This window comes from Triticum dicoccoides, chromosome 2B, assembly GCF_002162155.2.
Source record: "Triticum dicoccoides isolate Atlit2015 ecotype Zavitan chromosome 2B, WEW_v2.0, whole genome shotgun sequence".
In the NCBI taxonomy this organism is placed as follows: Eukaryota; Viridiplantae; Streptophyta; class Magnoliopsida; order Poales; family Poaceae; genus Triticum; species Triticum dicoccoides.
The window spans coordinates 239,066,963-239,139,051 of NC_041383.1; positions in this window are offsets into that span (position 1 = coordinate 239,066,963).

A 72,089-nucleotide genomic window follows, 5' to 3' on the forward strand; every position below is an offset into this window, starting at 1 on the left:
CCTCACTAAATGTTTCCGTTTGTATGTACATTCCACACAATCCATCCAAGGAATATGTTTCCATTAGTATGTACATCCTACACAGTTAATCCAAGAAGTACCAAACATTTGCGATGCGCACAACATCAAAAACAGTCATTAATTTTGAAGTGTGCGTGATAAGGTGACTATCGCAAACATTTAATAAGAAAGAATTGTGTGTGATGCTGTTGTTAATCGCACACGTTTTTTATTTGCTGATCGTGGGTGCAGTGGAGATTGATCGCACACATTTTTCCTGGCTGATTGTGTGTGAGGTGGAGATTGATCGCACACGTAGCAAATCTTAGAAATGTGTCTGATCTCCACGTTTATCGCAGACGTTTCGCTTTTGCAAACTGTGTGCAGTGTAATTCCTAATTTAAAAATCACATTTTTGAATTTGAAAGTAGGCAGTCACTTATTTCATATCCAACCATGTTTATTAGAAATATAGGTTCAACCACGAATGCATAATTCGATGCACATGTACATATACTAAAGAACTACAGAAGCACCAAGTAAAGAATGATGAACCACAGTTGTACTAAAGACTATGAAGAGAGAGGCGAAAGACATTCTGTCTGTTGGAGAAGCTGAAGCAGAATGCCCATATCGTGCCCTCCTCCATGCGTAATGCGTGCACGACTCTAGGCCAACCCCTTGTGATGGCTGCCCGTCCATCCTTCACCATCTTGATTACGACTTCTCGATGCTCATTGTAGTCTGGATGAAATACTTTAACCTTCATTGCATGTCCACCAATCATGTACTTTACGAGGTAATCTTGAGTGAACTGCTTCGGAAACCACTGCGAATGAAAAAGATGTAGACATTGTTTTCTAACAACTCATTATGGGCAGTAAAAAGAGAAGGCTACAGAGTTTGTAGTTACCATCCTACAACTCACTATTGTGTTGGATAGAGCATAAACAAATAATTTTCTTGCCACCATTCGTATCTTTTTGTTAATAATCCTTATAAGTTTCCTCACTTGATGCTTGTTCCTGAATATCTCATTGCCCCATACGCAAAAAGGGTCGATGCGTGGATCCTTGCCAAGGCATATGTACGTACAAGCAACAAGTCAATATTAGAAGCTAACAAGTGTCCATGCCTGGATCTATATGCACTACATTATGGAACGACGAGGGAGTACAAGCCGAGGGATGAAGCTAACCTCGACGGAAAATGGTGGCCACTCCTGTTGTTGTCCTGCATAAGTAGTGGAAAGGCATGATAAGTACGACAACCTTAACATCAAACAAATATAGCAAAGGTAAACAATATCATCTCCAAATGATAGCTTGACTGTGTTGGTTTCAGCATGCTGTTAAAGCATATATAAAATGGAAGGCAATGTTACCGACAATAGGCTTAACAGCCATCAAATATTGCAATTCAAACTGGTATTGTTGAAAATGAATAGAACGTAGGTAATGCTTAAACATCACTGGATAAGTGTGTAAAACTGAAATAAAGGGCATGTGTTAACTACACCAGGCATAACTGGAACCAAATATAGCCGTTCAAACTGGTATTGATGCAGTCGAGTAGCACAATTCCGACTTGCACATAATGAACAACACATTGTGAATGACTGAAATAAACAAGGCATAAATGATCAGTATAACAACCAAATATAGCCATTGAAAACTGGACAGAGTCTCACTAGAACCAACCTAACAAGCAAATAAAGATAAACATGGCATATGCTTGAAAACTGGACAAATGCTCACTGTAACCAACCTAACAAGCAAATATAGATTAATAAGGCATCTACTTGAAAACTGGACAAATGCTAAAGAAAGCAACCTAACAACCAAATACAGATAAACAAGGCAACTGCTTGATAACTGGAGAAATGCTCACTGCAACCAAACTAAGACAAAATACATATAAACAAGGCATCGGCTCGATAATTGGAAAAATGCCCACTGCAACCAACCTAACAACCAAACACAGATAAACAAGGCATCTACTCACTATAAACAACCAAATAAAGCCATTCATGAAACTGAAGTAGATAATTCATACTTAAACATCACATAGCCCTATTGAACAATACATTTTTGCATAACTGAAATAATTAAACATGGCACAGTTATAGCACCGCACGACAAATGCTACTACAACAAAGGGTACGGGTTGGCAAGCTAGAAAAGATAAGATTCGCTGATAGGATGTTGCCTCACATCTCATGGACGGGATCCTTCCAGTTGGAAGAGCACAGACCCATGGTGGAACAACCTTTGTGGGTGCCCTCCTCGTGGTTGTGGTCGATGAGATCTGACTTGGCAATTGAAGCCACCGCCGTAGAATGTGTCCTTTAGAAATGACAAAATGGGCTTGATGGCATATAAGGATCGCAAATCCTTGACCGCTTAGCGGAGGACATCAGCGGCAGGGCCGTCGAAGAGATCGACGACGGTTGAACCAGAGGGGTTGGGGATGGACCACGTAACTGTGACATGGACCGCATGAAGCCGTCACTGTCGACGAGCTTGATGTCGTAGCCAGCTTTCCTGAGATACAGTAATACGCAAGCCCGCTGACATGAAGCCTTCTACATGGCAATGTAGTCAACGTCTTCCCAGCTTCCGCGGTGACGTGTTGCTCCGGGATCGACAGGTCGGGCCGAACGGCGGCCACCTCGCGAACGTCCGTCGAAGTGGCCATGATAAACCACTTCTTGGACGAACGCTCGTCGGGCTCCCCAGGATACGTGGTAGAGCTTAGGCTGCGACATTCTGCAGCAGGGGATGTGGATCTGGTGGGGAGGGACACTGCAGGCCTCATCTAAAAACTCAGGGAGTGGAGCGACGGTATGGGAATCATTGTGTTACCTGAACTTTATTATGTAAGCTAGGAGGAACGGGCAGACCAGCATGGGTTGGCGGCGGCACCGGCCCCGAGCTAGGGTTCGAGGGGGGAGGGGGCGGGTGGGGGAGTATGGTGGTGGGGGGATTGTGGTGTTTGTGGATACGCCGCGGCTACTAAAATTTTTAGTAATGGTGGGCGGAGATTGTGGTGGAGGAGGGAGGGCGACGGTTCAAATGCCTCGACTACTGCAATTTTACTATAAGGTCAGTGCTAGAGGAGTGTGGGCGATGGTCGAAGTACGACGGCTACTAAAATTTGGGTAAAGGAATTGATGCGGGGCGGGAGTGCCCAAGATCGCGCACGGTCCAATAAGAATATGTGTGTATGATAATATGGAAAAGTGGCGGAACGCTGATTTTTGCAACGCTCAAGACGGGTAGTTTGTTTTTATATTTCTAGCTAGCTGGTATATCGCACACGGTTCATCCTAATTTCTAAATAAACTTACTCACCTTTAGCTTGCGCAATCGTGGTGATTTTACAGCGCACTTGCATCACACACGGTTAAGCTAGTACTTCCACCTTTTGCTCGCGCTTGCGCAGTCGTGGTGATTTTACAGCCCACTTGCATCGCACACGGTTAAGCCAGTACCTGCACCATTTTTCTCGCACTTGCGCAGTCATGGTGATTTTACAGCGCACTTGCATCGCACACGGTTAAACCAGTATCTCCACCATTTGCTCGTGCTTGCGCAGTCGTGGTGATTTTACAGCGCACTTGCATCACACACGGTTAAGCCAGTACCTGCACCATTTCACTCACGCTTGCACAGTCATGGTGATTTTACAGCAAAAAAATAACCTATAAAAACATAGTCTACTGCTACCTATTGAGCTTGCGTTGGTTTTCCCTTGAAGAGGAAAGGGTGATGCAGCAAAGTAGCATAAGTATTTCCTTCAGTTTTGAGAACCAAGGTATCAATCCAGTAGGAGACGATGCACAAGTCACCAAATACCTGCACAAACAATCAAGAACTTGCAACCAACGCGATAAAGGGGTTGTCAATCCCTTCACGATCACTCACAAAAGTGAAATCTGATAGAGATAGATAAACGGTAAAGTAAATATTTTTGGTTTATAGATTGGAAAGTAAGGATTGCAAAATAATAGATTGGAAACTAGCAAGATGTAAACGAGATTCAATAATATAGAAAAGAGACCCGGGGGCCATAGGTTTCACTAGTGGCTTCTCTCGAGATAGCATATATTATGGTGGTTGAACAAATTACTGCCGAGCAATTGATAGAAAAGCGCATAATTATTATGACATCTAAGGCAATGATCATGCATATAGGCATCACGTCCGTGTCAAGTAGACCGACTCCTGCCTGCATCTACTACTATTACTCCACACATCGACCGCTATCCAGCATGCATCTAGAGTATTAAGTTCATAAAGAACGGAGTAACGCATTAAGCAAGATGACATGATGTAGAGGAATTAACACAAGCAATATAATGAAAACCCCATATTGTTATCCTCGATGGCAACAAATACAATACGTGCCTTGCTGCCCCTACTGTCATTGGGAAAGGACACCGCAAGATTGAACCCAAAGCTAAGCACTTCTCCCATTGCAAGAAAGATCAATCTAGTAGGCCAAACTAAACCGATAATTCGAAGAGACTGTCGGGGAAGCTGATCCACGAACACCTATGGGGACCGGCGGACCGAGCCCCTTTTGGTTCGGCGGGGGGCGGAGATCGCACGAAGAGCGGATCGAGGCGAGGCACACGAGCAGTTTACCCAGCTTCGGAGCTCTCCGGAGAGATAATACTCCTACTGCTGCTTGTCTGATTGTATTGAGTTCTTGCTCGGGAGCGCGGGGTGCTACAATGCACACCAGCTGCTAACGAGACCGAGCGTGAGTGTGTTTCTGGCTTCGAACCGAACCGAACCCCCTCTACGTTGGGCATGGGCCTCCTTTTATACGCTAAAGGGGTCACCGACAGGTGGCAAAGTAGACAAGGGTAAAAATGGAAAAAGAGGGGTGGTTGGTACAGCTACCTGTACAGTGCACCCTACCTAACCCTGACGGCAGGGGACAAGGGCATTAAATGCCCGTCTACGTCGCCCAAACAGTGCAAAAAGGGACCGTCAGGGGCGCCACCGCTCGCCACGATGGCAATCTTGTTAGCGTCGCATGCCACCGTGCACCGCTGGCTGCACAGCCTCTCGCCACGCGCGCCTGGAAAGGCCCCCAGGGCGACACGTTGGTGGATGTGCTGGAGCACGGGTACAGAGTGGTCGCTTGCCGCGGCAAGCGGCTTGCCGCGGTTGTTGCCTTGTCGCGTCCGGAAGCTTGTCGCTCACCGGGCCTTGCCGGGACGCGTGGCGCGTCGCGGCAAGTTCCTTGAGGTGCTTTGGTTGGCCTTCCCGGCAAGCTCCTCTTGCCGGGGCCTTGTCTCCTTGAGTTGAATACTTTGTTCTTGAATGGCTCCAAAGGAACCACGGAGGACCTTGGCGGTCACCCGGCAAACCTTGCCGCGGGGCGCTGCAACTGCCCGTGCACAAGTTCGGGATACTAGGGTACCCCTACTCTAGTACACCGACAGGAGCCCCCGGGCCTGGGCCACACACGGTGTCGAGCCCTGTTGGGCCAGGCCCAAAACAGGGCACAGGCACACGCGGCCTGGGTTACGCCGTATCTTACTCCGCATCCACCGCGCCCTCCCCCAACGGCACGCGTCGAATGCGGCATCGTGGGAGAGATCGTGGGTGGTTTCTTTATTCGGAAGGGCGAAACGTCCGCCCCCTCCCCCTTTATAAGCAGGGGAAACAGGAGCAGTTCGCCCATCCTGCCGGTCGTTACTCCATTTCCCAAATCTCCGCCGCTCCCCCCTTCTTCCCGAAGCTGAGAGAGAGCAGCGCTCCGCCCCCCATTGCCACCAGCACCACCAACGCCGCCGATCTCCCCCACCACCTCCGCCATGGCTCCGAAAGCCGACAAGGGGAAGGGCGTGAAATCGGTCGAGGCGCAGCGGCTCGCGGCGCTGCGAAAGGAGCGGGCCATCTTCCCCACTCAGCTTGCCGCGAAGGAGCTGAGGGAGTACTACTACCTCTTCTGGTCAACGGAGACGCGAGCGCATCTGCGCACGAGGGTACTCCCGGCTGCCGCTTCAGAACTGGCTCCAAACGGGTATCCCTTCTTCGTGCTGTTCTTCTACTGCGGCCTCTGCCCGCCCTTCTCTGAATTGTTCTGTGACATCATGAACACCTACGGGTTCCGCCTCCTTGACTTCACCCCCCAACGCCGTTCTGACCATGGCAGTTTTCGCACATCTCTGCGAAAACTTTGTCGGAGTCCACCCAAACGTAGCTGTCTTCCGCCACTTCTTTATGCCCCGAGTTGAGAAAGGAGAGCCCCTTGCCGGCGGGATCGCTTGGATCTCGAGAGTCGGCAAGAAGGAAGCTTATCTGGAGGGAGAGCTCCGCAGCAAGTGGGAGGAATGGAGAGCCGAGTGGTGCTGGATCGTCGAGGAGAACCCGCAGCCATTCACCGCCCTGCGCCAAGCCCCAATAGTGCGCGGCAATGATTGGAGCAACGTGGCCCCGGAAGACGACAGGCTGAAGATCGCCGTCACCCGGATCCTTCGCCTTAGGCTTGCCGGGCTCACCGTAGGCGCCGTAGGCGCAGATTTTCTCCGCCGCCGCATCGCCCCCCTGCAGGAGAGGAGGAGACCCACCTGGGAGTTCCAGAACTCGGCGGATATCATGAGGCTGCGCCCGGGCCTCAACTTCAACTTCACCGTCCTGGAGCTGGATGCGATGCTCCTGGAGCTGTTCAAGCGCGATCCTCAACATCCATTCATACTGCCGAGGGGTGTCGTTCCGTTGTGCAACAACTCCTCGCTTGACCGCATCCGCGCAATGATGTTGTTGTGCGATTCGCATGGGATTGTCCCAACCTGGCAAGAGCCTGCCGACGACATCGTGCGGGCGTTCTTCGACGGCCTGGAAGAAGTGCCGGTCCGCGCCGATGAACAGAAGAGCCTCACCCGCGACACCACCGACGATGAGATGCAGCGCATCGCCACCAGGCTGGAAGAGGTGGCAGCAGCCGCTGCCGCGGGCGAGTTCGGATTCACCGTGGAGGAGGCAGAGGCAGCAGAGGCGGCAAGCCTTGTCGAGCGAGAGGAGTTTGCCGGCATGGAAGAGATTGCCGGGCCTGAAGCTGAGTCGAGTGAGCCCGGCGAGGGAGAGCTTGTCGGGACCGAACCTTCAGACAGCTTGCCGCAAGCGGAGCCCCCAGCCCCACCAAGAAGGCGTCTCCGCAGGGCCGGGGACGTAGCGGGGCGGCAAACGAGTCAACAGCCGCTGTGCCGCGCGACACGCTCTACCGCGGCAAGCACTGTTGCCATGAGAGCGCCTCACGCCGCTGCGACAACTGGAGCGGGCTCTTCTCGGTCCACCGCTGCTGCACCTGCCAAGTGGACAAGGGAGCCTTCTCCTCCGCCTCGTTGCACCGGAGGCGAGCCGGACTTCGATCTTTCCGCGCTCAGCTCCGACGAGGAAGAAGAAGAGTAAGATTCCTTGCTGTACTTGTAGTTTCTTCAATTTTGTTGCTTTGTCTTGTATCTGACTTGCTTCATTCTGAACCCGTTCCTTTTCAGGACGCTGGCCCAGAGAGAGGCGAAGAGAGCCAAGGTCCCGGTGATTGTCATCGAGGACGAACCCACCACGCCAGCAGAAGGTGTGCCCGAGACCACCTTGCCGAACCCGGCAACTTTTCCCCAAAGCAGCCCCAACGCAGCCCCCAGCGTAAGTGTATAGTTTATTTCCTGCTGTTAGGCGCGCATAGGTGCTCTTTTCTTTGCTGATATCTGTCTGTTGGCTTGTGTAGGAGCAGAGCAGCCTCACCAGGAGTGCCCGGAAGCCGCTCCCGAAGTGCCATCTGCTTCGACTACGCCGCCAAGGGAGGATTCCCCGGCAAGGGAGCGTTCTCCGGCAAGGGAGAATTCTCCGGCAAGGGACAGTTCTCCGGCAAGGGACGGCACCAGCGACCCTCCGGTGGTTGAGACCACAACTGCAGATCCCATTGCAGGTAATCCTCTTGCCTGAAAACTTCCCTTGGGTTCTTCTTCTTTTGATTTTCTTTTTGGATATTTGCTTGACTCCTCTCCCTTTTCCATTCGTCAGATCCATCTGCCATGGAGCCGATGGAAACTGAAGGAGAAGCCGGCGCTGATGATCCCGCCAACGAAGAGGCCGCCAAGGCTGCCGCCGCAGAAGCTGGCGAAGAGGCCGCCAAGGCTGCCGCTGCAGAAGCTGGCGAGGGATCCGGCGATCGCACTGACGGCCCCGAGGCCGCAGGAGCGCCAGGCGCTGCGCCGACCGCCGATCCCTCCGCCGCTGCTGCGGAGCCGGGCTCCGAAGAGCCCCAGCCCGGCGCCTACTTGAAGGCCGGCGATGGCATCTCCATCAAGCTCCCCTGGGCATCAAGCTCCAGGGCGCCGGTCGAAGGAGAGATTCTGGATGGAGAGGTGCTCGCCTCTGCTGGGCTGACGTTGGTCGACGCGCCAAGCAGCAGCAGCGACGAGCCTGAGGAGGAGCGGCTGCTGCGGAAGCTGTTGTCGCTCTACCGCGCCCGGCAAGCCAAGCTGGCATCCCGAGAAGCACTCGTCGCGAAGGCGGGAGTGGATATCGAGAAGCGCGCGGAGGAGCTCCGGGGTCTCAGGCAGGAAGCCCTCCGGTCCTTGGCGGAGGAGCGGGAGAAACTTCTCGAGGAGCGGAAAGCCTTCCTCCTCGAGAAGGCCGAAGTTGAAGAGAAGCAACGGCTTGTCGCTGAAAATCTATTTGCGCAGAAAGGAGAGTTGGCGCAGCGCAAGGTCAACCTTGACAGCCACGAGGAGGAGCTTGCCGCGCGTGAGCAAGCAATTGGCGGGGCTCTCAAGGAGGCAATGGATTCTGCTGCAGCTGCCGAGGCCGCCAAGAAGGAGCTGGAGACGAAGGTGGCGCAGCTAGAAGCCGATCTCAGGGCGAGCGGCGAGGAGCTTGCCGCGCTCAAGCGTGAGCACGAGAAGGACGCTGCCACTCATGGTGAGCTGCAGGGCCTTCTCGCTGAGAGGAGCAAGGAGCTCAGCGCCGCCAAGGATTCCAATGCAGATCTCGAGTTGAAGCTGGCTACTTTGACTCAGACGTTGGACGGCGCCAGGGAGCGGGAGGTGGCCTTGTCGGAGAAGATCAAGGCCGACGAGGCGCTGCTGGCGAGTGCTACTGCCGCCCAGGATGCTTTTAGGGAGACTATGGAGCACTGGACCGAGGGTCTTGTGAATGTTGCTGCCGCCATCGACGGGGAACTGGCGCAGCTGGGGATGGAGGATCTTGGGTACTCCTCCGACGAGCACCTCCAACCCAGCGCCAAGCTCAGTTTGTTCTTCAAAGGCGTGGCGACGGCACTCCAGCGACTCCGGGAGAAGATCCCAAAGCAGCTGGCCGACGAGTCGCGCAAGATCTGCGCGGGAGTTCTTCAGAAGGTGCTGGTGAAGGTGGCCTTCCGCAACCCAGGCCTCAACCTCACCAACGTCCTCAGGTCCTTGCCGCCGGATGCTGATCTGGAAGCGCTCAAGGCCCTTGTCGCACCCATTGTGGACAAGGTGAGCGAGATCAAGAGGGTCGAGGGCGATCCCGTAGATTAGGCCGCTCGTTTTCTCTTTTTCTTGTCGCTGCTAGTCATGTTATAAGAACAATCTGTTAGAGCTGCGACAAGCTATCTTGTAATATAACTCTATTTTGGGTAGCTATTGCCATGTTATTTCCTTTACTTGCTCCCTTCCTTTGTATGTTTTTTCCCTACGCTTTTAGGGAACTTGTCGGCGCAGGCACCTGGGCCGCGAGCGCTGAGTGCGGGACGTCAGCAGCCTGCTGGCGGTGCCGCTTCCGACAAGAAACCTTGTCGCAACTAGTCGCAGCTCACTTAAGTTGTTGAGCGGACTCGAAACAAAGTAAGGGCGCAACTAGCTACGAGTTGGTTCCTCCGTGCACAGGTTTTCCATACAAAGTATAGCCGTTCGAGGAAGATAACTTAAAAATTTAAAACTGATTGCTCAAACTTTGGCAACTTAGCTTTTCTGTCGTTTGCTTTCCGGTAAGGCGAAACTTCCTTGAACGATGTCTGGTCCACACCATTATCTTCTCCTTTCCCCACGGCAAACTTGTGTGCGAGGGAACCTTCCTTTCCTTTTTGAGAAAAAGAAAGAAGAGAAAATAAAGATATGGAGCCTTACGGCTCGTTATTGCTTACCGGGGGTTGACGCTGCACAAAGTGTCAGATAACGCATGCAAAAGAATTATAAAGCATGAAATTGACAAGATGTGCGGAGCACATGAGCTTTACTTATGCACGGGGTCTGCGCCTGGCTCTGTACAAAGGATTACATGCAACATCGGCAAGACTTGTACAAAAGGTGGTTGCCGGAACGGGTTCCGGCAACCGCGCCCTACGGGTAAAACTTACGAAGATGCTCAATGTTCCAGGAGTTGCTCACCGGAATGCCATCTTCGGTCTCAAGGCGGACAGCGCCAGGCCTAGTGACTCGTTTCACCCGGTAAGGGCCTTCCCACTTTGGCGTCAACTTGTTGGAATTCTTGGCGGACTGAACACGCCAAAGAACAAGGTCGCCTTCCTCGAGACTTCTGGCATTAACTTTGCGGCTATGGTAGCGGCGCAAAGCTTGCTGGTATCGAGCAGCTCGTACAGCAGCCTGAAGACGGTCCTCCTCAAGGAGCAGCGCATCATCTTGTCGCAGCTGCTCTTGCTCAAGCTCATCATAAGCAAGCACTCGAGGTGATCCGTATACGAGTTCCATGGGGAGAACTGCCTCTGCTCCATAGACTAGAGCGAAAGGTGTCTGGCCAGTGGCTCGATTTGGCGTCGTCCTGATCGACCAAAGAATCACCGGCAGCTCCTCGATCCAGTTCTTTCCGCACTTGTGCAGCCTGTCGAAAGTTCTGGTCTTGAGCCCGCGCAGCACTTCAGCATTTGCCCTCTCCGCTTGACCGTTGCTTCTCGGATGAGCAACAGAAGCGAAGCAGATCTTGGCGCCAAGATCTTGGACGTACTGCATGAAGGTGCGGCTCGTGAATTGCGTGCCGTTGTCGGTAATGATCCTGTTAGGGATCCCGAAACGGCAAACAATCGACCTGAAGAACTTGACTACTGACTGTGCTATCACCTTCCTCACTGGTTCCACTTCCGGCCACTTTGTGAACTTGTCAATTGCAACGTACAAGTACTCAAAGCCCCCGACAGCTCGGGGAAAGGGGCCGAGGATGTCAAGCCCCCAGACCGAAAATGGCCAGGATAAAGGGATCGTCTGGAGAGCTTGAGCTGGCTGGTGTATCTGCTTGGAATGGAACTGGCACGCTTCACACTTGGTTACTTGTGCAGTTGCATACTGGAGGGCTGTCGGCCAAAAGAAACCTTGCCGGAACGCTTTGCCGGCAAGTGCTCTTGCGCCAATGTGGTGACCACATATGCCTCCATGTATCTCTGCCAACAGCTTTTGTCCGTCTTCCCGGTGAATACACTTCAATTTCGCACCGTTGAGTCTTCTTCTGTACAGTGTGTTGTCGACAAACTGGTACATACTTGACTGCCGGGCTACTCTTTCCGCTTCTTCTTGCTCTTCGGGGAGTTCTCCTGTCTGAAGGAAATGGACAATCTTCTGTGCCCATGTTGGAGCTTGCGGCTCGACAACAAGGACTAAAGGCGCATCTGCTGCTGCGGGAACATCCGCTTCTACGGTGAAAACCTGCGGCTCAGCCGGAGCTTGATGTTCCCCGGCAAGCTTGCCGGAGCAAAACTTGTCGGGAGCGTCTGCTTCAACGGAACAAACCCTAAGGCTTGTCGGAGCAGACTGCTCCTCAGCACCCTTGGCATTGATCCTGGGGACCTTCTTGGCGGCGGCTTCGAGGAGCTCTGCCGGAAAATATTCACCAGAAATCAACTTCCTCTTCTTTCTCTGTCCAGTTGATGGCGTTACGGACGGTTGAGTCAGCTTGAGCACAAAGATCCCTGGTTCCACAGGTAACTTAAGTGCGGCGCACATTGACAGGCCATCGGCAATGTCGTTCTGACCTCTTGGAACATGTTCCATTTGTAGGCCGTCAAAGTGCTCTTCTAGCTTTCTCACTTCATCAACGTAAGCTTCCATCAACGGACTCTGATAACTCTTGTTCACTTGGCGGACGACAAGCTATGAGTCACCCCTGACAATGAGCTTCTTAATCCCAAGGTCTGATGCGATCCTGAGACCGGCAAGCAAGCCTTTATACTCTGCGGTATTGTTTGTTGCCTGCTCCTTGGGAAAGTGCATCTGGACTACGTACTTGAGGTGCTCTCCGGTGGGTGCAACAAGTAGCACGCCCGCACCGGCGCCTTGCAGCGAGAAGGCACCATCAAAGTACATCAGCCACTCTTTGCTTGCCTCCTTGACGGGGATGCTCGTTTCTGGAATTTCTTCATCTTGTGTTGGCGTCCATTCTGCTATGAACTCTGCCAATGCTCTGCTTTGGATAGTTGATGTGCTCTCAAACTTGAGGCCAAAGCTTGACAGTTCCAGTGCCCACTCGACAATCCTGCCTGTTGCTTCCGGATTTTGCAGTATCCTCTTCAGCAGAAAACGAGTGACGACTGTGATCTCATGTGCTTGGAAGTAATGGCGCAGCTTTCTCGAGGCCATGAGAAGGCCGAAAAGCAATTTCTGCACACCAGAGTACCTTGATCTAGCTCCCTGCAGAAGGGAACTGACAAAGTAAACTGGGCGCTGCACCATCCTTTTCTGCATCTTGTCACGCTCCTGCGCAGATCCATCTTTGTCGGGACCAGAGCTTGCCGGTGAAGTCCCCTGCTTGTCGCTGGACGCATCTGCCATGGTTGCTGGCTCATCATCCGCCTCCCTCTCCGCTACTAACACAGCACTAACCACTTGATTGGTTGCCGCTATATATAGCAGCAACTTCTCTTGTGGCCTAGGTGCGACAAGTGTTGGAGTGGAGGACAGGTATCTCTTCAAGTCCTGCAGCGCAGCCTCCGCCTCCGGAGTCCATTTCATTGGACCTGCCTTTTTCAATATTTTGAAAAACGGCAGGGCGCGCTCAGCAGACCTAGAGATAAACCTGCTGAGAGCAGCTACGCAACTGGCAAGCTTTCGTACATCCTTGACGCGCTTCGGTGCTTCAATCTGCTCAATGGCCTTGATCTTGTCGGGATTGGCTTCAATTCCTCGCTGAGACACGAAGAACCCGAGAAGCTTGCCGGAGGGGACTCCAAACACACACTTCTCGGGGTTCAGCTTGAGGTTGATCTTGCGCAGATTTGCAAATGTTTCGTCTAAATCTTGAATCAGGGTCGCCCTGTCCTTGCTCTTGACCACTATGTCATCCATGTAGGCTTCCACATTTCTGTGCATTTGCGGCTCAAAAGCATGGTGGACTACCCTTGCAAATGTTGAACCAGCATTCTTCAAACCGAAAGGCATCCATACGAAACAGTACGTGCCACACGGGGTGATGAATGCGGTCTTCTCCTCATCCTCTTCTGCCATGAAGATCTGATGGTATCCTGAGTATGCATCAAGAAATGAAAGCAAATCACATCCGGCCGTGGAGTCAACAATCTGGTCGATGCGCGGCAAGGGAAATGGGTCTTTGGGACAAGCTTTACTGACATCGGTAAAGTTGATACAAAGCCTCCATTTCCCGTTAGCCTTGTGCACGACTACAGGGTTAGCCAACCACGTAGGATGGAGCACTCCTCTGACAAGGCCTACTGCTTCCAATTTCTTGATCTCTTCTGCAATGAATTCTTGGCGCTCCACTGCCTGTTTCCTGACTTTCTGCTTGACGGACCGCGCATGAGGACAGACGGCAAGGTGGTGCTCGATTACTTTCCTGGGAACACCGGGGATGTCAGATGGTTGCCACGCAAACACGTCGACGTTCGCCCGCAGGAAAGCAACAAGCGCGCTTTCCTATTTAGGGTCTAGAGTGGCACTGAAGGTGAAGGTACCACCAGTGCCATTGCCTTCTCACACTTGCCGGTGGAGCTCGATGGTGCGTCCTCGACGGTAGTGCAGCACTCCGAAGAGGTGCGCTTGCCGGAGTAGGCATCAGAACTCTTGCCGGACTTGGTCTTTTTCTTCCCCCCGGGAGCTTCAACGACAAGTGATTTGCGATCTGTTGCAGCCACTGCTTCCCGGTAGATCTTGTCGGCGCAGATAAGAGCATCCTTCTTGTCGCCAGGGACAGAGATGACACTTATCGGGCCTGGCATCTTTAGCATGTTGTATGCATAGTGAGAGGCTGCCATGAATTTGGCGAGTGCTGGACGGCTGAGTATCCCATTGTAAGGCAATGGAAAGTCAGCAACGTCAAAAGTGACCCTCTCAGTCCTGAAGTTCAACTCGTTGCCATATGTTATCGGCAACGTTATCTTTCCCTTGGGCTTGCTTCTTCCCGGATTGATTCCTTGGAATGTACCGGTCTCTTCGAGCTCGCTGTCAGGGATCTGGAGTTTCTGGAGTACCGCGGAGGAGATCAAGTTCAAACCAGCCCCGCCGTCAACTAACATCTTAGTGACCTTGAGGTTGCGGATAGTTGGTGAAACCAACATCGGCAAGCACCCGACTGCAGTTATGCGATCAGGGTGGTCCTCAATATCGAAGATGATAGGCGTGCTGGACCATTTCAGAGGCCTGCGTGACTCGACGGGTGGTTCTGCCGCATTGACTTCCCGCACCCACTGCTTGAGCTGGCGGTGTGAAGTATGTAGAGAAGCACCACCGTCAACGCACAGGACCTCCGTGGCTTTCTGGAACTCCTGCTCATCAGTTTCGTCATCATCCATATCCTTGTCGTCATCGTCATCTTCATCCTTGTCGCGGCCGCGGGGAGGTCTATCTCCTTGCCGCTGTTTGGCCTTGCCGCGGTGTCCTCCTCGGCCGGGGCGTTTCTTGCTGGCTCCTCCAGCACCTTCCTGGGCTTTCTCCTTGTCGCGCCGCTCGTATTCAGCCTTTTGCTGCTCGACAAGCTGCTCGACCTTCTTGCAGCTCTGGAGGTCGTGGCCCTTGGTGCGGTGGATCTTGCAGTACTACTTGTTGGTGCCGTCCTGCTTGTCGGTGACCGCCATAGCGTGGTGGTTGGTGCCCGCGGCAACCTCCTTGCCGGAGCTACCAGCTTCGGCTTTCTTGGCGCCGCCTCCGTTGCCGGACTGCTCAACGACTAGCACATCTTTGCCTTTCTTCTTCCTGTTGTTCCGCCGCCGGTTTCTCTTTGCCGGGGCAGTCTCCTCACTATCAGATCCTCCTGCTCCTGTTTCTTCTCCGGGGAGTTTCCTCCCTTCCTCAGCACGTGCACACTTGTCAGCCAGGGCATATAGCTCACTGACATCCCTGATCTTGCACATCGCCATCTCCTCCCGCATCCTGCGGTTTCGCACGTTCTGATGGAACGCGCTAATCACCGCGGCAGGGTGGACATCTGGGATGTTATGCTGTACGCGGCTGAATCTCTGAATGTACTTGCGCAGGGGCTCTCCTTCCTTCTGGGCGAGCAGATGAAGGTCGCTCTCTTGGCCATGAGGCTTGTGGCCGCCTGTAAAGGCGCCGACAAACTGATGGCATAGATCTGCCCAGGAGGATATGGAGTTGTCCGGCAAGTGCATGAGCCAGGATCTGACATTGGGCTTGAGCACCAGTGGGAAGTAGTTGGCAAGGATCTTGTCGTCTCGTCCCCCGGCAGCTTGCACCATGATGGTGTAGATGCTGAGGAACTCCGACGGATGCGTCTTGCCGTCGTACTTCTCTGGTACGTCTGGCTTGAAATTCTTCTTGCTGGGCCACTGGACTTGCCGCAGCTCACGAGTGAACGCAGGGCAACCTACCGCATACGGCAAGTCGCCTGGTTCGCCTGGCGCATGCATGTCGACAGAGGGCCCAACACGCTGGTCGGATTGATGCTGCGCTTCTCTTGGGCGCTCGATGCGAGTACGAGCGTCTTCTTGCTGTCGTTCGCGAAGAACTTGGCGTTGATCGCGACAAGCTCGTGGATCCGATGATGCGGTGGAGTCGCTGTCGAGGTGGACCCGGCGAGTCGGCGATCTTGGCCTTCGGGATGGAGAGTGCATGGTGGTTGCACCCCCACCGGTGTTGTCGCCACCGGCTCGCACCTGGCAGTCCTGCCGCGGCAGCGATGTACCCGGCTGTCGCGGAGTGTCACCGTTGGCGAAGCCGATGAGACTCTGAATGGTGGCCCTCCATCCGTCGATCTTGTCTGACGTTGGAGGGTAATCCCGGAGCAGCTGAGCTCGCGCCAAAGCTTCTGCTGGAGTGGTGGGCGGTAGTGGTGAACGGTGCGAGGAACGGGATATGCTCGGACTTCTAACTATGTTAGAAGGAGCAGTATCCTGTCAAGGCGACCGTGTCTCGCTCGTGCCAGCACGTTTGCGTGCATGCCGGTCTTGAGCACCCCGAGATCCACCAGCTTGATCTTGGTCCAACAGACGTATGGTACTGCGAATACCATGACGCTGTCGGTCCTGCGCCTCCTGAGATGGGCGCGGAACATGTACGGACGCCGAGGTTTACGCAGCCTTGTCCTTGGACCTGGCGGCGTCGTGAGCTCCCTCGTCGATGTCCGTTCTTCCGCCGGCGTCTACCCCACCACTCGTTTGCTCCGGTGGTGGTGGGATCGACATGGACGGAACAGCTGCCTCCGAAGCCTTCTTCTTCGGTGGCATGTTGATGAAGAAGATGAAGATCTAGCTCGTGTGAACGCCGGATCAGGTTCACACAATCTCGACGCCCCCTACCTGGCGCGCCAAAGATGTCGGGGAAGCTGATCCATGAACACCTATGGGGACCGGCGGACCGAGCCCCTTTCGGTTCGGCGGGGGGCGGAGATCGCACAAAGAGCGGATCAAGGCGAGGCACACGAGCAGTTTACCCAGCTTCGGAGCTCTCCGGAGAGATAATACTCCTACTGCTGCTTGTCTGATTGTATTGAGTTCTTGCTCGGGAGCGCGGGGTGCTACGATGCACACCAGCTGCTAACGAGACCGAGCGTGAGTGTGTTTCTGGCTTCGAACCGAACCGAACACCCTCTACGTTGCGCATGGGCCTCCTTTTATACGCTAAAGGGGTCACCGACAGGTGGCGACGTAGACAAGGGTAAAAATGGAAAAAGAGGGGTGGTTGGTACAGCTACCTGTACAGTGCACCCTACCTAACCCTGACGGCAGGGGACAACGGTATTAAATGCCCGTCTATGTCGCCCAAACAGTGCAAAAAGGGACCGTCAGGGGCGCCACCGCTCGCCATGATGGCAATCTTGTCAGCGTCGCATGCCACCGTGCACCGCTGGCTGCACAGCCTCTCGCCATGCGCGCCTGGAAAGGCCCCCAGGGCGACACGTTGGTGGATGTGCTGGAGCACGAGTACAGAGTGCTCGCTTTCCGCGGCAAGCGCCTTGCCACGGTCGTTGCCTTGTCGCGTCCGGAAGCTTGTCGTTCACCGGGCCTTGCCGGGACGCGTGGCGCGTCGCCGCAAGTTCCTTGAGGTGCTTTGGTTGGCCTTCCCGGCAAGCTCCTCTTGCTGGGGCCTTGTCTCCTTGACTTGAATACTTTGTTCTTGAATGGCTCCAAAGGAACCACGGAGGACCTTGGCGGTCACCCGGCAAGCCTTGCCGCGGGGCGCTGCAACTGCCCGTGCACAAGTTTGGGATACTAGGGTACCCCTACTCTAGTACACCGACAGAGGCTTGCAAAGATATCAAATCATGCATATAAGAATTTAGAGAAGAACCAAATAATATTTATAGATAATCTTGATCATAAATACATAATTCATCAGATCTTGGCAAACCCACCGCAAAAGAGTATTACATCGAATAGATCTCCAAGAGCATCGAGGAGAACATGGTATTGAGAATCAAAGAGAGGGAAGAAGCCATCTAGCTAATAACTATGGACCCGAAGGTGTGTGGTAAACTACTCACGCTTCATCGAAGAGGTAATGGTGTTGATGTAGAAGCCCTTCATGATTGAAGCCCCCTCCGGCAGATCACCGAAAAAGGCCCCAAGATGGGATCTCACGGGTACAGAAGGTTGCGGCTGTGGAAAAGTTGTTTCGTGGCTCCCCGTGATATTTTTAGGGTATAAGAGTATATATAGGCGAAGAAACTAGGTCAGTGTAGCTACGAGGGGCCCACGAGGGTGGGGGCGCGCCTACCCCCCGGGCGCGCCCTCCTGCCTCATGGCCGCCTCGTTGCCTCTCTGACTTCATCTCCAAGTCTTCTGCTTTGCTTTCGGTCGAAGAAAGATCATCGCAAAGTTTCATTCCGTTTGGAATCCGTTTGGTATTCCTTTACTGCAACACTCTAAAATAGGAAAAAACCAGAACTTGCACTGGGCCCTCGGTTAATAGGTTAGTCCCAAAAATAATATAAAATAGCTTATTAAAGCTCATTAATCATCAAAAACAGATAATATAATAGCATGGAACAATCAAACATTATAGATACGTTGGAGACGTATCAAGGATCCCCAAGCTTAATTCTTGCTCGTCCTCGAGTAGGTAAACGATAAAAACAGAATTTTTGATTTGGAATGCTACCTAACATATTTATTCATGTAATTTTCTTTATAGTGGCATGAATGTTCAGATCCGAAAGATTCAAGACAAAATTTAGTATTGACATAAAAACAATAATACTTCAAGCATACAAACAAGGCAATCATGTCTTCTCAAAATAACATGGCCAAAGAAAGCTATCCCTACAAAATAATATAGTCTGGCTATGCTCTACCTTCATCACACAAAATATTTAAATCATGCACAACCCCGATGACAAGCCAAGCAATTGTTTCATACTTTTTTATGTTCTCAAAATTTTCAATCTACACACAATCCATGAGCGTGAGCCATGGACATAGCACTATAGGTGGAATAGAATGGTAGTTGTGGAGAAGACAAAAAAGAGAAGATAGTCTCACATCAACTAGGCATATCGACGGGCTATGGAGATGCCCATCAATAGATATCAATGTGAGTGAGTAGGGATTGCCATGCAACGGATGCACTAGAGCTATAAGTGTATGAAAGCTCAAAAAGAAACTAAGTGTGTGTGCATCCAACTTGCTTGCTCACTAAGACCTAGGGCACTTTGAGGAAGCCCATCATTGGAATATACAAGCCAAGTTCTATATTGAAAAATTCCCATTAGTATATGAAAGTGACAATATAGGAGACTCTCTATCATGAAGATCATGGATGTACTATGAAGCACAAGTGTGGAAAAAGGATAGTAGCATTGCCCCTTCTCTCTTTTTCTCTCTTTTTTATTTGGGCCTTCTCCTTTTTTATGGCCTTTTTTAATTTTTCGTACAGAGTCTCATCACGACTTGTGGGGGGATCATAGTCTCCATCATCCTTTCCTCACATGGGATAATGCTCTAATAATGAAGATCATCACACTTTTATTTACTTACAACTCAAGAATCACAACTCAATACTTATAACAAAATATGACTCTATGTGAATGCCTCCGGCGGTGTACCGGGATGTGCAATGATTCAAGAGTGACATATATGAAAAATTATGAACGGTGGCACAAATACGATGTCAACTACATGATCATGCAAAGCAATATGACAATGATGGAGCGTGTCATAATAAACGGAACGGTGGAAAGTTGCATGGCAATATATCTCGAAATGGCTATGGAAATGCCATAATAGGTAGGTATGGTGGTTGTTTTGAGGAAGGTATATGGTGGACGTATGGTATCGGCGAAAGTTGCACGACACAAGAGAGGCTAACAATGGTGGAAGGGTGACAGTACGTATAGTCCATGGACTCAACATAAGTCATAAAGAACTCACATACTTATTGCAAAAATCTATTAGTTATCGAAACAAAGTACTATGCACCTGCTCTTAGGGGGATAGATTGGTAGGAAAAGACCATCGCTCGTCCCCGACCACCACTCATAAGGAAGACAATAAATAAATAAATCATGCTCCAAGTTCATCACATAACAATTCACCATACGTGCATGCTACGGGAATCACAAACTTTAACTCAAGTATCTCTCAAATTCACAACTACTCTACTAGCATGATTTTAATATCACCATCTTCATATCTCAAAACAATCATAAAGAATCAAACTTCTCATAGTATTCAATGCACTTCTTGTGAAAGTTTTTATTATACCCATTTTGGATGCCCATAATATAAGGACTTATTTTATAACCAAAGCAAATTACCATGCTATTCTAAAATAATCTCAAAATAATATAATTGAAGCATGAGAGTTGAACAATTTGTACAAAATAAATCCACCGTCGTGCTCTAAAAAGATATAAGTGAAGCATTAGAGCAATATTGTCTAGCTCAAAAGATTTAAGTGAAGCACAAAGAGTATTCTAACAAATCACGATTCATGTGTGTCTCTCCCAAAAGGTGTGTACAACAAAGATGATTGTGGTAAACTAAAAAGCAAAGACTCAAATCTTACAAGACGCTCCAAGCAAAACAAGTATCATGTGGTGAATAAAAATATAGCCTCAAGTAAAGTTACAGATAGACGAAGACTAAAGAGGGGATGCCTTCCGGGGCATCCCCAAGCTTAGGCTTTTGGTTGTCTTGAATTTTACCTTGGGGTGCCTTGGGCATCCCCAAGCTTAGGCTCTTGCCACTTCTTATTCCAAAGTCCATCAAATCCTTACCCAATACTTGAAAACTTCATAACACCAAACTTCAACAGAAAATCTCATGAGCTCCGTTAGTATAAGAAAATAAATCACCACTTTAAGGTACTGTTGTAAACTCATTCTGTCAGGGAAACAAACACCTAAGAGATCAGGGGCGATCCCTTCTATGTTCGACGGGGAGAGTAGTTGCACAAAGCGCAGGTCTAGCAGTCAGCACCAAGGGATTTTTACCCAGGTTCGGGCCGCAAAGCTGCGTAATACCCTAATCCTGCTTGTGTGAATATATGTGTTCTTGAACTCTTGAACTAGCTGCGGTGCACGCCTAGTTCAAAAAGTCAGAATCCTCTATCTGTACGCCTCGGGCCTCCTTTTATACGTAAAAGGGGTTGCCACAGTGGCACACAGGAGGTGGAAAGCAAGCTACAGTGTATGATCTTATCACTCGGCACTGTAGGACAAACACATTTAATGCGCTGTCTATGTGCCCTCTTACTTTATCGGGGACGGCAATAGAAGCTGTCCCGTTGTTGCCGCCCCTCCTCGCCTTGGCGGGCATCCAGGCTAATGAGGCATGCATCACCATGTTGCCTAGCTGGCTGCTGTGTTGGTACGGTGGTAGAGCCTCCACGAAGATCTGCATGCCGCCACGCAGGCGCCTACTTAGTTGGCACAATGGTCCTTGCATTGGAGTGATGGTGAGGTGGCGAATCCTTGCTGGGCTCGGGCATGGCCGTGGCCCAGCAATCGTCCCCGACAAGGCTTGTCAGGGGCCTCGGAGTCGTCCCCAACAAGGGTCTTGCCGGGGTTATTCGTCTTCTGGTCCCACGTGGACTCACAGGCCATCAATCTTCGTGAAGATATGCATGCTACCATGCAGTGTCAGAACTCTCAGCCTCAAGGGTGATGGCCTTGCTGGTGTTGTGTAGGTTTCCCTGGCAAGGAGCTTGCCGAGGCTATGCAGGCTGCCCCGGCAAAGAGGTTACCGGGGGAGGTCCAACTTGTCTTCTGCTCCTTGTCTTCTGTTTACTATCTTGATTGCCTGTCTTGGTGGTCTCGTGTCTTGTCTTCTGCTGTCCTGCCGGGCCCGGCCACAGGCGTGGCTATGACTGCCTGTGCACAAGTAAAGGGGTACAGAATGAACCCATACTTTTGTACACCGATAGGAGACCCCGGGCCTGGGCCACATGTGAGCGCAAGGCGTAGTTGGGCCAGGCCCAAAGTAGTGCGCGGGCATGTGTGTCAGAGTCTTAAACTTCTGCAATCTTCTAGTCAGTTGCGCTTCCCCATGATTTGCGTTGAACGCGTGACATTGGGGTCGTGCATGGGATGGTCGCAGCACGCCTGCGTCACTTCAAAGTTAATGGTAAAAAAAGGGCAGCCCGCGCCTTCCCCATAAAATAGGAATATGCTGGGGCCTCGCTCATTTACCCTCTGCGCCCTTCCCAATCTAGGAACTGATGTTCCCCTTCTTCCTTGAGTGAAAACCAGAGCCCCACGCCTCTGCTTGCCGCCGTCGCGCCTCCATTGCTTCTCGATCCCTCGCCTCTTCTCAGTCGCCATGGTGCCCAAAGCAAGCAAATGCAACGGAGTGGCCAAGGAGGCCGCAGGGAAGGAGATGCCGGAGAGCGGGTTGGTGAAGCTGCGGAAGAAGTTCGTCCTCTCGTCCCGACGGTTGATGCGCTCGTCCTCAGGGAGAAATTCAAGCCCCTGTGGGGGAGGGAAACGTCGGGCATCCTGCCACGAATATTATCCCTGCTCGCTTCGTCAGGCCCGGGTCAGGCAGATATCCTTTCTTCATTGATTATTTCTCCTGTGGGCTCTGCCCCCCTTTCTCCGATTTCTTCAACGACATCATGCACACCTGCAGCTTCCACCTCCTGGATTTTACACCGAATGCCGTAGCATGCATGGCTTTCTTCGCCCACCTCTACGAGGGCTTTGCCGGGGTGCACCCCAATATGGCGCTCTTCCGCCATTATTTCGTCCCCAGCATCCAGACGGGGGGCGCCATCACGGTCTGCGTCACTTGGATCCCAAGGGCCCATAGCAAGGGCGTGTACCCGGAGGGCTTCACAAAGGACAAGTGGGATGAATGGCGGGGCCGGTGGTGCTGGATCGAGGAGAAAGATCCGTAGGAGTTCTGCCAAGTCCGTGAGACGCCGCCGGTCCGCGGCGATGACTGGAGCTAGCTCGATGCCAACGACGGGAAGCTAACGATCGCCATCACTAGGATCCACCGCCTTACTTCAGTCGGGATCAACCTCGAGATGATCGGGGCCAATTTCATCCGTCGCCGCATCGCTCCTATTCACAATAAGGGGAGGCTGGCCTGGGACTACAAGAACGCGGCTGACATCATGAGGCTTCGCCCTAGCCTAAATTACAATTTCACTATGATTGAGCACGCGCATATCTGCCAACGGCTCTTTCAGCTCAAGGTTAATGAGGCCGGGGAGGTTGAGAAGTCCGGTAAGGCCGCCAAGACCGACAAGGTGGACAAACCATTCAAGTTGCCGGCGGGGGTGGTCTCGCTGAGCAATAACTCTTGCCTGACCGCCATCATCGCCATGATGCCGGTGTTCAACGCGCACGGTCTCAACTCGACCTGGGTTGAGCCAGAAGCAGAGATAGTGCAGGATTTCTTCAACAATTTTTCGGAAGGATACATCCGTGCCGAACCGCAGCTTATCGGCCCCACCATCGAGAAGGAGATGGAGTACATTGCCTCCAGGTTGGAGGAGGCAACACTTCTCAAGGAGGCCGGTAGTTTTGGCACTGTGGAGGATGAGGCCGAGGAGGACGAAGAGGAGAGAAAGCTTGCCGCATGGGCGGAGTCTGCAGGGGAGCCCCGCGGCAGCGGTACCGGGGCTCCCCTTGTTGAAGAGACGGTTGAGGAGACGGCCCAGGAGGCGGCCGAGGAGATGACAGAGGGGGCGTCCGAGGAGGCGGATGAGCCTTCAGTCCCGAAGAAACGCGTCCTGTGATGGGTTGTTTCCGGCGAGCCCGTCCGCTCCGGCAGGGCCGCGCAGCGGCAAGGGGCTCAGTCTCAACCCATGCACCAGACGAGGCTCGTGACCGCGGAAGCGGTGAAGAGAGCTACGATGGTGAAGAAAAGTGCAGCCGCCGCTTCCTCCTTGACCAAACGCGCTGCCGCCTCTTCTTCAACCAAGCGCCTTAGGACCCCGTCTCCTTCTCCTTCCCTGCGGGTACCACCCCAGTGGCCGATTATGACCTTCAGTCTTTCAGCCCGAGGAGGAAGATGAGGGCAAAAGAGGAGGATGAGTAAGTGCTTTGCTTCCTGGTCGATTCTCTGATTCTTCATTTGGATTATTCCATCTTGACTTGATCTCGTCTTTGCAGGGACACGGAGACGTTGGCTCAGAGGGTGGCGAAGAGAGCCAGGGTCCCGATGAGCGATGAGCCCCCGACAAGCACTTCACGTGCGCCGGGGATGATCTTCATCACCCCGGAGACCAGCCCCCGACGTAGCCCCCACTCCAACCCCCAGCGTAAGTTTGTTACCTATTTCTCGCTAGTGGGCATTGGAGTATGTATCCTTCTCGCCGATTTTGCTGGATTCGCAGGAGGAGAGCAGCAGCAGGAGGAGCCACTAAAGGACACCCCTGACGCGCCGCCCCCGTTGACCACGCCAACCAGAGGGGCGTCCCTGGCAAGGGCGTCCACTGACGAGCCCATGCGCATGGAGGAGGAGGCGGTAGGCACAGTCGCCGGCGACCCCGTCCCGGCAACGAACATTGTTGGGGAGGGAGATGCTTCCTCTCCACTCGTCGCAGGTAAGCTATTTGCCACCGCTCCTTGCCATCCTTGCCATGATTTCTTCCTTCTTTGTGTTTTGAACTTAGTTTTTGTCCCTGCCTTACTCTCCTTTTTGGTCTTCAGATCCTCCCCAGATGGACAAGGAGGACGTCGACACTGTGATCGAGGAGACCGCCAAGGATGTCGAGGCTAAGGCTTCCAACATTGCCGCCGAGGAGGCCGCAAAGGGATCCGCCGAGGAGGCCGGCAAGGCCGCCGCTGAAGAGGCCGGCAAGGGGCCTGGCCGGGAGGCCGGCAAGGTTGCTATCGAGGAGACTAGCATGGGACCTGCCGGGGACGCCGGCGAGGCCACTACTAGGGAGGCCGCCAAGGATCCTGTCGGGGAGGAGGTGGTCGATGACCAGCCTTCTTCCTCCTCAGCCCCTGCCCCGAGCATATACTTGAAGGTGGGGAATGATTTGTTCATCAGCCTCCCAGGGATGGCAAGCACTAGAGCACTAGCCGAAGGGGAGGTGTTTGACGACGTGGTTCTCACCGCTGCCGGGCTCTAGGTTATCGACGAACCGAGCACCAGCAGCAGCACCACCAAGGAAGATCAGCTCCTCTAGGCCATGAGCGCTAACTTACAGAAGCTTCAGATGCTCTACCGCGCCCACCAGGACAAGGTGGACTCCAGGATGGCTGCCGCGGACAAGGCAAAGGCAGACTTTCAGGAGTGTGTTACTCAAATGCAATTCTGGTTTGCCGAGGCCCGGGAAGATCTGAAAGCCATCCAGATCCAGCCGGAAAAGTGCTAGTGGGAGCTTCTTCGAAAGCAGGTCGACTTTGACAAGGCCCAAGAGGTGCTGAAGGCAAAGGATGCCAAGGAAAAGTCTAACTAGACACATCACCACATCATGCTTGACGCCCAGGAGGAGGACTTGGTTGCCCGCGAAGCAGCGCTCGCCACCACGCTTCGCACCAAGGATGAAGAGGTTGAAAAGCTCATCGTGTAACAGACCCAAGAGCTGAAGCATGAGCACAAAGAAGCACTCGATGCTCTGGCCCTGGACCATGCCGGCAAGCTAAAGGAGGCCATCGACTGTGCTGAGGCTGCAGAGGGCCCAAAGGTTGAGCTGGCCGGCAAGGTGGAGAAGCTGGAGCTGGAGCTGGAGCTAGAAGAGCTGAGGAAGGAGACCTCGAAGCTGAAGAAGAACAGGGCCATGACTGCCCACACCTTGGCGGAGCTGCAAGTCACCATCTCTGACAAGACCAATCTGCTCTCCAAGGCCAACGATGCCATTGCTGATCTGAAGCTGAAGCTAGTGACCCAGGAGAAGATGCTTTCGGAGAACAGGGCCCACGAGGAGACCCTTATCAAGGAGCTCGCGGACGAGAAGCTACTGCTGCAGGACGCCGCCACCTCCCACAACGAGCTCATGGCCAACACGAAACTTTGGACCAGCCGCCTCGTGGATGTTGCGGAGAGGCTCACTGCACAGTTGTCCCATGAGGTGAACGTGACTGATAGTGCCAGGCTGACCCTGTTCTTCAAGCGTGTCCTCGATGCCCTAAAGCTGCTCTACTCCAACAGGGTAGCTTATCTGGTCGAGGAGTTCTGGAAGCTTTGTCGGGGCACCTTGTCCAAGGTGCTCAAAAAGGTGGCGTACTAGAACCCAAGCATTGACCGTGTCAAGGCACTTGATAGCTTGCCGGAGGGCGCCGACCTCTAGGCGCTCGAGGAGCGCATCGAGCCCATCATCAGCTGCGTCGGTGGAGTCAATTGGCTGGAGGGCCAGCACCAGGATTAGCTGCTTCATTTCTTGTTGCTACTGCAAGTTCGCACTGAAAAAAAATTTATCTTAAGTTAGAACCGCGGCAATCACTGATGTAATATAACTTTGCTATGCTTTGAACTGAATGCATGCTATTTCCCTGTCTGATTTCTTTTTTATGTACTATACCCTACGCTTAGTTGGATAGGCTTGTAGGCGCATTAACCCTTGCCATGGGCCCTTCAAAGGACGGATCCTTAGCAACCTGCTTGAGGGTGTTGCTGCCGGGCAAGCCACCTTTCCGTTCTCGGCGCAGCCACTTGAGCTGTTGAGCACACTTGAAACAGAACAAGGGTGCTGCCAATAGTGGTTAGGTTCCTTCGCGTACAGGTTTTTCGTACAAAAACAGAAACCATTCGAGGGGAATAACCTCACAAAAAGAAAATTAGTCGAAGTTTTGGTGTGACTTAGCTTTTTATTGCCGCGCTGATCGCTGTTGCAGCTGCAAACGACACCACTCGCCTGGCATCTTGTATCAATGTGGCATGGACGATCTTGATCTCCTCCGCCACCGGCGTCTGCCACGTCGCCCGTCCGTGCTGGCATGGGCGGAGCGGCTCTAGATGAACCGACCGCTGCGATTGTCTTCTTCTTCAGGGCCATGGCGATGAAGAAATTGCCGCACTAACGGACAGACCAGATTCTCACAACTAACTCCCTGTACCTAGCGCGCCAAAGATGTCGGGGAAACGAACACCTATGGTATCAAGGGTGATCCCTTCTATGTTCGGCGGGGAGAGTAGCTGCATGAAGAGCAGGTCTAGCAGTCAACACCAAGGGATTTTTACCCAGGTTCGGGCCGCAAAGGTGCGTAATACCCTAGTCCTGCTTGTGTGAATATATGTGTTCTTGAGCTCTTGAACTAGCTGCGGTGCATGCCTAGTTCAGAAAGTCTGAATCCTCTCTCTGTACGGATGGGGCGGCTTCTAGAACTAGGCGTACAGAGAGAGGATTCTGACTTTCTGAACTAGCCATGCGTCCAGGCTGACAAGGCATGCAGCGCCATGCTGGCTAGCTGGCTACTGTGTTGGCATGGTGGTAGAGCCTCCACGAAGATCTGCATGCCGCCATGCAGGCGCCTACTTAGTTGGCACACTGGTCGTTGCACTAGAGTGGTGGTGAGGTGGCGAATCTTTGCCGGGCACGGGCCTGGCTGCGGCCCAGCAATCGTCCCCGGCAAGGCTTGTCGGGGGCCTCGGAGTCATCCCCGGCAAGGGTCTTGCCGGGGGTCTGTGTCTTCTGGTCCAATGTGGACTCACAGGCCATCAATCTTCATGAAGATCTGCAAGCTACCACGCATGCATTCTGATACTTCTCCAAAGTATCTATAATTTTTGATTATTCCATGCTATTATATTACCTGTTTTGGATGTTTATGGGCTTTATTTTATACATCTTTATCATTTTTGGGACTAACCTACTAACCGGAGGCCCAGCCCATATTGTAATTTTTTTGCCTATTTCAGTATTTCGAAGAAAAGGAATATCAAACAAAGTCCAAACGGAATGAAACCTTCGGGAGCATGATTTTTGGAACGAACAAGATCCAGAGAGCTTGGAGTGCAAGTCAAGAAACAGCCGGAGCCTCCACGAGATAGGAGGGCGCCCCCCTGTAGGGCGCACCCCCCTGTCTCGTGGGCCCCTCGGGCGGCCACCGACGTACCTCTTCCTCCTATATATACCTACGGACCCCGAAAACATCCGAGGGCACCACGGGGGCACCACGAAACACAATTTCCACCACCGTAACATTCTGTATCCGCGAGATCCCATCTTGGAGCCTTCACCGGCACTCTGTCGGAGAGGGAATCGACCACGGAGGGCCTCTACATCAACATCCTTTCCCCTCCTATGAGTTGTGAGTAGTTTACCACAGACCTACGGGTCCATAGTTATTAGCTAGATGGCTTCTTCTCTCTTTTTGGATCTCAATACAATGTTCTCCCCCTCTCTTGTGGAGTTCTATTCGATGTAATGTCTTTTTGTGGTGTGTTTGTCGAGATCCGATGAATTGTGGGTTTATGATAAGATTTATCTATGGATATTAATTTAATCTTCTTTGAATTCTTTTATGTATGATTGAGTTATCTTTGCAAGTCTCTTTGAATTATCGGTTTGGTTTGGCCTACTAGATTGATCTTTCTTGCCATGGGAGAAGTGCTTAGCTTTGGGTTCAGTCTTGCGGTGTTCTTACCCAGTGATAGAAAGGGTTGCAAGACACTTATTGTATTGTTGCCATCGAGGATAACAAGATGGGGTTTATATCATATTGCATGAGTTTATCATTCTACATCATGTCATCTTGCTTAATGTGTTACTCTGTTCTTATGAACTTAATACTCTAGATGCATGCTGGATAGCAGTCGATGTGTGGAGTAATAGTAGTAGATGCAGGCAGGAGTCGGTCTACTTGTTATGGACGTGATGCCTATATACATGATCATGCCTAGATAACATCATAATTATTCGCTTTTCTATCAATTGCTCGACAGTAATTTGTTCACCCACCGTAATACTTATGCTCTCGAGAGAAGCCACTAGTGAAACCTATGGCCCCCGGGTCTATCTCTTATCATATTTTCTTTCAATCTACTTTTATTTGTATCTTTACTTTCTTGCATCTATATCATAAAATACCAAAAATATATTTATCTTATCATACTATCTCTATCAGATCTCACTTTCGCAAGTGGCCGTGAAGGGATTGACAACCCCTTTATTGCGTTGGTGGCGAGTTCTCAGTTTGTTTGTGTAGGCGCGTGGGACTTTTGAGGAGCCTCCTACTGGATTGATACCTTGGTTCTCAAAAACTGAGGGAAATACTTATGCTACACTTGCTGCATCACCCTCTCCTCTTCGGGGAAAACCAACGCCAGCTCAAGACATAGCAAGAAGGATTTCTGGCGCCGTTGCCGGGGAGGTCTTCGCTCAAGTCAAGACATACCAAGTACCCATCACATACCCATCTCCCTCGCATTTACATTATTTGCCATTTTCCTCTTGTTTTCCTCTCCCCCCACTTCACCCTTGCCGTTTTATTCACCCTCTCTTTCCCAATCTCCTCCTCTCTTTTCCGCTTGCCTTTTTGTGTTTGCTTGTGTGTTGGATTACTTGTTGCCATGGCACAAGATAATATCAAATTGTGTGATTTCTCGAAAACCAACAATAATGATTTCCTTAGTACTCCGATTGCTCCTCTTAATGATGTTGAGTCTTGTGAAATCAATGCTGCTTTGCTGAATCTTGTTATGAAAGATCAATTCGCCAACCTTCCTAGTGAAGATGCCGCTACCCATCTAAACTATTTTGTTAATTTGTGTGATATGCAAAAGAAGAAAGATACGGATAACAATATTGTCAAATTGAAGCTATTTCCGTTTTCACTTAGAGATCGTGCTAAAGTTTGGTTTTCGTCTTTGCCTAAAATAGTATTAATTCTTGGAACAAGTGCAAAGATGCTTTTATCCCTAAGTATTTTCCTCCCGCTAAGATCATCACTCTTAGGAACGATATTATGAATTTTAAACAACTTGATCATGAGCATGTTTCCCAATCTTGGGAAAGAATAAAATTGATGCTTCGCAATTGCCCTACTCATGGTTTGAATTTATGGATGATCATACAGATTTTTTATGCCGGTTTGAACTTCGCTTCTAGAAATCTCTTAGATTCGGCCGCGGGAGGAACCTTTATGAAAATCACGTTAGGAGATGCTACAAATCTTCTTGATAATATTATGGCTAATTATTCTCAATGGCACGCCAGAAGATCTTCTAGTAAAAAGGTGCATGATATAGAAGAAATCAATGTTTTGAGGGGAAAGATGGATGAACTTATGAAGATGTTTGCTACTAAAAATACTCCTCTTGATCCTAATGATATGCCCTTGTCTTCCTTGATTGAGAATAATAAGGAATCTATGGATATGAATTTTGTTGGTAGGAATAGTTTTGGAAACAATTCTTATAGAGGAAATTTTTATGCTAGACCGTTCCCTAGTAATTCCTCTAATAATTATGGAAATTCCTACAATAATTCTTATGGTAATTTTAATAAGATGCCCTCTGATTTTGAGAATAGTGTGAAAGAATTTATTATTTCTCAAAAGAATTTTAATGCTTTGCTTGAAGAAAAATTGCTCAAAGTTGATGATTTGGCTAGGAACGTTGATAGACTTTCGCTTGATGTTGATTCTCTTAAACTTAGACCTTCTCCTCCTAAGCATGATATCAATGAGTCTCTCAAAGTAATGAGAATTTCCATTAACGAGTGCAAGGAAAGAACCGCTAGATTGCATGCTAAGAAAGATAGCTTTATAAAAGCGTGTTCTTCTAGTTTCCGTGAAAATAATGATGAGGATCTTAAAGTTATTGATGCATCTCCTTATTAGATCTATGTTTTGCAATATGAATTTTTGATGATTATGGGACTAATGATGAATCAACTTTGCCTAGAAGGCGTCCCAAGAATTCGGAGTCTTTAGATCTTAATGCTAAATTTGGTAAAAGTGATATTGGAGAATCCTGAACTTCTAATAATGTTGAACCTACTCTCTTGGATTTCAAGGAATTTGATTATGATAATTTTTCTTTAAAAGGTTGTATTTCCTTGTTGCAATCCGCTGTTAATTCTCCTCATGCTTATAGTCAAAACAAAGCTTTGACCAAACATATTGTTGATGCCTTAATGCAATCTTATGATGAAAAGCTTAATTTGGAAGTTTCTATACCTAGAAAACTTAATGATGAGTGGGAATCTACTATAAAGATTAGAATTAAAGATTGTGAGTGTTTTGCTTTGTGTGATTTGGGTGCTAGTATTTCCACGATTCCGAAAACTTTATGTGATATTCTAGGTTTCCATGATTTTGAAGATTGCTCTTTAAATTTTCACCTTGCGGATTCCACCATTAAAAAGCCTATGGGAAGGATCAATGATGTTCTTATTGTTGCAAATAGAAATTTGGTGCCCGTAGATTTTATCGTTCTTGATATAGATTGCATTCTTTCTTGCCCTATTATTCTTGGTAGACCTTTCCTTAGAACGATTGGTGCGATTATCGATATGAAAGAAGGGAACATTAGATTCCAATTTCTCTTAAAGAAAGGCATGGAGCACTTTCCTAGAAAGAAAGTTCAATTACCTTATGAATCTATCATGCGTGCTACTTATGAGTCAAGTGCCAAAGATGGCACTCGTTAGATCTATCCTCGCTTTTATGCCTAGCTAGGGGCGTTAAACGATGGCGCTAGTTGGGAGGCAACCCAATTTTCTTTATATTCTTTGTTTTTGTTCCTTTTTAGTGTTAAAATTTTGTTTCTACTTTCTGTTTAGATGTGTTTTTATCTTTTGTTTAGTGTTTGTGCCAAGTAGAACGTATAGGATAAACTATGATGATGGTTGATTTGATTCTGCTGAAAAACAGAAACTTTGCACTCACGAGAAAAAATTCAATAAATGACAGAGACGTTCTTTTGCATTGATTCTTTTTGCTGATGATCAATAAACAAATTTTCCAGTACTTCCTATTTTGGTTGGATTTTTAGAGTTCCAGAAGTTTGCGTTAGTAACAGACTGCTACAGACTGTTCTGTTTTTGACAGATTCTGTTTTTTGTGTGTTGTTTGCTTATTTCAATGCATCTATGGCTAATAAATTAGTTTATAAACTATAAGGAAGTTGCAATACAGTAGGTTTAACACCCAAATAAATAAAGAATGAGTTCATTACAGTAACTGATGTGGTGGTTTTGTTTTCTTTCACTAATGGAGCCTATAAGATTTCCTGTTGAGTTTTGTGTTGTGAAGTTTTCAAGTTTTGGGTAAAACTTTTATGGACTATGGAATAAAGAGTGGCAAGAGACTAAGCTTGTGGATGCCCAAGGCACCCCAAGATATTCAAGAATAGCCAATAGGCTAAGCTTGGGGATGCCCCGGGAAGGCATCCCCTCTTTCGTCTTCGTTCATTGGTAACTTTACTTGGAGCTATATTTTTATTCACCACATGATATGTGTTTTGCTTGGAGCGTCGTGTATTATATTGGTCTTTGCTTGTTAATTTACCACAATCATCCTTGCTTTAACACACCTTTTGGGATAATCCTATTTGATTAGAATTTGCTACAATACTCTATGTGCTTCACTTATATCTTTTGAGCTTGATAGTTTTTGCTCTAGTGCTTCACTTATATCTTTTAGAGCATGGTGGTGGATTAATTTTATAGAAATTGCTAGTATCTCATGCTTCACTTATATTATTTTGAGAGTATCTTAGTACAGCATGGTATTTGCTATGGTTACAAATTTGGTCCTAGAATGATGAGCATCCAAGTTGGGTATAATAAAAACTATCATAGAAAGTGAGTTGGATGCTATGATCAATTTGATGCTTGATAATTGTTTTGAGATATGGAGGTAGTGATATTAAAGTCATGCTAGTTGGGTGATTATGGATTTAAAGAATGCTTGTGTTGAAGTGTGTGATTCCCGTAGCATGCACGTATGGTGAACCGCTTTGTGTTGAAGTTGGAGCACAATTTTATTTATTGAATGTCTTCCTTATGAGTGGCAGTCGGGGACGAGCGATGGTCTTTCCCTACCAATCTATCCCCCTAGGAGCATGCGCGTAGTGCTTTGGTTTTTGATGACTTCTAAATTTTTACAACAAGTATATGAGTTCTTTTGACTAATGTTGAGTCCATGGATTATACACACCCTTTCACCCCTCCATTGTTGCTAGCCTCTCTTGTATCGTGCAACTTTCGCCGGTACCATACACCCACCATATACCTTCCTCAAAACAGCCACCATACCTACCTATTATGGCATTTCCATAGCCATTCTGAGATATAATGCCATGCAACTTTCCACCGTTCCGTTTATTATGACATGTTTCATCATTGTCATATTGCTCTTTGCATGATCATGTAGTTGACATCGTATTTGTGGCAAATCCACCATCATAATCTTCATACATGTCACTCTGGATTCATTGCATATCCCGGTATACTGCCGGAGGCATTCACATAGAGTCATATCTTGTTCTAGCTTTGAGTTGTAATTTTTGAGTTGTAAATCCATAAAAGTGTGATGATCTTCATTATTAGAGCATTGTCCCAGTGAGGAAAGGATGATGAAGACTATGATTCCCCCACAAGTCGGGATGAGACTTCGGACTTTAGAAAAAAAAGAAAAAAAGAGAAAGGCCAAAAAGAAAAAGAAAAAAAAAGAAGGCCAAAGAAAAAAAAGAAAAAAAAGGAATGAGAGAAAAAGAGAGAAGGGACAATGCTACTATCTCTTTTTCCACACTTGTGCTTCAAAATAGCACCATGATCTTCATGATAAAGAGTCTCATATGTTGTCACTTTCATATACTAGTGGGAATTCTTCATTATAGAACTTGGCTTGTATATTCCAATGATGGGCTTCCTCAAAATGCCCTAGGTCTTCGTGAGCAAGCAAGTTGGATGCACACCCACTAGTTTTCTTTTGTTGAGCTTTCATATATTTATATCTCTAGTGCATCCGTTGCATGGCAATCCCTACTCACTCACATTGATATCTATTAATGGGCATCTCCATAGCCCGTTGATACGCCTAGTTGATGTGAGACTATCTTCTCCTTTTTGTCTTCCCCACAACCACCGTTCTATTCCACATATAGTGCTATGTCCATGGCTCATGCTCATGTATTGCGTGAAAGTTGAAAGAGTTTGAGATTATTAAATTATGAAACAATTGCTTGGCTCGTCATCGGGGTTGTGCATGATTAAATATTTTGTGTGATGAAGATAGAGCAACAGCCAGACTATATGATTTTGAAGGGATAACTTTCTTTGGCCATGTTATTTTGAGAAGACATGATTACTTTGCTTAGTATGCTTGAAGTATTACTGTTTCTTATGTCAATATGAACTTTTATTTTGTATTATTTGGATCTGAACATTCATGCCACATTAAAGAAAATTACATTGAGAATTATGCTAGGTAGCATTCCACATCAAAAATTCTCTTTTTATCATTTACCTACTCGAGGACGAGCAGCAATTAAGCTTGGGGATGCTTGATACGTCTCCAAGGTATCTATAATTTTTGATTGTTCCATGCTATTATATTACCTGTTTTGGATGTTTATGGGCTTTATTTTATACATCTTTATCATTTTTGGGACTAACCTACTAACCGGAGGCCCGGCCCATTTTGCTATTTTTTTGCCTATTCCAGTATTTCGAAGAAAAGGAATATCAAATGGAGTCCAAACGGAATGAAAGCTTCGGGAGCGTGATTTTTGGAACGAACAAGATCCGGAGAGCTTGGAGTACAAGTCAAGAAACAGCTGGAGCCTCCATGAGATAGGAGGGCGTGCCCCCATATAGGGCGCGCCCCGTGTCTCGTGGGCCCCTCGGGCGGCCACCGACGTACCTCTTCCTCCTATATATACCTACGGACCCTGAAAACAACCGGGGGCACCACGGGGGCACCATGAAACACAATTTCCACCACCGTAACCTTCTGTATCCGCGAGATCCCATCTTGGAGCCTTCGCCGGCACTGCCGGAGGGGGAATCGACCACGGAGGGCCTCTACATCAACATCCTTGCCCCTCCAATGAGTTGTGAGTAGTTTACCACAGACCTACGGGTCCATAGTTATTAGCTAGATGGCTTCTTCTCTCTTTTTGGATCTCAATACAATGTTCTCCCCCTCTCTTGTGGAGATCTATTCGATGTAATCTCTTTTTGCGGTGTGTTTGTCAAGATCCGATGAATTGTGGGTTTATGATCAGATTTATCTATGGATATTAATTGAATCTTCTCTGAATTCTTTTATGTATGATTGAGTTATCTTTGCAAGTCTCTTCGAATTAGCGGTTTGGTTTGGCCTACTAGATTGATCTTTCTTGCCATGGGAGAAGTGATTAGCTTTGGGTTCAATCTTGCGGTGTTCTTACCCAGTGACAGAAAGGGTTGCAAGACACGTATTGTATTATTGCCATCGAGGATAACAAGATGGGGTTTATATCATATTGCATGAGTTTACCTTTCTACATCATGTCATCTTGCTTAATGCGTTACTCTGTTCTTATGAACTTAATACTCTAGATGCATGCTGGATAGCGGTCGACGTGTGGAGTAATAGTAGTAGATGCAGGCAGGAGTCGGCCTACTTGTTATGGACGTGATGCCTATATACATGATCATGCCTAGATAACGTCATAATTATTCGCTTTTCTATCAATTGCTCGACAGTAATTTGTTCACCCACCGTAATACTTATGCTCTCAAGAGAAGCCTCTAGTGAAACCTATGGCCCCCGGGCCTATCTCTTATCATATTTGCTTTCAATCTACTTTTATTTGCATCTTTACTTTCTTGCATCTATATCATAAAATACCGAAAATATATTTATCTTATCATACTATCTCTATCAGATCTCATTTTCACAAGTGGCCGTGAAGGGATTGACAACCCCTTTATTGCGTTGGTTGCGAGTTCTCAGTTTGTTTGTGTAGGCGCGTGGGACTTTTGATGAGCCTCCTACTGGATTGATACCTTGGTTCTCAAAAATTGAGGGAAATACTTACGCTACACTTGCTGCGTCACCCTCTCCTCTTCAGGGAAAACCAAAGCTAGCTCAAGACGTAGCACGTTCCCCCAAATCTTGTCCTTAACATTGTCGATGGTGTCACAACTCTCAGCCTCAAGGGTGATGGCCTTGTTGGTGCTGTGTAGGTTGCCCCGGCAAGGAGCTTGCCGGGGCTACGCAGGCCACCCTGGCAAAGAGGTTGCCGGGGGAGTTCCAACTTGTCTTCTGCTCCTTGTCCTCTGTTTACTGTCTTGATTGCCTGTCTTGGTGGTCTCGTGTCTTGCCTTCTGCTGTCCTGTCAGGCCCGGGCACAGGCGTGGCTACGACTGCCCGTGCACAAGTAAAGGGGTACAGAAAGAACCCATACTTTTCTACACTGACACATTCTTTATTTATATTGATGTAAAGCCTACTATATTCCAACTTCTCTATGGTTCACACCCCCCAATACTACTCATAGATTCATCAAAATAAGCAAACAACACGGAAAAAACAGAATCTGTCAAAAACAGAATAGTGTGAAGTAATCTGTAACTTTCAAATACTTCTGTAACTCAAAAAATTATGAATTAAACTAGTGGACATGAGGAATTTTTCTATTAATCTTCTGTAAAAATAATCAACCCAAAAGTACTCTTCTGTAAAAAATGACAGCTATTCTCGTGAGCGCAAAAGTTTCTGTTTTTTTACAGCAAGATCACATTGACTTCACCCAAGTCTTCCCAAAGGTTCTACTTGGCACAAACACTAACTAAAACTTAAAACCACATCTAACCAGAGGCTAGATGAAGTATTTATTATTAAGCAGGAGCAAAAAGTAAAGAACAAAAATAAAATTGGGTTGCTCCCAACAAGCACTATCGTTTAACGCCCCTAGCTAGGCATACAAACAAGAATAGATCTAGTATTTCCATCTTTAGCATGCAATCCATAAGTGGCACTCATAATAGATTCATAAGGAAATTTAATTTTCTTCCTAGGAAAGTGTTCCATGCCTTTCCTTAGCAGAAATAGGAATCTAATGTTTCCTTCTTTCATATCAATAATTGCACCAATCGTTCTAAGGAAAGGTCTACCAAGAATAATAGGAGATGTAGGATTGCAATCTATATCAAGAACAATGAAATCTATGGGCACATGATTCCTATTTGCAACAATAAGAACATCATTAATCCTTCCCATAGGTTTCTTAATAGTGGAATCCGCAAGATGCAAATTTAAAAACAATCATCAAATTCACGGAAACCTGGCACATCACACAAAGTTTTTAGAATTGTGGAAACACTAGCGTCCAAATCACACAAAGCATAGCATTCATAATCTTTAATCTTAATCTTAATAGTAGGTTCCCTATCATCATAAAGTTCTCTAGGGACTGGAACTTCTAGTTCAAGCTTTTCTTCAAAAAATTGCACCATAGCATCAACGATATGTTTAGTAAAAGCTTTGTTTTGATTTTAAGCATGAGGAGAATTTAACACGGATTGCAACAAGGAAATACAATCTATCAAAGAGCAATTATCATAATTAAATTCCTTAAAATCGAAAATAGTGGGTTCATTGCTACTTAAAGTTTTGACCTCTTCAATCCCACTTTTATCAATTTTTGCATGTAGATCTAAAAACTCCAAATCATTGGGATACCTTTTAACTAAAGTTGACTCATATCTAGCCCCATCTTTATCAAGATTCATATTGGAAAACAAAGATTTAATAGGAGTCACATCAATCACTTTTAGATCTTCATCATTATTATCATGAAAACTAGAAGAACACGCTTTAACAAACCAATCTTTTTTAGCACGCATCTTAGCGGTTCTTCCTTTGCACTCATCAATGGAAATTCTCATGGCCTTGAGAGACTCATTGATATCATAATTAGGTGGAATAGATCTAAGTTTCAAAGAATCAACGTCAAGAGAAATTCTATCCACGTTCCTAGCCAACTCATCAATCATTAAAAGCAATTTTTCTTCAATCAAAGCATTGAAATTCTTTTGCGAACTCAAAAATTCTTTAACACTATTCTCAAAATCAGAGGGCATCTTGTTAAAATTTCCATAAGAGTTTTTGTAGGAATTACCATAATTAAAAGAGGAATTATTAGGAAACGGCCTAGGATTAAAATTGCCTCTATATGCGTTGTTACCAAAATTGTTCCTACCAACAAAATTCACATACATAGATTCATTATTATTCTCAATCAAAGTGGACAAAGGCATATCATTAGGATCAGAAGGAACACTTTTATTAGCAAATAATTTCATAAGTTCATCCATCTTTCCACTCAAAAGGAACCTTTTTACTAGTGGATCTCTCGTGTGCCATTGAGAATAATTAACCATAATATTATCTAGGAGCTTAGTAGCCTCTCCTAAAGTAATTTCCATAAAAGTGCCTCCCGCGGCCGAATCTAAAAGATTTCTAGAAGCAAAATTCAATCCGTCATATTTTTTTGCATAATCATCCACAAATTCAAACCATGTGTAGGGCAATTACATATCATAAATTTCATCCTCTCCCAAGCTTGTGCCACATGATCATGATCAAGTTGCTTAAAATTTATAATATGATTCCTAAGGGAGATGATCTTAGCGGGAGGAAAATACTTAGAGATAAAAGCATCTTTGCACTTATTCCATGAATCAATACTATTTTTAGGCAAAGATGAGAACCAAGTTTTAGAACGTTCTCTAAATAGCTTTAATTTAACAATATCATTATCCACATCTTTCATCTTTTGCATATCGCACAAATCAACGAAATTGTATAGATGGGATGCGGCATGTTCACTAGGAAGGCAAAAAAATTGATCTTTCATAACAAGATTCAACAAAGCGGCATTAATTTCACAAGATTCGGCATTGGTAGTAGGAGTAATCGGAGTGCTAATAAAAACATTGTTGTTGGTGTTGGAAAAGTCACACAATTTAGTATTATCTTGAGCCATCGTGACAAGCAATCAATACAACACACAAGCATACAAGAAGCAAGCAAAAAGAGACGAACGGAAGAGGGGCGAACAAAAAGGCAAAGGTTTTCAAAAATTGTTTTAGAAGTGGGGTTGAGGAAAATGAGCGGCGAATGGCGAATAATGTAATGAAAGGGAGAAGAGTTTATGATGGGTACTTGGAATGGCTTGACTTGGCATAGATCTCCCCGACAACGGTGCTGGAAATCCTTCTTGCTACCTATTGAGCTTGTGTTGATTTTCCCTTGAAGAGGAAAGGGTGATGCAACAAAGTAGCGTAAGTATTCTCCTCAGTTTTGAGAACCAAGGTATCAATCCAGTAGGAGAGGATGCACAAGTCACCGAATAACTGCACAAACAATCAAGAACTTGCAACCAAAGCATTAAAGGGGTTGTCAATCCCTTCACGGTCACTCGCAAAAGTGAGATCTGATAGAGATATATAAACGGAAAAGTAAATATTTTTGGGTTTTTTGGTTTATAGATTGGAAAGTAAAGATTGCAAAATAATAGATCGGAAACTAGCAAGATGTAAACGAGATTCAATAATATGGAAAAGAGACCGGGGGGGCATAGGTTTCACTAGTGGCTTTTCTCGAGATAACATATATTATGGTGGGTGAACCAATTACTGCCGAGCAATTGATAGAAAAGCGCATAATTATGATGACATCTAAGGCAATGATCATGAACATAGGCATCACGTCTGTGTCAAGTAGGTCGACTCCCGCCTGCATCTACTACTATTACTCCACACATCGACCGCTATCCAGCATGCATCTAGAGTATTAAGTTCATAAAGAACGGAGTAACGCATTAAGCAAGATGACATGATGTAGAGGAATTAACTCAAGCAATATGATGAAAACTCCACCTTGTTATACTCGATGGCAACAATACAATACGTGCCTTGCTGCCCCTACTGTCACTGGGAAAGGAAACCGCAAGATTGGACCCAAAGCTAAGCACTTCTCCCATTGCAAGAAAGATCAATCTAGTAGGCCAAACTAAACCGATAATTTGAAGAGACTTGCAAAGATAAAAAATCATGCATATAAGAATTCAGAGAAGAACCAAATAGTATTCATAGATAATCTTGATCATAAATCCACAATTCAGCGGATCACGACAAACACACCACAAAAGAGTATTACATTGAATAGATCTCCAAGAACATCGAGGAGAACATGGTATTGAGAATCAAAGAGAGAGAAGAAGCCATCTAGCTAATAACTATGGGCCCGAAGGTCTGTCATAAACTACTCACGCTTTATCGGAGAGGTAATGGTGTTGATATAGAAGCCTTTCGTTATCGAATCCCCCTCTAGTAGATCGTCGGAAAAGGACCCAAGATGGGATCTCACGGGTACAGAGGGTTGCGGCGGTGGAAACATGGCTTCGTGGCTCCCCCTGATGTTTCTAAGGTATAGGAGTATATATAGGAAAGGGAACTAGGTCAGGGGAGCTACGAGGGGCCCACGAGGGTGGGGGCGCGCCTACCCCCCTGGGCGCGCCCTCCTGCCTCGTGGCCACCTCATTGCCTCTCTGACTTCATCTCCAAGTCTTCTGGTTTGCTTTCGGTCCAAGAAAGATCATCGCAAAGGTTTCATTCCGTTTGGACTCTGTTTAGTATTCCTTTTCTGTAAAACCCTAAAATAGGCAAAATAACAGAAACTAGAACTGGGCCCTCAATTAATAGGTTAGTCCCACAAATAATATAGAATAGCTTATTAAAGCCCATTAAACATCCAAAACAGATGATATAATAGCATGGAACAATAAAAAATTATAGATACATTGGGGACGTATCATCTACAAATTAGCAAAACAAGGATGATCCCAAGGTTTATATAATATATGCAACTTCCCATGGGGTAACCCATCCTTGGACTACTCCAGCCCGAGCACGCTTAACTTCTGTGTTCTATTCGACTAGGCTAGCGGATGGGAAGCGGCACCTTGTTGATAGTAATTGCCTCCTTGCCTTTAAGGCGTTTCACGCTGGTCACCCTACGGGACCTACTCCCTCCTATCATGCACATTTGTTCTTTTAGAAACTATGTGCGATGGCTGGTGTGTCACCGCCTATCCTTCAATGAGCACTAACACTGGTAGCAGGAAACCAATGGGAGAAGAGGTGGGAAACCGATTAGAGGAGTGGCGGGAAACGGTAGCCTATTAAGAAAACATACAAGAGAAGGAAGCGTGAGCTAGAATGACGCATGCACATGATGCTTACCCATGTACGGCATGTGCTGTTGAAAGGGCTGAGGGTTGCTGTTCGATCTGGGAGCATCCAACGGTGCAGACGTATGATCCGTGGGGTTTGGGTTATGGCCAATCAGAACGCACGACTCAGATCGCGCGCGGCATGAACCACGGTTTGGTAGGCACATGACTTTTGTTTGGCCTTTTTATACACTAATTGAGTTTCCTAGGCATTTAATGTCCATAATTCAAATCTGACCTTCAAATACATGCTCCAGCTCACCAAACAGGCTAGAAAAATTATACATGTCTCCTTGGGTGCATGTTTAGGTCCCATGCATGGAATGGGAACGAATTACTACCGTACCGGCATCCTGGCTCGTCCTAAATCATTTAGAATCTTGGTTTTTAAATCCCCGTAAATCCTAAACTCACCAGAAAGTCATGAAAGTTGGTATGGTGTCACGTCATGGCGCATATATGTCGTGGTAAAAACATTGTCCAATTTGGGCCAAGCTTTATTACGAACCTCTTACAAATCGGAGCTTCTCTCAACAAGAAGCCTTGTGGTTCTGATAGGGAAACGTGTTTCCCTTGTTGTCGAAACGTAATCACGGCCTCTTTTCGCCTTGTATTTTCTTCTACGGGAAACATGGAACGACAGGATATCCATGCTGAAATTTAAACTTATTCAGGGTTCGTTTGGCCTTTTTATACACTAATTGAGTTTCATAGGCATTTAATGTCCATAATTCAAATCTGAACCTCAAATACATGCTCTAGTTCACCAAAATGGCTAGAAAAAATATGCATGCATGTGTCCTTGGGTGCATGTTTAGGTCCCATGCATGCCAGGAATGCGAACGAATTACAATCGTACTAGCGTCCTGGCTCGTCCTCAAACATTTGGAATCTCGGTTTTTAAATCCCGTAAATCGAAAACTCACCAAAAAGTCATGAAAGTAGGCATGGTGTCACGTCACGGCACACATATGTCGTGGTAAAAACATTTTCCAATTTGGGCCAAGCTTTATTATGAACCTCTTAAAAATCAGAGCTTCTCTCAACAAGAAGCCTTGTGGTTCTGATAGGGAAACGTGTTCCCCTTGTTGTCGAAACGTAATCACGGCCTCTTTTCACCTTATATTTTCTTCTACGGGCAACATGGAATGACATGATATCCATGCTGAAATTTAAAATTATTCTGGGTTCGTTTGTCCTTTTTATACACTAATTGAGTTTCCAAGGCATTTATTTCCATAATTCAAATCTGAACTACAAATACATGCTCAAATTCACCAAAATGGCTAGAAAAAGTTGTATATGCATGTGTCATTGGGTGCATGTTTAATTAGGTCCCAGGTCCCATGCCAGGAATGGGAACGAATTACAACTGTACCGGCGTCCTGGCTCGTCCTCAAACATTTGGATTTTTGGTTTTTAAATCCCCATAAAATCCAAAACTCACAAGAAAGTCATTAAAGGTGGCCTGGTGTCATGTCATGGCACATATATGTCATGGTAAAAACATTGCCAATTTTGGCCAAGCTTTATTACAAACCTCTTACAAATCGGAGCTTCTCTCAAGGAAGCCTAATGGTTCCGATAGGGAAACGTGTTCCCCTTGTGGCGAAACTTAGTCGCTCCCTCTTTTCGCCTTGTATTTTCTTCTACGGGCAACATGGAACGACATGACATCCATGCTAAAATTTAAACTTATTCATGATTCGTTTGGCCTTTTTATACACTAATTGAGTTTCCTAGGCATTTAATGTACATAACTCAAATCTAGAGTGCAAATACATGCTCCAGTTCACCAAAATGGCTAGAAAAATTATACATGCATGTGTCCTTGGGTGCATGTTTAGGTCCCATGCAAGGAATGGGAACGAATTACAACCTGACCGGCGTCTTGGCTCGTCCTCAAACATTTGGAATCTCGGTTTTTAAATCCCCATAAATCCAAAACTCATCAGAAACTCATTAAAGGTGGCATGGTGTCATGTCATGGCACATATATGTCGTGGTGAAAACATTGCCAATTTGGGCCAAGCTTTATTACAATCTCTTTCAAACCGGAGCCTTTCGCAAGAACCCTAGTGGTTTCAATAGGGAAATGTGGCCCCTTCTGGGCCAAACAATAATCACTCCCTCTTCTAGCCTCGTTTTTTTCTACACGCAACACATACGGAACAATGGGAGATTCACGCTGAACTTTGAAATTATTCAAGGTTCGTTTGACCCTTTTTCTTCATTAATTGAGTTTTGTAGGCATTTAATGTCCATAATTCAAATCTGAACTACAAATACATGCTCCAATGCACTAAAATGGGTAGAAAAACATACATGTGTACTTGGGGTGCATGGTTAGGTCCCATGGAATGAAATAGGAATGAATTCAACTATATCGCCGTCCTGCCTTGGCCACACACATTTCGAATCTCGGTTTATAAATCTTTGTAAATCCAAGACTCACCAGGAGATCATGAAACTTGGCAGGGTGTCACTACATGGTACATATAATTGTCCAATTTGGGCGAAGCTATATTATAAGCCTCTTACAAACCGAAGCTTCTCGCAACCCTCATGGTTTCGGTGGGCGAAACTATAATCGTTGCCTCTTCAAGCCCTGAACTTTGTTTTCTACAGGCAACATAGAATAACAGGAGTGTCGTGCGGAAATTTTAAACTGTTTAGGGTTCGTTTAGCAATTGTATATATTACTAATTAAGTTTTCTATGCATTAAATGTAGTCCATAATTCAAATTTGAACTACAAGCACATGCTCCAGTGAAGCAAAATGGGTGGGAAATCGTACATGTGTCATTGGGTGCATGTTTAGGTCTCATTTAAGGAATGAGAATGAATTACAAACTTGTCGTCGTCCTGAAACATTGAGAATCTCGGTTTTTAAATCCTAGTAAATAAAAAACTCACCCAAAAACATGAAACTTCGCATGGTTTCATGACATGGCACATATATGTCGTGGTAAAAAAAATCGTCCAGTTTGAGAAGAGGCGCACACATTAGTAGCGAACGAAGTCCTTTTTGAAACAATAAGCTGACATGTTAATATCACAAACGGTTGTATTACATGAACCATATCAATATTTAACCATACTCAGTGGTGTGCGTGCAGCTGTTTGATTAGACGGGACAAGCGCGAGAAGTCCGCCGTGTAGGCTCGACGGGACGCGTGCGAGCAGTCCGCCGCGCAGGCTCGACGGGACGTGTGCATCCTGTCCACCTCGCAGGCTCGACGGGACACGTGCGAGTAGCAAGGCTGCCCATGCTCACCGGGAAGCGAGCTCTTTGACTTCCATGCACCTGCAGCCGCCCGCCTCGCTCAAAACTTTGCCACTAATGGGTTAATTAAAGCACCTGGACAAAGGTTTTTTTAGGGGTGGATGGAGGGTGTTTGATTGTGATCCCATGGCAGCATTTGCTTTGTTCATGTTTTCAACTCGTATTCTGGTCTAATTTAAATTGCCACATAGGGCAACTAATAATACAACGACAAATAAAATGGCAATGTATAGTATGACGACAAATTTACAATGGTGCAGATAATAATTGTCTTACATATTTCAGATAATTTTAAATGCCACATGCGGCAAAGTCCGAAAGACACGGGGGCAAGAGAAGAAGAAAATCATAGACAACGACCGCTACTGTATCTACTCTTCGATGGATCGCCGGGCGATGACATCCTCCAGCTCCTTCCTCAATTCCTCATGGCTTTGCTCGAAAGCAGCCATAGATTCCTCCACCTCCTACTCGCGCTTGATCAGAAGCTTCCTCAAGTCACCCATTAGTTCGTCGATGACCGCTGTCAACGTCATCCCCGAGGCATTGCTCTGCTCATGCAGCATCTTCCAGCTGGTGGCCTCCTCCTCCTTCTCGATGAGAACCTTGAGGAGCTTCGCATTGTCACCCATGAGTTGCTCGACGAGGCCAGTCTCCTTGTCAACCTAGGCATCGCTGATCTTGAGTAGCTTCATCAAGCTGTCGACCAGCTCCTGCTGCTTAATGATGCCAGCGAGAATGTCGTTGTCGCTGGCCAAGGACTTCAGCAACACCAGCTCGTCGTGATTGCCGATGCGGCGAGTGCGCTTGTGATAGCCCTCGCGTGCCTGTGAGAGCTCGTTCGAGGGCTCCGCGGCGCGCCAGGGCATCTCTGCTGCTACTGCCGCTTTGAAGCGGGACCTCTCTAGTGCTTCCGCGGCCTTGGTCATTGCTTCCTGGTTATATGCCCACCCGAAACTCCTCCTACCGTTCATGGCGGAACGACTTGACAGGAAAGACCAGTTTTGTAGGTGATGAGGAGAGGAACTATGAAGTAATTTTTGAGTGGGTAGTTTTTATAGCTCGGTGCTAAGTATGAACACATATTAGTTTGATCGGTGTGAACACATATTAGTTTGATCTATGTGAACAGATTTGCAATTACTTATTGCGTTGTAATCTGCAATGTGATGAGAAACAAAGTCAAAATTTCTTGATGGTTCTGGGTCCACAAAGCCCTATTTTTGTTGTTCTGTCTCATCGCAAACAGTTCTTTTGGATCAACCGTATACCACACATCGGAAGCCCGAAACATGGACCCTTGTTCTCAGATGTACGTGTACATGTCTACCCACTATCACACATGGTCATGATATCACCATCGTGTGCTATGGATGCACCGTCGCATCTCCCACGGGGTGCTAGAAGGTTGACCACATGGTTGCTCGCCTGGCGTCCCTGCTTTTTTTTGTGGGTCTGTGGCGTCCCTGCGCGCGCTCTGCTCGCTCTTGAGGCAAATTTACAATGGAAACGGTTAATAATTGTCTTACATAGTCAGAATAATTTGAAATGCCACATGCGGTAAGGCACAAAACACTCATGACCTACTTATGCATACAATTATAATAAAATATAGGCTAAAAATCTGAGTCAGCGGCCTTCCAACGACGGTCTTCTCGGACTCCATGATCAGCATATCTCCCTTGCTGCCATTCATTATGTGTAACTTACTAATCAACGCACACGAGTACTCGCAGACGCATCGTGTTCGATACTCCTAGCCACCGCAAGCAACTAGTTTGCATTTTTCAAAGTTTTTTGTACGAACAGAATCACACACGAACTTACTATAGTAACCATTTGTGTTATAATTTCTCATCCCAAACAGTTCATTCGAGTGGGCTGTTTGCTGCGTATCACACACATCTGGTTTACACAAATCGTTTGTGTTCTTTTGGCTGATCGCAAATGCTGCATATCACACACATCATGTTAAGATGAACCGTTTCCATTCTGTTGCCTAATCAAAAACAATTTCTCCAAGTTAACCTATGCCGTATATCACACATACCTTGATCTGGCTGACCATTTCTGTTGCATTCCCTAATAGCACACAGTTCATCAGAGGGAACTGTATGCCGTATACCAAACACACATTGATATGGCTGCCTATTTCTGTTGTTCTTCCTCATCGCAAACAGTTCTGCTGGATCAACTGTATGCCCTGCATCACACACACAACTAAAATCTGGACCGTGTTTGATGCATCCGTCATCGCAAACATTTTGCACATTTTTGACAGTTTTATTACACCACCATTTGCGATTATTGCATCGCACACAGTTTCTCAAAGGGTCTCTGATCGTAGTTCGCGTTAGCAGCATCCTGCAGTAGTGATGTCACTCAAGGATAAGGAGGAGCTCCACAACAAGTCAAGTGGTGCATGCCAAGCTTCAAGTGAGGCTCCTACAACTTCAAGTGACAAGCAAGTACCAATGAGGAATTAAGCCTAATGGTGAAACTTCGACAAATTCCACAAGAATAGAAACAAAGAGAGAAGCTCCAGCTCAAGGCACTATGAGCAAAGATCATCAAGTCGTGACCAAAATTGCTAAAATTGTGGAAGACCTGGAAACTACTCTAATGAGTGTACGACACCTCACAAGAAAAAATACTCCCCTAGAAGGAAAAGTAGAAGAGATGAATCACCTCATAGAGAGAGAGAGAGAGGAGGAGGAGTAGAGATGATCGTTACGAACGATGACCTTCTCGAAGAAACAAGGAATTGGAAGGGAAATACAAGTCAACATAGAGCTAATCTAGCAGAAGACATCAAGCTCATGTTGGTGAATGGGTTTCCGGCTCCGACTTCGATAACCACTCCGACTCTGACTTTAGTCAAGATGAAGGTGTTGCCGGACTTGCTCTAGTATCATCCAACTCCCACGACATACTTGATTGACCAAATGAAGGAATTGCAACATGCTTCATGGCTAAAGGTCCCAAGGTATCACGCCCCGAGTATCTTGATTTCAATAGTGATGAGGATGATTTGTGCTACCTCTTGAGCACTGCGTTGGTTTTCCCTTGAAGAGGAAAGGGTCATGCAACAAAGTAGCATAAGTATTTCCCTCAGTTTTTGAGAACCAAGGTATAAATCCAGTAGGAGGCTCCTCAAAAGTCCCATGCACCTACACAAACCAACAAGAACCTCGCAACCAACATGATAAAGGGGTTGTCAATCCCTTCACGATAACTTGCGAAAGTGAGATCTGATAGAGATAATATGATAAGATAAATATTTTTGGTATTTTTATGATATAGATTGGAAAATAAAAGATGCAAATAAAAGTAGATGGAAAACTTATATGATAAAAGATAGACCCTGGGGCCATAGGTTTCACTAGTGGCTTCTCTCAAGATAGCATAAGTATTACGGTGGGTGAACAAATTACTGTCGAGCAATTGATAGAAAAGCGCATAGTTATGAGATTATCTAGGCATGATCATGTATATAGGCATCACGTCCATGACAAGTAGATCGAAATGATTCTACATATACTACTACTACTCCACACATCGAACAACTCCTGCCTCCATCTAGAGTATTAAGTTCATAAGAACAAAGTAACGCATTAAGTAAGATGACATGATGTAGAGGGATAAACTCAAGCAATACGATATAAACCCCATCTTTTATCCTCGATGGCAATGATGACCCACAAGTGTAGGGGATATATCATAGTCCTTTCGATAAGTAAGAGTGTCGAACCCAACGAGGAGCAGAAGGAAATGATAAGCGGTTTTCAGTAAGGTTTTCTACAAGCACTGAAATTGTAGGTGATAGATAGTTTTGTGATAAGATAAATAGTAACGAGTAACAAGTAAACAAAGTAAATAAAGTGCAGCAAGGTGGCCCAATCCGTTATGTAGCAAAGGATAAGCCTTGACAAATTCTAATAATGAGAAAGGAGCTCCCGAGGACACATGGGAATTATCGTCAAGCTAGTTTTCATCACGCTCATATGATTCGCGTTCGGTACTTTGATAATTTGATATGTGGGTGGACCGGTGCTTGGGTACTGCCCTTACTTGGACAAGCATCCCACTTATTATTAACCCCTATTGCAAGCATCTGCAACTACAACAAAGGTATTAAGGTAAACCTAACCATAGCATGAAACATGTGGGTCCAAATCAGCCCCTAACGAAGCAACGCATAAACTAGGGTTTAAGCTTCTGTCACTCTAGCAACCCATCATCTACTTATTACTTCCCTATGCCCTCCTCTAGGCCCAATAATGGTGAAGTGTCATGTAGTCGACGTTCACATGACACCACTAGAGGAGAAGACAACATACATCTCATCAAAATATCGAACGAATACCAAATTCACATGACTACTAATAGCAAGACTTCACCCATGTCCTCAGGAACAACCGTAACTACTCACAAAGCATATTCATGTTCATATTCAGAGCTGTAATAATATGCATTAAGGATCTGAAGATATGATCTTCCACCAAGTAAACCAATAAGTATCAACTACAAGGAGTAATCAACACTACTAGCAACCCACAGGTACCAATTTGTGGTTTTGGATAGAAGATTGGATACAGAGATGAACTAGGGTTTGAGAGGAGATGGTGTTGGTGAAGATGTTGATGGAGATTGACCCCCTCCCAATGAGAGGATTGTTGGTGATGATGTTGGTGATGATTTCCCCCTCCCAGAGGGAAGTGTCCCTGGCAGAACAGCTCTGCCAGAGCCCTAGATTGGTTCCGCCAAGGTTCCGCCTCGTGGCGGCGGAGTTTCATCATGTAAGCTTGCCCATGATTTTTTCCAGGGTGAAAGCGATTATATATCAGAAGATGGACATCGAAGGCCCACTAGGGGGCCCAGGAGATAGGGGCGCCCTATAGGGGGGGGCTGTCTCCTGGACAGGGTGTGGGCCCCTGGTGTATTTGTTTCGCTCGGAAATTCTTATTAATTCGAAAAAGTTGTTTCGTGGAGTTTCAGGACTTTTGGAGCTGTGCAGAATAGGTTTCCAACGTTTTCTCCTTTTCCAGCCAGAATTCCAGCTGCCGGCATTCCCCCTCTTCATGGTAAACCTTGTAAAATAAGAGAGAATAGCCATAAGTATTGAGATATAATGTGTAATAACAGCCCATAATGCAATAAATATTGATATAAAAGCATGATGCAAAATGGACGTATCAACTCCCCCAAGCTTAGACCTCGCTTGTCCTCAAGCGGAAGCCGATATCGAAAAATATGTGCACATGTTTAGAGATAGAGGTGTCGATAAAAATAAAATACGAACATGAGGGCATCATGATCATTCTTATAACAACAACATGTATAGATTCCATTATATAATTTCTTATGCTCAAGTAACAATCAATTCACAATATCAAGTATGGTTCACAAACTTCATTAAGAACTAACAAACTATAATCTCAGTCATTGAAGCAATCGCAATTTATCATAACATCAGAAAGAGTCAATAATAGAGCTTTTCAACAAGTCCACATACTCAACTATCATATAGTCTTCTACAATTGCTAACACTCACTCAATACTTGTGGTTATGAAGTTTCAAACGGACACTGAGAAAGATAGGGGCTTATTGTGTTGCCTCCCAACGTATTCACCTTTAGGTGATGTCAACAATAATAGCCCATGCTAACGAACATCCAATTGGATATGTATATCACGATCTTTCAAACACGAGGAGCTTGCCAAAGGATAAAATGAAAAAGGGAAAGGTGAAGATCACCTTGACTCAAGCACAACATAAAAGCATAAATTAAGAACATGAAGTAAAAGATAGGCCCTTCGCAGAGGGAAGCAGAGGTTGTCATGCGCTTTTAGGGTTGGATACACAAAATCTTAATACGAAAGAACGTCACTTTATATGTCACTTGTGTATGGACCTTTATTATGCAGTCCGTCCCTTTTATTGCTTCCATAACAAGATCGTATAAAGCTTATTTTCTCCGCACTAATAAGTCATGCATATTTAAGGAGCAATTTCTATTGCTTGCACCAATGAGAACTTACTTGAAGGATCTTACTCAATCCATAGGTAGATATGGTGGACTCTCATGGCAAAACTGGGTTTAATGGTATTGGAAGCACAAGTAGTATCTCTACTTGGTGCTAGGAATTTGGCTAGCATGAGGGGGAAAGGCAAGCTCAACATGTTCGGAAGGTCAGTGACAACATACTTTAACTGAGATGTGAGAAAACATAAACCATTACATTGTCTTCCTTGTCCATCGTCAACTCTTTTAGCATGTCATACTTAATGAGTGCTCACATTCATAAAAGATGTCCAAGATAGTGTATTTATATGTGAACCTCTCTTTCCTTATCACTTCCTATTAATTGCAACGATGACCAAAACTACGTTTATCAACTCTCAACAACTTTTATGCCTCATACTTTCTATGTGTGAAGTTATTACTATCCATAAGATCAATATGAACTCTTTTATTCTTTCTATTCTTTCTATTTTTCTCAAAATCATGGCAACAAAGCAAAGCCCTTGACTCAACACTAATCTTTATTACAGATAACTCACGGACTCGATTACAAAAAGAGAGCACTAAGCAAAATTCCAAACTACTTGAAATCAAAACTTCAATCTACTAGATCAAGATACTACTAAAAGGATCGAACTAAATAAAACAGTAAAGATAGGAGTGTGATGGTGATATGATACCGGGGCACCTCCCCCAAGCTTGGCAGTTGCCAAGGGGAGTGCCCATACCCATGTGATTATGTCTCCGGAGGTGATGGAGGTGGTGATGATGATGGTGGATAATGGCACATCGAGCGTAAAAGCTCCTCCAACTTCCGGATAATGCCCTTGAGTCCGGTGATATGATCCTTCAATAAAATATTCTCTTGGGTGAGATACTTATTTTGTATGCGAGCTAACTCAATCATCTAGAAAGCTTCAATCTCAGTCGGAGTAAAAAGGTCAGGTAGGGGTTGAGGGATGTCTTCTTCTTTCACTGTCGGGGCTTGAACCTCCATGGCCTTCTTGATCTCTTCATCCTTGTTAATCTCTTCCGGTTCTTCTCTTTTCAGCTCTATCTTCAATAGCTAAGCATCCTTATCTTCATTGTTGAAGGAGGGTGACGCCATAGGGCTCTAGATCTATAACAGAGAACAGCTAGAAACGAAAACAGAGGATATTTGCGTGATACGGTGGTCAAAACCTCCGGGAGTATATATAATGAATTTTTACCGACCAAAATACGTAACGTGCAAGAAAATGGAGTCCTGGAGGCACTCGAGTTTCCCACGAGACAGGGGGCGCGCCCAGTAAGGGGGGGGCGCCCTCCACTCTTGTGGGAGCCTTGTGTCCCTTTCGCACTACTTTTTTCTTCCTAAAATTCTTAATTAATCCAAAACTGATAAAAATTGCCATTGGAGTTGTTTTGGAGTCGGTTTACTTATTGTACCACATACCTATTCCTTTTCGGTCTGGAACATTCTGGGAAGTGTCCCTTATGTATTCCTCCGGGGTTACAGTTTCAATAATATTAGTTTCAACATTAATAGGATTACCTGAAATATAGTGTTTCATTCTTTGACCGTTTACCACCCTCAGACTTGTGCCTTCGAAGTTGTTCATCTTTATGGCACCAGAACGATAGACCTCCTTGATAACGTAAGGACCTTCCCATTTTGAGAGAAGTTTTCCTGCAAAAGATCTTAAGCAAGAGTTGAATAATAATACATAGTCTCCTACATTAAACTCACGCTTTTGTATCCTCTTATCATGTCAGCATTTGACTTTTTCTTTGAATAGCTTGGCATTCTCATAAGCTTGGGTTCTCCATTCATCAAGTGAGCTAATATCAAACAACCTCTTCTCACCGGCAAGTTTGAAGTCATAATTGATCTCTTTAATAGTCCAATATGCTTTATGTTCAAGTTCAAGAGGTAAATGACATGCTTTTCCATAAACCATCTTATACGGAGACATACCCATAGGATTTTTGTATGCAGTTCTATAAGCCCATAATGCATCATCAAGTTTTTTGGACCAATTCTTTCTAGATCTATTCACAATCTTTTGCAAAATTAATTGAGCTCTCTATTGCTCAACTCTACATGACCACTAGACTGCGGATGATAAGGAGATGCGGTTCTATGATTGACATCGTACTTAGCAAGCATCTTACGGAAAGCACCATGAATAAAATGTGAACCACCATCAGTCATAAGATATCTAGGGACTCCAAACCTTTGAAAAATAACTTCTTTAAGCATTTTAATAGAAGTGTTATGATCAGCACTACTAGTTGGAATAGCTTCTACCCACTTAGTAACATAATCAACAGCAACTAAAATATGTGTATAACCATTAGAGGTAGGAAAAGGTCCCATATAATCAAAGCCCCAAACATCAAACGGTTCAATAACAAGAGAATAATTCATAGGAATTTCTTGATGTCTACTAATGTTACCTGCTCTTTGGCATTCATCACAAGATAAAACAAACTTACGAGCATCTTTGAAGAGAGTAGGCCGATAAAAACCAGATTGTAGTACCTTGTGTGTAGTTCTATCTCTAGCGTGGTGTCCTCCATATGATTCAGAGTGACACTTGCGTAGGATTTGTTCCTGTTCATGCTCAGGTACACAACGTCTAATAACACCATCTACTCCTTCTTTATAAAGGTGTGGGTCATGCCAGAAGTAATGTCTTAAATCATAAAAGAACTTTTTCTTTTGCTGGTATGTGAAGCTAGGCGGTATAAATTTAGCAACAATGTAATTAGCATAATCAGCATACCAAGGAGCAGTATGAGAAGCATTAACGACCGCTAATTGTTCATCAGGAAATCTATCATTAATAGGCAGTGGGTCATCAAGAACATTCTCTAACCTAGACAAGTTATCTGCAATGGGGTTCTCAGCTCCCTTTCTATCAATAATGTGCAAATCAAACTCTTGGAGCAGGAGAACCCATCTAATGAGTCTAGGCTTAGCATCTTTCTTTTCCATAAGATATTTAATAGCAGCATGATGAGTGTGAATAGTAACTTTGGAATCAACAATATAAGGTCTAAACTTATCACATGCAAACACAACTGCTAAAAATTCTTTTTCAGTGGTAACATAATTTCTTTGGGCTGTATCAAGAGTCTTATTAGTATACTGGATAACATTCAATTTCTTATCGACTATTTGCCCTAGAACAGCACCTATAGCATAATCACTAGCATCACACATAATTTCAAAAGGTAAATTCCAATCAGGTGGCTGAACAATAGATGTAGTGATCAAAGCTTTCGTAAGTGTTTCAAATGCTTCTACACAATCATCATCAAAGACAAAAGGAATATCTTTTTGCAATAAATTAGTCAGAGGCCTAGAGATCTTAGAAAAGTCCTTAATGAACCTCCTATAAAAACCGGCATGACCAAGGAAACTTCTTATACCTTTTATGTCCTTGGGACATGGCATATTTTCAATAGCATCAACTTTAGCTTTATCAACTTCAATACCTCTCTCGGAAATCTTATGCCCCAAGACAATGCCTTCATTAACCATAAAGTGAGACTTTTCCCAATTCAGGACGAGACTAGTGTCTTCGCATCTCTGCAAAACTCGATCAAGGTTGCTCAAACAATTATCAAAGGAGGATCCATAAACAGAGAAATCATCCATGAATACCTCGCAAATCTTTTCACAAAAATCAGAGAATATAGCCATCATGCATCTTTGAAAGGTAGTAGGTGCATTACATAAACCAAAAGGCATACGTCTATAAGCGAAAGTACCAAAAGGGAAAGTAAAAGTAGTTTTTGCTTGATCTCCCGCTGAGACAGGTATTTGAGAGAAACCAGAATAACCATCTAGAAAGCAGAAATGTGTGTGTTTGGACAGTCTTTCTAGCATTTGATCAATAAAAGGTAAACGGTAATGATCTTTCTTAGTAGCTTTATTTAGTTTACGAAAATCAATTACCATCCTATAACCTGTAATAATTCTTTGTGGGATCAATTCATCTTTATCGTTAGGAACAACAGTAATACCTCCCTTTTTAGGGACACAATGGACAGGGCTTACCCAATCACTATCAGCAACGGGATAGATTATACCTGCCTCGAGGAGCTTTAGTATCTCCTTTCTTACCACTTCTTTCATTTTAGGATTTAGTCGTCGTTGAGGATCTCTAACTGGTTTAGCATCGTCCTCCAATTTAATTTTGTGTTGGCATAACGTGGGACTAACACCCTTAAGATCATCCAGAGTATATCCAATAGCAGCTCAATGCCTTTTTAGAGTTTTCAGTAATCTTTCTTCTTCTTGCTCTGAAAGGTTAGCACTAATAATAACAAGATATATTTTCTTTTCATCGAGATAAGCATACTTAAGATTATCAGGTAGAGGTTTGAGTTCAAAAACGGGATCACCCTTGGGTGGTGGGGGATCCCCAAGAATTTCAACGGGAAGGTTATGTTTCAAAATAGGTTCCTGTTTAAGGAATAATTCATCTATTTCCCTTCTTTCTTTCATAAACATATCATTTTCATGGTCTAGCAGATATTGTTCTAACGGATCAGTAGGAGGCACGGCAATAGAAGCAAGACCAATTATTTCATCTTTACTAGATAATTCCTTATCACGGGGTTGCCTACGAAGTTTAGCAAAATTAAACTCATGAGTCATATCATCTAAGCCAATCGTAACAACATCCTTTTTGCAATCAATCATAGCTTTAACAGTGTTCAAGAAGGGTCTACCAAATATAATGGGACAAAAGGCATCTTGTGGAGAACCAAGAACAAGAAAATCAGCAGGGCATTTAACCTTCCCACACAAAACTTCAACATCTCTAACAATCCCAACAGGTTTAATGGTATCCCTATTAGCTAGCTTAATAGTACCATCAATATATTCTAATTCAACGGCTGCAATGTCGTGCATAATTTCTTTATATAAATCATAAGGTATAGCGCTAGCACTAGCACCCATATCACATAAGCCATGATAACAATGTTCTCCTATTTTAACAGAAATAACAGGCATGCCTATGACAGGTCTACGTGTCTTAGTATCTGGCCTAGCAATATTAGCAGTCTCACCATAGAAATAGATAACATGCCCATCTAAATCATCATCCAAGAGATCTTTAACTATAGCAATACTAGGTTCAACATTTATTTGCTTAGGCGGTTTATAAGTCCTAGTATTACTCTTACGATCAATAGTCGAAGTTTTAACATGATCCTTTATCCTAACAGGAAAAGGTGGTTTCTCAACGTAAGTAGTAGGAACAATAGGATCACTATAAGTGATGGTCTTTTCTTCAACTGTAATAGGTGCAACTACTTTAACTTCAATAGGAGGATTATATTTAAACCACTTCTCTTTAGGAAGATCAATGTGAGTAGCAAAAGATTCACAGAAATAAGCTACTATCTTAGAGTCAAGTCCATACTTAGCGCTAAATCCATGAAAAACATCGGTATCCATAAAAGATTTAACACAATCGAACTTAGGTGTCATACCTGACTACTTACCATCGGCGGAACCCCAATCTTCAGAGTTTCATTTAATTCTTTCTAATAAGTCCCATTTGAAATCAATAGTCTTCAGCATATAAGAACCAGCACAGGAAGTATCGAGAAGGTTGCGATTGTCAAGAGAAAGCCGAGCATAAATTTTTTGAATAATCATTTCCCGAGAGAGCTCATGATTGGGGCATGAATATAACACTGACTTAAGCCTCCCCAAGCTTGAGCGATGCTTTCTCCTTCGCGAGGCCAGAAATTATATATGTAATTACGATCACGATGAACAAGATGCATAGGATAGAACTTCTGGTGAAATTCCAACTTCAATCGCTTATAATTCCAAGATCTCGTATCATCACATAGCCTATACCATGTCAATGCAGATCCCTTCAAAGATAAAGGGAAGACCTTCCTTTTGACAACATCATCGGGAATACCTGCAAGCTTAAATAATCCACAAACTTCATCCACAAAGATAAGGTGTAAATCGGGATGCAATGTTCCATCTCCTACAAATGGATTAGCTAGCACTTTCTCTATCATACCCGAAGGAAATCTCAAAATAAATATTTTCATAAAGTTCAGTAGGTTGAGGAGCAACTCTTTGCTCTTCTGGTTGGGGTGAAGATACCCCAAACAACCCCCTCAAAGGATTAGTTTCCATAGTGACAAGTAACAGAAAATTTCAGCACACTATATAAATGTTTCCTTACCAAGTTCCACTCACCAAAAGAGCTACACTCCCCGGCAACGGCGCAAGAAAAGAGTCTTGATGACCCACAAGTGTAGGGGATCTATCATAGTCCTTTCGATAAGTAAGAGTGTCGAACCCAACGAGGAGCAGAAGGAAATGATAAGTGCTTTTCAGTAAGGTTTTCCACAAGCACTGAAATTGTAGGTGATAGATAGTTTTGTGATAAGATAAATAGTAACGAGTAACAAGTAAATAAAGTAAATAAAGTGCAGAAAGGTGGCCCAATCCTTTATGTAGCAAAGGATAAGCCTGGACAAATTCTAATAATGAGAAAGGAGCTCCCGAGGACACATGGGAATTATCGTCAAGCTAGTTTTCATCACGCTCATATGATTCGCGTTCGGTACTTTGATAATTTGATATGTGGGTGGACCGGTGCTTGTGTACTGCCCTTACTTGGACAAGCATCCCACTTATGATTAACCCCTATTGCAAGCATCCGCAACTACAACAAAAGTATTAAGGTAAACCTAACCATAGCATGAAACATGTGGGTCCAAATCAGCCCCTAACGAAGCAACGCATAAACTAGGGTTTAAGATTCTGTCACTCTAGCAACCCATCATCTACTTATTACTTCCCTATGCCCTCCTCTAGGCCCAATAATGGTGAAGTGTCATGCAGTCGACGTTCGCATGACACCACTAGAGGAGAAGACAACATACATCTCATCAAAATATCGAACGAATACCAAATTCACATGACTACTAATAGCAAGACTTCACCCATGTCCTCAGGAACAAACGTAACTATTCACAAAGCATATTCATGTTCATAATCAGAGGTGTAATAATATGCATTAAGGATCTGAACATATGATCTTCCACCAAGTAAACCAATAAGTATCAACTACAAGGAGTAATCAACACTACTAGCAACCCACAGGTACCAATTTGTGGTTTTGGATACAAGATTGGATACAAGAGATGAACTAGGGTTTGAGAGGAGATGGTGCTGGTGAAGATGTTGATGGAGATTGACGCCCTCCCAATGAGAGGATCGTTGGTGATGGCGTTGGTGATGATTTCCCCCTCCTGGCAGGAAGTGTCCCCAGTAGAACAACTCTGCCAGAGCCCTAGATTGGTTCCGCCAAGGTTCCGCCTCCTGGCGGCGGAGTTTCGTCCCGTAAGCTTGCCCACGATTTTTTCCAGGGTGAAAGCGATGATATATCAGAAGATGGACATCGAAGGCCCACCAGGGGGCCTAGGAGATAGGGGTGCGCCCTATAGGGGAGCGCCCCCTGTCTCCTGGAAAGGGTGTGGGCCCCCTGGTGTATTTCTTTCGCTCAGAAATTCTTATTAATTCCAAAAAGTTGTTCATGGAGTTTCAGGACTTTTGGAGCTGTGCAGAATAGGTTTCCAACGTTTGCTCCTTTTCCAACCAGAATTCCAGCTGCCGGTATTCCCCCTCTTCATGGTAAACCTTGTAAAATAAGAGAGAATAGCCATAAGTATTGAGATATAATGTGTAATAACAGCCCATAATGCAATAAATATTGATATAAAAGCATGATGCAAAATGGACATATCAGGCAACAATACAATACGTGCCTTGCTACCCCTGTTGTCACTGGGAAAGGACACCGCAAGATTGAACCCAAAGCTAAGCACTTCTCCTATTGCAAGAAAGATCAATCTAGTAGGCCAAACCAAACTGATAATTCGAAGAGACTTGCAAAGATGACCAATCACACATAAAAGAATTCAGAGAAGATTCAATTATTTCTCATAGATAAACTTGATCATAAACCCACAACTCATCGGATCTCGACAAACACACCGCAAAAAGAGTTACATCGAATAGATCTCCATGAAGATCGAGGAGAACTTGGTATTGAGATTCAAAGAGAGAGAAGAAGCCATCTAGCTAATAACTATGGACTCGAAGGTCTGTTGTAAACTACTCACAACTCATCGGAGAGGCCTTGGAGATGATGTAGAGGCCCTCCATGGTCGATTCCCCCTCCGGCAAAGCACCGACGAAGGATCCAAGATGGGATCTCGCGGATACAGAAGGTTGCGGCAGTGGAAATAATTTTTCGTGGTGCTCCTGGATGTTTTCGGGGTACGTGGATATATATATGAGGAAGAAGTAGGTCAGTTGACGCTCGAGGGGCCCACGAGGGTGGGGGTGCGCCCAACCCTAGGGGCGCGTCGGGCACCCTCGTGGCCACCTCGTTTGTTGCTTGACGACCACTCCAAGTCCCCTGGATTGCATTTGTTCCAAAAAGATTGCTCCCGAAGGTTTCATTCCGTTTGGACTCCGTTTAATATTCATTTTCTTTGAAACACCAAATAGGCAAAAAAACAGCAATTCGGGCTCTGGTTAGTAGGTTAGTCCCAAAAATGATATAAAAGTGTAAAGTAAAGCCCATAAACACCCAAAACGGGTAATATAATAGCGTGGAACAATCAAAAATTATAGATACGTCGGAGACGTATCAATTTGCTAGGTGATGTTGATTTGCTTGTTGATAAAACTAGCGATGTGACCTATAATGAACTTGCTAGTACTCTTGATAGTCAAGATGAAACGAATGACAATGCTAAGAAGGAGATTGAACGTCAAACTATAAGAACTAAACACTCTGAAGTTAGCTCATGAAACAACTCAAGAAGATCGTAGAGAGCTTCTAAGAACTCATGAGAAGGTACGCTCTGAGAAGCTAAATTTAGAGCAAGAGCATGTGCTTCTTAAAGCAATCAATGATGATCTTCGAAAGAAGAGTTCTTCTTACATTGCCAAACATCTCCTCTTGTCTACTTTTATGCCACAAGTTAAATCAAGCTAGTAACAAGAGTAAGAAAGGATCTTCATCTAGTAGTTACAATAACAATGCTAAATCCAGTATTGTACTTTCTAGTAGTTCTCTTGATTCCACTAATGATTCTCTTAGCCAAGTTACACTTGTGCAAGAGAAAACTTTATTCAAAGGAATTATAGGGAAAGGTGTTTACAAGAGTCTTGTTGGGAGTAAGCTATTTGAGGAAATTGTACACAAGCAAGAGAGACACTAGAAGAATCAAGGTATTGGTATTGAACAAAAGTTCGATGCCAATGGAGTTGAATGGGAAGAAGATGAATACCTGATAACCCACAAGTATAGGGGATCACAACACTTTTCGAGGGTAGAGTATTCAACCCAAATTTATTGATTCGACACAAGGGGAGTCAAAGAATATTCTCAAGTATTAGCAGTTGAGTTGTCAATTCAACCACACCTGGATAACTTAGTATCTGCAGCAAAGTATTTAGTAGCAAAGTAGTATGGAAGTAAATGGTAACAGTAGCAAAAGTAACAGTAGCAGTTTTGTAGACGAGGTAAGGGCCTGAAGTTAAATCAAACAAAGAGGGAGCAGGCAAGATAATAGTCTCATTGTGTTTCTTATGAAATCTCAAATTATACAAAAGCATCTTATCATCATTTTTAACAATAAACTCATGTGCTACCATGCTCTTATAATCTAGAAAAGTAGGGGGCAACAACTTTTCCTCTTTCTCAAAATGCCTAATAGGTACCCTGAAATGTTTAGCAAGACGTGAAGCATAGATACCTCCAAAGATGGGGCCCTTTGTACGGTTCAGACTTAATCGTTTAGCAATAATAGCGCCCATACTAACAGAGTTATCATGAAATAAAGCATGAAACAAAATAATAATATCCGGGACACTAAGATTTTCAAAGTTCCCGCGACCAATTAAGCATCTACTAGCAAATATTGCAAAGTAACGTAGGACAGGAAAGTGTATGCTAGTAAGTTTGCATCGAAAACCTTCCTCGTTTCCATCCACATCCATACGATGTGGTTCCTCTAAGCTGCCCCCGAAGGGTATTTTGCAGACCATACAAAATTTATATAGTGACATCTCCCTAGGCATATCATATAAATGAAACTCTACTGAAGGAGGTGATTTCTTAGGATAAAAGTAGAAATTTTGCACGAAAGTATTGGTGAGTAAGATATACTGTTCGATCTGGTCATGGAGGAAGTCGGTGAGGCCCACATTATCAGCCAACAAATAAAAATCATCATGAATCCCGTCTGCTCTTAATAAATTATCACAGGGCCATTCACACGGTCGTACTTCCGCCACACGAGGGAGATTGTACTTGGGCTTCTGATTCTCCTTAGCTTGTTTATCCTTAGAACCTTGGCTAGAAGAGCCCCTCAAAAGAATCTCTTCATCTTTTTCTGAAAAATTTCTGAAATTTTTAGTAACTCAAAATAAAAGTGAACCAAACTCAATAAAATTGATAGCAACTACTCCCACAAGTGCCTAGAGACTATATCATGCGTTAGAATTACTTGGGACCATATAAATTTGACATGCATGCTCAAGAACAGGGTCACCTAGGCAGCAAAAATTTGCAATGAATAAAGCACTAGAACAAAAACTAATTGGACCATTGGAGGAGTCACATACCAAGGAACAATTCCCCAAAGCAGTTTTGTGAATGGAGCTTTGAGCAAGGAGATCGAAAATGGCAGCAAAATGAGCTAGAACTCGTGCTTGAGCTGGATGGTGATTTTTTTGGGAGGAAGAAGAAGTGCATGGGTACAGGAATAAGTGGAGGGGGAGCCACCATGGGCCCACGAGGCAGGGGGGCGTGCCCTGTAGGGGTGGGCACGCCCTGGGCCCTCGTGGCCAGGTACTTTCTCCCCCTGTTGTGTTCTCAGTGCCAGATATTCTCAAATATTCCAGAAAAAATCATATTAAATTGGCAGGGCATTTGGAGAACTTTTATTTTGGGGTATTTTTTATTGCATGAATAATTCAGAAAATAGACAGAAAATACTATTTTTGCTTTATTTATTCTAAATAACAGAAAGTAAAAAGAGGGTACAGAAGGTTGTGCCTTCTAACTTCATCCATCTCCTGATCATCAAAAGGAATCCACTAACAAGGTTGATCAAGTCTTGTTAACAAACACATTCCGAATAACATAGAACCGGAGAAATTTCAAATAACACTAGGTTACCTCAACGGGGATATGAACATCCCCAATAATAAGAATATCATATTTCTTCTTGACAGTAGGAAGAGGAAATTCAAAACCTCCAGTAATGATTGATGGAATTTTTCCAATAGAATTGATACTATGAACTTGAGGTTGTTTCCTCGGAAAGTGTACCGTATGTGCATTACCATTAACATGAAAAGTGACATTGCCTTTGTTGCAATCAATAACAGCCCCTGCGGTATTCAAAAAGGGTATACCATGGATAATCGACATACTATCATCCTCGGGAATATCAAGAATAACAAAGTCCGTTAAGATAGTAACGTTTGCAACCACAACATGCACATCCTATACCGGCAGGTATAGCAGTTGATTTGTCAGCCATTTGCAAAGATATTTTAGTAGGTGTCAACTTATTCAATTCAAGTCTATGATATAAAGAGAGAGGCATAACACTAACACTGGCTCCAAGATCACATAAGGCAGTTTTAACATAGTTTCTTTTAATGGAGCATGGTATAGTTAGTACCCCTGGATCTCCAAGTTTCTTAGGTATTCCACCCTTAAAAGTATAATTAGCAAGCATGGTGGAAATTTCAGCTTCTGGTATCTTTCTTGTATTTGTAATAATATCCTTCACCTATTTAGCATAAGGATTTACTTTAAGCATATTAGTTACGCGCATGCGTAATAAGATAGGTCTAATCATTTCAGCAAAGTGCTCAAAATCCTCATCATCCTTTTTCTTGGATGGCTTAGGAGGAAAACACATGGGTTTCTGAACCCATGGTTCTCTTTCTTTACCGTGCTTCCTAGCAACAAAGTCTCTCTTATCATAACGTTGATGCTTTGATTGTGGGTTATCAATATCAACAGCAGGTTCAATCTCTACATCATTATTATTGCTAGGTTGAGCATCAACATGAACATTATCGTTAACATTATCACTAGGTTCATGTTCATAACCAGATTTTGTTTTAGCATCAGAAATAGAAATATCATTGGGATACTCAGGTGTGTCTACAACAGGTTCACTAGAAGCATGCAAAGTCCTATCATTTTTCTTTTTCTTCTTTTTAGAAGGACTAGGTGCATCTAAATTATTTCTCTGAGAGTCTTGCTCAATTCTCTTAGGGTGGCCTTCAGGATGCAAAGGTTCCTAAGTCATTTTACCCGTTCTAGTAGCCACTCTAACAGCAAAATCATGTTTATTATTTAATTCATCGAGCAAATCACTTTGAGCTTTAAGTACTTGTTCTGCTTGAGTGGTAACCATAGAAGCATATTTACTAATGAGTTTAAGTTCACCTTTAACTCTAGCCATATAATCACTCAAGTGTCCAATCATGTAAATATTACTTTTTAATTGTCTACCAACATAAGCATTAAAGTTTTCTTGTCTTAGCCATAAAGTCATCAAATTCATGAAACTTACTAGATGGGATTTCAACTTTATCATATCTATAGAGAGAATTTACCTTTACTACCTGTGTCGCGTTATCAAGACCATGTGTTTCTTCAATAGGTGGTATATTAAGACCATGTATTTCTTCAACAGGAGGTAAATTCTTAACATCTTCACCTTTAATACCTTTTTCTTTCATAGATTTCTTTGCCTCTTGCATATCTTCAGGACTAAGAAATAGAACTCCCCTTTTCTTCGGAGTTGGTTTAGGAGTTGGCTCAGGAATTGGCTCAGGAGTTGGCTCAGGAAGTGTCCAATTACTTCATTAGTCAACATTTATTCAATAGCAATTCAGCTTGATCGACTATTCTTTCCCTGAAAACACAACCAGCACAACTATCCAAGTGGTCCTTGGAAGCATTGGTTAGTCCATTATAAAAGATATCAAGTATTTCATTTTTCTTAAGAGAATGATCAGGCAAAGCATTAAGTAACCGGAGAAGCCTCCCCCAAGCTTGTAGGAGACTCTCTTCTTCAATTTGCACAAAATTATATATTTCCCTCCAAGCAGCTTGTTTCTTATGAGCAGGGAAATATTTAGCAGAGAAGTAATAAATCATATCCTGGGGACTACGCACACAACCAGGATCAAGAGAATTAAACCAAGTTTTAGCATCACCCTTTACTGAGAATGGAAATATCTTAAGGATCTAATAGTAGCGAGATTTCGCATCATTAGTGAACAAGGTGGCTATATCATTTAACTTAGTAAGATGTGCCACAACAGTTTCAGCTTCATAGCCATAAAAAGGATAAGATTCAACCAAAGTAATTATCTCAGGATCGACAAAGAAATCATAATCCTTATCAGTAACAAAGATAGGTGAAGTAGCAAAAGCAGGGTCATATTTCATTCTAGCATTCAGAGTTTTCTGTTTCAGTTTAGCTAATAACTTCTTAAGATCAGATCTATCATTGCAAGCAAAAAAATCTCTAGCAGTTTCTTCATCCATAACATAACCCTCTGGAACAACAGGCATTTCATATTTAGGGGGAGAACCTTCATCATCACTATCTTCAATAATATCAGTTTCAAGAATTTCATTCTCTCTAACCCTAGCAAGTTATTCATCAAGATATTCACCTAATGGCACAGTAGTATCAAGCATAGAAGTAGTTTCATCATAAGTATCATGCATAGTAGAAGTGGCATCATCAATAACAGGCGACATATCAGAATTAATAGCAGAAGCAGGTTTAGGTGTCGCAAGCTTACTCATAACAGAAGGAGAATCTAGTGCAGAGCTAGATGGCAGTTCCTTACCTCCCCTTGTAGTTGAGGGATAAATCTTAGTTCTTTCGTTTTTCAAGTTCCTCATAGTGACCAGCAGATATAAATCCCAAATGACTCAAAGAATAGAGCAATTCTCCCCAGCAACGGTGACAGAAAATAGTCTTGATAACCCACAATTATAGGGGATCGCAACAGTTTTCGAGGGTAGAGTATTCAACCCAAATTTATTGATTCGACACAAGGGGAGCCAAAGAATATTCTCAAGCATTAGCAGTTGAGTTGTCCATTCAACCACACCTGGATAACTTAGTATCTGCAGCAAAGTATTTAGTAGCAAAGTAGTATGGAAGTAATGGTAATAGTAGCAAAAGTAACAATAATAGTTTTGTATAAATTGTAACAGTGGCAACGGTAAAGTAACTAAGCAAAGCACAATATATGAAAAGCTCGTAGGCATTGGATCAGTGATGGATAATTATGTTGGATGCGATTCCTCATGTAGTAGTTATAACATAGGGTGACACAGAACTAGCTCTAGTTCATCAATGTAATGTACGCATGTATTCCGAATATAGTCATACGTGCTTATGGAAAAGACCATGCATGACATCTTTTGTCCTACCCTCCCGTGGCAGCGGGGTCCTAATGGAAACTAAGGGATATTAAGGCCTCCTTTTAATAGAGTACGAGACCAAAGCATTAACACATAGTGAATACATGAACTCCTCAACTACGATCATCACTGAGAAGTATCCCGATTATTGTCACTTCGGGGTTGTCGGACCATAACACATAATAGGTGACTATAGACTTGCAAGATAGGATCAAGAACTCACATATATTCATGAAAACATAATAGGTTCAGATCTGAAATCATGGCACTCGGGCCCTAGTGACAAGCATTAAGCATAGCAAAGTCATAGCAACATCAATCTCAAAACATAGTGGATACTAGGGATCAAACCCTAGCAAAACTAACTCGATTACATGGTAAATCTCATCCAATCCATCACCGTCCAGCAAGCCTACGATGGAATTACTCATGCACGGCGGTGAGCATCATAAAATTGGTGATGGAGGATGGTTGATGATGACGACGGCGACGAATCCCCCTCTCCGGAGCCCCGAACGGACTCCCGATCAGCCCTCCCGAGAGAGATTAGGGCTTGGCGGCGGCTCCATATTGTAAAACGCGATGAAACTTTCTCTTTGATTTTTTTCTCCGTGAAAGCAAATATATGGAGTTGGAGTTGAGATCGGTGGACGTCCAGGGGGACCACGAGGTAGGGTGCGCGCCCTAGGGGAGGGGGCGCGCCCCCCACCCTCGTGTACAGGGTGTGGGCCCCTTGATGCTGATTCTTTTGCCAGTATTTTTTATTTATTCTGAAAAGTTGCTCCGTGGATTTTCAGGTCCGAGAACTTCTATTTCTGCACAAAAATGACACCATGGCAGTTCTGCTGAAAACAACATCAGTACGGGTTAGTTCCATTCAAATTATGCAAGTTAGATTCCAAAACAAGGGCAAAAGTGTTTGGAAAAGTAGATACAACGGAGACGTATCAATACCCCAAGACGAAGTTTGTTCCTCAACAAGAGAATTATGACCCCACTTCTTTTGAGGGAACACAAGCTCAAGTTGATCTTCCACCATAAGACCACAAGCTAAAAGGCAAGGACAAGCTTCTAGAAGAGATTGACTCATTTGAAGAAGCACCTCATGCCATGGTCAAGTGGGTTCCCAACACTTCATCAAGTTGTACTACATCAAATTCAACCACAACTCCAAGGATTCCCATCAATTTGATGTGGGTCCCAAAGAAGAAGAACTAGAAAGTTCTTGAGGGTGACTCCGCCAACAAACTTCACTCATATTCTTTTTTGGCAACAACGTGTGCAACCAACTTCAACATCTTGCACTAGTACATGGATTCACAAACCCTCTTGTTGGTAAGACAAGGGACAAGGTATTCAATGCATTCATGGACATCGTCATATGTGCATCTCACTCTATGTCTATGGCTATTCTTGTATGTTCCTTGTGGGACTAACACATGTAGGTATTCAAAGTGCAAAACTCAAGGATTGCTCCCAACCCTTGATGGACTACATCAACAATGAGAATCCACATCAACACTATCTACATGAAGTCATCATCGACAAAACCCAAGGTTAGTTCATCTCTCTTTGGGGGGATATCACCTCTAGGGGGAGCTTTGCTCGAAGTCTTGAGCTAAAGCAACTCTAATGGTGTGAACACATTAATGCTTTATGTAAAAGTGGTAACCCCACTTGTGCTTAAACGATGAGTATGACCTATGATCAAATGTTTTCATTTGGCTCCTAAGTAAATATACTCATATGTAGATGACTATGTCATCGCCCATTGCTTGATAGTTGCTAGAATTGGTTGTGCATGTTTGACACATATTTCATTTGCAATCTTATTGTGTGAGCATGTTGGTATGCATATTTCTCATTCGGGGACATCCATTTGTAGTTTGATTGATTTGGTTTATTTGGCAAAATAGATGTACAAGAATGCCTAAGTACCACCCTCTCTTGCTATCTATATCAACTCATCTAAATTCTTTCATGCTATATCACAAAAACTTGAACAAGTATCTTTTAGACCCTCCGAAGTGAGGAGCACTCGGAGCCACCGGTCTAACTTGGGATGGCTTCCAAAACCTTCTAAGTGTTTTTCGGATAGACCAACTTACAACCATCCAATCTCACCGAAACCACTTGGACTGATCCCTTTTTCAATCTCGGAGATACTGATTTGAAATTCTTGGCATCACGGAATTGTAGTGCTCATAGCAGTTACTCATATCGGTGCCACCAATTCGGTCTCACACCGACACCTCACGTGTATATATATCGCGTGGACCATACGTTGAAATTCCACAATAGTTACGACTCCAACACCCTGCCGCTGCTGTTGCCCATGGTCCCCGGATCATCATCTCGTCTCCAGCGCAACCTCGCCGCCAGATTTCGTCACCGTCAATGGCATTCTTCGCTACTATAGCTGTTGTAGAGGATCTCCACCAAGTTAGGGTGAGATTCGATCCCCTAGTGCTTCAACTTCTGATTCTATGCACTAGAGTACTTGCGCCCACAAATTTCCCACGGATTGAACTTTATATTCCATCAAACGCCGTAGAACTAGATTTGAGTGGAAAAAATTAGGGTTAGGTTTGCGCAGAAATTATCTCGAAAAGACCGAATGGAAAGAATTGGACTCAATGATTTTGCCTCTGGCCATTGCACACTGTATGTCTCGCTTCCACCGAGTGGTACAGATCGGTGAATCCGAGTCTAAGGATTTTGCAGAACCCTAGCTTATTGGAGAGACCAAAACACACCTTATCCCGACCGAGTCTGTGTGGCCAAATTTCTGTTATAGCTTCGGTGCTACCGAAATTATCTTCTCGGTGATTCCAAAAAAATTCCTGTGAAAACCTAAAACTGAAGTTTTTACTCAAAATTGTAGCAAAATTTTGTATTTTTGTGATGCTCATCCATTCCACTCTACCCCATCCAATTCACAGGTGTCAGCATGTCAGATGCAAGTGAGAATCAGAATAGGTCAAGGGAGGAGGATATTGATTTCAGTGGAGGCTCTAGTCCTAATGGAAGTTTCTATGAGGGAGAGGGGAGTTCTCCAAAGGAAGCCACTTGGTCCAAAAAATAAGAAAACTTTTGATGATGAGGATGAGGATTTTGTTGCAGAAGAAGCCACCTCCAAGAAGCCAAAGAAAGTTGTGCTTGCAAAAGAGTATGGTACTGCTGCAAGCACCAGGCCATCTGCTAGCTCCAACGAGAGAACTATTGTGAGGAAGGTTCCTGTTTCGAAGAAAGACAAGATCTAAGAGGATGTAGAGAAGGATCCAACCAAGAAAAGGAAGGCTAGTTCGTGTTGTTGGTAGACGACCATCCATGTATGAAGATCCAGATGAGCATGAGGAAGAGGAAGAGCCAGTTGCTAACCCACCTCCTACCAAGAAGCCCAAGCTCTTCGCTGATGCTATGTGATACGTCTCCAAACGTATCCATAATTTATGAAGTATTCATGCCATGTTTACAACAATTTTATATAGTTTTGGTATGATTTGATTAGAACTAACCTGGGCTGACGTTTTTTAGCGGAACTATCATGGTGTCATTTTTTGTGCCGAAATAAAAGTTCTCGGAATGGGCTGAAATTTACTATGATTTTTTATGGACCAAAAGAGACCCCCCAAAGCACTGGAGCTGGGCCAGGAAGTGGCCAAGGGAACCACAAGCCTGGGGGGGCGCAACCGCCCACTAGGGCACACCCCGAGCTTGTGGGCCTCTCAGGCACCCCCGGTGTGAGGCCGATGCCAAAAATTCCTATAAATACCCAAACCCCACAAAAAGAACCCTAGATGAGAAGTTACGCCGCTGGAAGCCTCTATATCCATGAAAACTCAATTGGGGCCCTATTCCGGCACCCTGTTGGAGGGGGAAATCATCACTGGAGGCCACCATGATGAGGAGGGAGTAGTCCACCCTCGGGGATGAGGGTATGTACTGGTACCTATGTGTTTGATCTCTCTCTCTCTCTCTCGTATTCTTGATTTGGCACGATATTGATGTACCGCGAGCTTTGTTAATATAGTTGGATCATATGGTGTTTCTCCCTCTCTATCTCGTGTTGATTAATTGAGTTTTACCTTTGAGGTTTCACTATTATAGGATTGAATAGTTTTATGGATTTGAGAACACTTGATGTATGTCTTGCATATAAATATCCATGGTGAGAATGGGGTATTATATTGATTCACTTGATGTATGTTCTGGCACTCAAGTCGCGGATTCCCAAGCAGACATTGGGGTAATCTACGCATAGGGGTTGATGCACGTTTTCGTCCTACTTTCTCCGGTAGAAATCTTTGGGCACTCTTTGAAGTTCTTTGTGTTGGATTGAATATTATGAATGTGAAGTTGTTTGATGCATATAGTATAACCAACTCACGGATACTTGTGGTGACATTGGAGTATCTAGGTGACATTAAATTGATTGATGCGTATCATATGGTGTTATTTTAGTACAAACTCTAGGGTTGTTTGTGACACTTATAGAAATATCTCAATAGATTGATCAGAAACGATAACTTTGAGGTGGTTTCGTACCCTACAAAAAATTTCATCTTATGTTCTCTGCTAGATAAGAACTTTGGAGTGATTCTTTGTCACACATTGAGGGATTGTTATATGATTCAATTATGTTAGCGCTGTTGAGAGATTGCACTGGTGAAAGTATGAACCCTAGGCCTTGTTTCTAAGCATTGCAATACCGTCTGTGCTCTGTTTTATCACTCTTGCTGTTTTTATATTTTCAGATTACAAAAACCTATATCTACTATCCGTAATACACTTGTATCACCATCTCTTTGCCGAACTAGTGCACCTCTACAGTTTACCATTGTATTGGGTTTGTTGAGGACGTAAGAGATTTCTTGTATTTGATTGCAGGGTTGTTTGAGAGGGACCATCTTCATCCTACACCTCCCGAGAATTGATAAACCTTAGGTCATCCACTTGAGGGAAAATTGCTACCAACCTACAAAACGCTGGGCTTGGAGGCACAACACGAGTCTACAAAAATAAGTTGTGTAGTAGACATCAAGCTCTTTTCTGACGCTCTTGCCTGGGAGGTGAGTGCCTGAAGGTATATATTTAGATCTTGCAATTGAATATTTAATTTCTTGTTTTATCACTAGTTTGGTTTATAAAAGAGAACTACAGAAAATGGAAGTGAGGTTGCCTCATATTCTTTGTCTTTATAATGTCTTTCGGGACAATGATGAAGCAGAAAATGGTGCTCAATTGATAGAAGAAGAATTCAATAAAATGTTTGGCATAAAAAACTTTGAATGATGAGCATGATTGCAACGTTGTTAGTATGAATTCTTTGAATATCCATGATGCTAATGATATGCAAAGCCATAAGCTTGGGGATGCTATGTTTAATGAAAATGATATTTTTAATCTCCCAATTTTTGATGTGCAAATTTGTATGATGATTGCATGCTTCCTATTTATAATGATTGCTATATTTATGAAAGTGGGTCTGGACGAGTGTCAACTGTAGGAAGTAATGATCCCACTATTTTGGAGGTTATTGAATTTTTTATAAGGATAAAAGTGGATTTGTTGAGGTCATGAGTTTATTTAGTGATGAATCCACTACTTTGGAAGAGGTTTCAATTGATTGTGACAACAAAGTTGCGATCTATGATGATTATGATGATGACATGTATGCTACAAAGAATAATGATAACCATGAAATTTGTCATCATGATTTCAATGCTCAAATTTATTATGGCAATCAAGTATCTCAAGATAGTTATTTTGTTGAGTTTGCTCCCACTACTATTCATGCAAATAAATTTGCTTATGTGGAGAGTAATAAAATTTCTATGCTTATTGTAACACCCTGTTTGTTAAGCTATAATAATCCCAGGTTAATGGTGACATGTCATCACTCTTACTGTTGCTAATCCTCCCTTGCAATCAAAGGCCTTTCAAATTTCAAATTCAAATTAAAGTCCAAATTCAAATTTATCAAACATGAAAACCAAAATGTTCGGAGTGTGGCAAATAATCTCTGGATATTTTTCATGTTTAAACCTATATTTTATAAGGTATTTAAAATGCACAAAAATCTATAAAACAGGGGCTAAAACAATTATTAATGCCTTTTAAATAATAAACGAAAGCAACTGTTTTATTTAAGTGCCAAATTATTTTTGGCAGTGCCATAATTACTAATGCTAATTTTGGGACTTGTATTATATTTTATAAAACTAAAAATAAAAAGAAACTAAAAACAAAACAGTAAACATAAAAAGAAAAAGAAAAAGGAAACGTAAAAAGGAAAAATATAAGATAGAAAAAAGAGAAAACACCACTGGGCCTCAGCCCACCAGGTGGCCTAGCTCCCCCTCCCCACGTCGTCTTCACTGTCCTCCTCCTCGCCTCCTCCGTCCTCCCCCAGGACCCACTTGCCCCACTGCTCCTTCTTCCTCTCCGCCCTCGCCCAGATTCCCTTCTACTCGTCGCTCGCCCGAGGCCCCCACGCCCCCGACGCGTCTCCGCCCCACGCTGCTATCGCTGTCCGCTCCCTCATCGGCTCCACCAAGCCACGACGGACCGTCCCCTGCACCAGTGGTGAGGCACCGTGCTCTCCCTCTTCATGTGCTCCCCTCCATTTCCGGTGCCGTAGAACTCTGCCCGTGCCGCACTAACTCGGCTGGTGGCTGCAGTCGTCGCGCGCTCACCGTGACCACGTCTGCGTCCCGTACGCCCTCGCACTCAACTGGCTGCGCGCACCTGCACCGACCGCTGTTGCTTACCTCGCTGCACTGCTGGTGCTCGCCTACTGCATCTACCGCTACTGCTTCTGCATGTAGCCACGCCACCTGTTGCCGCTGCTGCTCGCCGCGTTCGGCCGTGCGTCACGCCCGTCTCTCGCCACCCGCACGTCCTGTCTCGTCCCCAGACCGCGCCTGCGCTCCCGCTCCATCCCGCGCCCCGAGCACCCGCAACCCACGTGCGCCCGCCTGCGCTCCGCGCACGCCGGCGCCTCGCCGTGTCCGGCCGCGCCCGCCCCTGCTAGCCGCCCGCCCACTGCAGCCGTCCACCACCGCGCCCGCGCCCGCCTTTCCCGGCCACCGCTCCCCGCGCTCGGGCTTCGACCACTGCTAGCCGTGACGCCGACGCTGCTGCAAACCAACTCCAGCCACCCCGCGATCGCCAACCGACGCGCCTCCTTGTGTCGCGTTCGTAGCCCCAAACCCACTATCTAACTACTCCAACTAATTAATCTAATCCCTAATTAGC